At 36.6% G+C, this 72,089-nt stretch overlaps 3 protein-coding genes across 4 annotated transcripts; all 3 read right to left on the bottom strand.

Moving 5' to 3' along the window:
- Positions 1–18,263: 18,263 nt before the first annotated feature.
- On the bottom strand, positions 18,264–19,589 carry LOC145112211 (RNA polymerase II transcriptional coactivator KIWI-like). Its single transcript, XM_079048407.1, has 3 exons — positions 19,216–19,589; positions 18,702–18,724; positions 18,264–18,500 (listed from the first exon to the last, which is right to left on the bottom strand). The coding sequence occupies exons 1-3, from the start codon at positions 19,460–19,462 to the stop codon at positions 18,450–18,452; spliced, it is 321 nt and encodes a 106-aa protein (XP_078904533.1). The 5' UTR covers positions 19,463–19,589; the 3' UTR covers positions 18,264–18,449.
- Positions 19,590–28,851: 9,262 nt separating this feature from the next.
- Positions 28,852–39,641, bottom strand: LOC145117554 (ubinuclein-1-like). 2 transcript variants are annotated; one of them, XM_079053846.1, is made up of 11 exons: positions 39,087–39,641; positions 33,500–33,576; positions 33,101–33,398; positions 32,579–32,678; positions 32,081–32,187; positions 31,867–31,953; positions 31,182–31,301; positions 30,654–30,737; positions 30,326–30,373; positions 29,575–29,673; positions 28,852–29,270 (listed from the first exon to the last, which is right to left on the bottom strand). In XM_079053846.1, the coding sequence occupies exons 1-11, from the start codon at positions 39,294–39,296 to the stop codon at positions 29,064–29,066; spliced, it is 1,437 nt and encodes a 478-aa protein (XP_078909972.1). In that variant the 5' UTR covers positions 39,297–39,641; the 3' UTR covers positions 28,852–29,063. The 2 variants fall into 2 exon arrangements, with proteins under 2 accessions (XP_078909972.1, XP_078909973.1); XM_079053847.1 differs by having other exon boundaries at positions 33,101–33,392.
- Positions 39,642–57,463: 17,822 nt separating this feature from the next.
- Positions 57,464–59,959, bottom strand: LOC145112388 (uncharacterized). The gene has a single exon (XM_079048554.1). It carries the CDS (start codon positions 59,957–59,959, stop codon positions 57,464–57,466), a length of 2,496 nt encoding a protein of 831 aa, XP_078904680.1.
- Between the last annotated feature and the right edge of the window lie 12,130 nt (positions 59,960–72,089).

Below are 72,089 nucleotides of genomic sequence, written 5' to 3'. Positions count from 1 at the left end.
ACCCTAATATAAGGGTTTGCACCCTATTTAAATATCTCATTCAGCCACCCTTCGTCCCTATTGCTTCCAGAAACCCCCCCCCCCATAGCAAACCCTAACTGTGTGTATGAAGATCTAAAGGCATTTGTGGTGATTCTTGGTGGTCTTGATCACAAGGAAGAAGGAAGGGCCTAGAGGAATCAAGAGAAGACCAAGGGGGTTCAAGTTTGTGCATCATTTGCAGTTCCCAGAAGGTATAAAGTCGATACCTTGCTTGTTCATTTGTTAGATCCCTCTTTGGGGAGATTTAGGGCTTTTATAAGCCATTTTTGGTAACCAACCATGATTGCAAGCATGGTTGGGGGTTGAGGCTTCGGATCTAGGTCCATGAGGGAGTTACAAGGCAGATAAGGGCTGCTTTTGCACCCATGGAAGCCCCCATGCAACTCAAGAGTCTCTTTTAGAGCCTTTTAGGCTCAAAATCCGATGCATGCACGTAAAGTTCGTAACTTTATGTGCTAGATAGAGTTTAGGGACCTAGATCTATCATTTGGACAAGAGTTGTACGCCAGAAATCGAAGAAATAAGACTTGGACTGTATCGACTCGGCGAGTCGTTCTTGGGACTCGGCGAGTCCGAGGGTAGACTCCCATTTTCTGTTATGGGTCAAGGAGACCCAGTGGAGTGCTGGAAAGGTTTTAGAGGGTCCGGAGGAGTAACCCAACGTTTTGGGATAAGCCATAGTCCTGGAGTTCATAGAGCTCGGCGAGTACATGAACAGACTCGGCGAGTCCAAGGCAATCTCCCAACTCTGAAGATGAACTCGACGAGTTGTTCATATAACTCGGCGAGTCGAGGACCGGACTGGTTCATAGGATGAGGATGAGCTCGACGAGTTGTTCATACAACTCGACGAGTCGGATGAAGGTTCATTCGATGTTCGTATAGAAGGAGAACTCGTCGAGTCATTCCTAAACTTGACGAGTAGAGTCGTAGATGAGGACAGTTAAAAGGATAGGGACTCGACGAGTTGGCGGCCCAACTCGGCGAGTCAGGTCAACTGGAAGTTGACTTTGACTTTGACTTGGACTTGGTCAGGGGTAAAATAGTCATTTTACCCGAAGAGTAGATATCAGGTTCTGACTGAGTGTTTTGTGGGGATTATAGCCGGAGGATTTCCGGAGTAGCCGCAGACAGAGATTTCCCGCGCAGGTTATCAGCAGCTACTCGTACGAGGTGAGTTACCTTCCAGTAGCGGTGGGTCTACGGCCACAATGCCGGCCCACCAGTAGGAGTGTATGTTAGATGATTGTCTTTGTGATATCATCTAGGTTTGCTACTACCTGATATGTTATATGCTGGCATGATATGTTCTATGTGATAGTAGTAGAGTTCGGTTGTTAGGACCGAAGGGTAGGACAGACACCCCAGATATATCTGACAGTATGTGATGATATGTTTATATGATGGCATGATATGTTATATGTGATAGTGGTAGTAGGAGGGGAATAGTCCCCAAGTTCGGTTGTTAAGACCGACGGATAGGTCAGCACCTCAGAATGGCTTGACATGGGTAGGTCAGCACCCCAGAATGGCTTGACACGGGTAGGTCGGCACCCCAGAATGGCCGTACCAGGTAGGTCGGGCACCCCAGAATGGCCGTACCGGGTAGGTCGGGCACCCCAGAATTGCTCGGCAATATGTATGCTATATGATTGTATGGTATGTGGTACGATGGGGGAACTCACTAAGCTTCGTGCTTACAGTTTATAGTTTTGGTTTCAGGTACCTCTTCATCGAAGGGGAAGGAGCTGGCGCGGTAGCAACACATCATACACACACGCATTGATTTTCCGCACTTGAGATATTCTGGGATTGTACTCTGACATGTTGCTACTTTATGATTTGGGATTTCAGACATGATATGTTGATTCATGAAATGATATATTTTTACGTAGTTTTCTTATGAATGTTTTTATACTCAGTTAATTAAAATGAAATTTTTGGACTCGAAATTTGGGATGTTACAATCACCTCAACCCATCCCCCATAACATATCAACATATATCATAACTACTGAGCATGCATATAATCATATAACAACACAGGTAGTACTACAGATCTACCTAACTGGCATAACCACTAGCATGCAACACTAACTCATACCCAACATCTAACACTGCTAGGATAACATATCCAATGGGCCGGCCTTGGTGCCTTAGACCCCTTAGTATAGTGAGGATAACTCACCTGACACTACTGAAGTCCCGCAGGTAGAGCTCCGGCTGCTGGTTGACAGATTCCCGAACTGTCAACATCAAACAATACCTAATTAATAATTGGGTTCCAAGCCCAAGGTCCAACGCACACTACAAAAGCCCAAAAGTCAAATCATGGGCCAAAGCCCAACATATGGCCCAATTTTCCAAATTGGGCCCAGACCTCTACATGGTCTTTCCTTAAGGCCCATCAAATTATTCCAATCCAATTCCCATGGCCCATTATCACAAAATCATAAAGGCCCAATTATGGCCCATCTATGGCCCAATTTTCCAAATTTGGCCCAAGTCCTCACATGGGCCTTATCCTAAAGCCCATCTAATTACTTTGGTCTATTAACTTGTTCTTGGATGGCCCATCAATAGTCCAATCGCCAAAGCCCAATAGGAAGGCCCAATTCAAGGCCCGAGTGAGGTTAGGGCTTTCACATGAAATGATGATCAGGGTTAAGTGTTTCTTACTTAACCCCTTAAGGACTTAATCCATTGAGGACTTAATCCATTAAGTCCATTATTGCTAAGTTAGTTGTCAATGATTATTATTTAACATTTTAAGCTTATTAAATAATTCCCATGTGTGTGCCGATTAATTCTCAAGAATTAGGGTTTTATGCTAGTAGGGTTTTCCAAACCCTAATTAGGGTTTCCTACCCAATACTAGCCCATTAGTCAATTGGTTGAGCTTCTAGGTCACTTTGGGCCTTATTGGGCCCATTAGGGTTTTATTGGGTCCATTAGGGTCTCTTTGGGCCCATTAGGATTTCATTGGTCCCACATTGTCCAAACATCCCCCAAACAAGGTCCAAACATCCCCCAAACAAGGTCCAAACGCAATCAAAGCACACCGCCACCTGACACGGTGGCCGGTGGCGACAACCACCACTCTACGGTGGTGGTTTGGGTTTTTCTCTTCATTAGTTCACTTTTTGTTACAATTAAAATGCTAAAAAAAACAAATAACCCACACACACTAACACACCTAAATCCATAGCAAACACACACACACAACCACCCTTGTGGTGGCCGGTGGTGGTTCATGGTGGCAGCCACCACCTCACGGTGGTGGTGGTGGTGGCTTTTCTAGCTAATTCCAGTTACACAATATAGCAACAATGCACATACATACAAAGTAACACGCACACCCACACAACCACCACCCTACGGTGGCTTGTGGTGGCAGAAATGATTTCAAGGCATCAACCACCATGGTCGGCGGCCATGGTGGGTTTTTCCTCAATCTCCGACGAAGCAAACACACCCACTCACGTTTTCTGGTTCGTAGATGAGTCCGGCCACCCACCTGGTGGCGTTCAACGGACGGCAGCAACCTCCACGCAAGCATCCGGCAGCAGGCGGCAGCGAATACAACAGTGGGATGGTGGTGTCTTTAACCGATGGCGGCGGTGGTCATGTCGGAGGCGTTGTAAGCAAAGGACGGAGAAAGGTAGTGACTTGCGAGCTATAGCAGCAGCAACGGGGATGGACGTCATTGACGATGAGGAACATGGCTGTCACACCCCCGGACCAGACGGCGGAAATGTCCAGACCCACTCCGGAATTTTGAGTCGCTTCGCACCTTGGTCCGGACTGCTAACCTTGCACACGCTTCGGATCCGAGAATATGCTCCGGACCTCGTCTGTTGACTCCGGAAACTTGAAGGATGACTCCGGAATTGTGGAGATGACTTCGGACCCTCGTAGGCTCCGGACTCCACCCCAGATTTTTATCATTTCCGGACTTTTTTTTATCATTTTAAGGCATTTTGACGCCGAAAATCACACCAAACTCGTATTTTTCATGTCCTAAACCCCTTAAACCCCTATTTTATGACAAAATTAATTATTTTAAACATATTTATATAAAATAATATCCAAGATTTTTAAAGGGTTTCTAAGAAGATAGGGAGTTTGACTTTGTGATGTGATGCAAATCCTCCATTTTCCCATGCAAATCCCAGTTAAACACACATTATCCTTAGAAAATAAGCTTTACCCACCAGCCCTCCAAGCAAATGTCAAGTCACTCCTTATCCCTCCATCTAGAATACGTGAACTCCTTCTTCCCCTTATTCCACTTCTCACTTTCACCTCCAGCAAGCTCCTAAGAAATCCTCTCAACACCTTCAAGCCTCAAGTTCATCTCCTCAAAGGAAATTCCCAGATTTCTTTGGTGAGTATTTTATCCTCTTTGAATAATAATTCTTTACATTATTCTAAGATTTCATTATATTTACACATAAAAATTATTCTTAGAATACTCTAGAGATTTAAGAACCTTCCAAGTTTTGGAGCTTGGAAACTTCCTCATCACTCTCCAAATCACCCAGCAAACAAACCAAGGTGAGCTTCATACCCTAATTTTTTTTCAATATTTTAATGTTTTTGGGGGAGAGTACAAGTCAAATCTTGCCTAAATACTTGAATAATTACATGTATATGTATGTTTGTATGTGTGTGTGAAATATTATTAAATTATTATTTTAGTAATATCCTCATGAACGTAAGATTTCACAACTTCATAAGTAACAGAGGATACTTTGTGAACAAAAGAGCCTCCCAACTATTGGTTGTGCCCAACTTAACCCCTTTATCTATGCTTTCATGTCTAGAGATAAAACTTATAAAAAGGGACTTTGATAAGTTGACACTAATTCTAGTGATTTTTCGAAAATGGAAACTCTGTGACTATTGTGCAAACTATCAGGGAGTATTTTATAAATATTCAATATAAAAGTTTGCGTCAAGAAAATACACAAATAGAGCCTTTATGACAGAAATATTTGCATGTCATAAACTGCTGTCATAAAACCTCCAACAACATAAGCAATGTTCTATATGTCATAAAACAGAAAATGCGTGTCTTAACCGGCAGTTATAAATTTATACAAATTATAACTTGACACTTTTTCTCTTGAACTAAATGACTTGTTTTTCAATAAACGAAAAGGAACGAACACGAGCACCTAGTTAACGAGCACAATCAACGATATGGAACGAGAACGATATTTCTATTCAATAAGTACGAATTTCATTATTTATCTAACAAATAATGGATCTCTAACGATTGCTCAAAAGGTTGCTAATATTCTAGTCAGACAAATCTCAAAAGTACCTAAATATAAAAATATTAGTGTACGTCTAAGTCCTGTAAGGAGCTATAGCCAGAGTCTCCTGGAGGGAGAGCGGGAATTTGTGTATAGATCTATACGGGGTTGACACCCCACACCTTCGTTGTTCGCTACAGCTAGACAGACCAGTCTAGGGTGACAAATGTCTTTTCCAAACCGAGGGCGCCTGAGAAACGCCAAAACAAGCACTCCGTCAGATTAGTATGGTTATAACGGCTCACTAGAATATGTTATGTCATCTAGAAATTTATGTAAGGAAAAACTTCATAAATAAATTTTTGGCATGTTTTGTTGACCGTCCTATACATGATAAGTGATGGTCCGCATTTGTTGCGTTGACTGTCCTTTTTCATCTCGTAGAATGTCCACAATTGCCATGTTGATTCTTTCTCCTAACAAGTATAGAGTCGTAATACTGCTATTTTACAAATTAAAAAGCGTAGGAGTCTATGGAAAACGTTTGTAAACGATTTTGAAAACGATAAATTAACCCACACATATATATAGTTGGAACTAGAACTTACGAATATTTTATAGCAGAAAATATAGGATTTTCTGCAGAAACGATTTTCTACGATTTTGATAACGATAAACTGGAACGCACACTCAATTTTACTCGATAAGAGGAACAAGATGTTCAACCATATTCTCTTTTTGAAAATAAGGGATTTTTCTGGAAACGGTTGACTACTACTATTCAAAAGAACTATTCTCGTACACAGCTCGCTTTTACAAATCACACTACTTTTCAAATCACTCCTTATAAGGATGAATAAAAGTAATGACATGCACACATATATCCATGATTTTCAAGGCAAGACTTCAAACGATTTCGTAGAAAATATCGGATTTTCTGAAAGTACAATAAGAACGATTCTAAACAAGGGTAAACGATTTTATACAAAAATGCTTATGAACTCACCAACTTTTTAGTTGACGCTTTTCAAAACGACTTGTATTCTCAGGGATCTAGTAAGCAGGTAACAAGGGACGCGGATGCATGGCTGTTTAGCTGTAGCTTGGAATTTTCTACTTATGTCTCTTTTGTGTAACTCGAAGAACAAATACAATATGTAAACAATGTAAGTTTGTTATCTTAATGTATGATGTTTGGATTGCTCTGTTTCATTTATATTCAATTGTTATGATACTGCACAATGAAGTCACCCGCCTCCGGACGTTTCCGCCGTCTGGTCCGGGGGTGTGACAATGGCGGCTACCGAACTCCTTCAGCCGACCTCCCACGACCACAGTCGGCTCGAATCAGTAGCATTCGTCGGCCCTGAGAGCAGCGGTGGTAAAATCCGGCGGTCCTTGCGTGACCAGGCGACGGCTGAACCATGGAGCTTGAGGGTGGCGGCTGGACGATGGAGGAAGTGAAGATGGCGGCTGGTGTATCACGCTAGGGTTAGGGTTAGAGGGGCAATAGAACAGTCTTATAGCCGCTCCCTTCAAAACTATGGTCCATAATGACAAAACTGATCCCTCCTCCTCTTCCTTTCATATTCGATCCTGAATTTACAATTTCTACCCTGCCTTCTAAAATCCTTACAAAATAAGTCTGATATTTACTCTTTAACCCCTGTTTCCATAATTTCTTTTATATTAAGCCCAAAAGATACCAAACAGCCCCTTGACTTATAAAAATATTTACAAATTAAGTCCCACAACTACACTTTAACCTCTGGAGTTCAAATCTTGTCATTTGACTTCCCGAAACCAACACCCCACTAATTATTATTTAATTTTTGAGCTCTAACAATATAAAATAATAATAATTACTTCCCGGGGTTCCTGATTTATTATATAATTAATCTCTTTAAAATGGGATGTTACACAAATATTCATAAATTTTCACAATTCCATAAGCAAACCTATTATCAGGAACTTTATCAAACTCAACTATAGTATTTTCGCAATCATAGGACACACAATCAATCTTTTCTCTTTCAAAATCTAAGAATGGTAATAACTTCATATGTTGCTCTTTGCTTATATCAGAAGAATGATGTAAAGCAGTTAACTTTGCATATAGTCTCTTAGCTGAATTACAGTAAATGTTTCGCCGAGCTAACAACATTCGAACCTCATTATTCAAATTGTCCCTATCACACATGAGATTAGTAATTTGCAATTCTAGATATTCTACTCTCATTTTATTGGAATCTAACTGCTTCCGTGTCTCTAGTAATTGTGTACTAGATTTCTTAGCCTCATTGCTAGCAGAGATAACCAAATTATCAAAATAAGCAACAGTATCATCAAAAGCAGTTAATTCAGAATTGTAACCAGTCAAAGGAATATTAAAAGATTGAAGTATAGAACGTACCTTAGTGGTCATTGGTGATTTGTCTCCACTCTTCGTCATAAAACAGCGACCATTAATGTTCTCTCCATCTTCTTCCTCGAACTTTGCATACATTGCCCCATGCGTAGGATTACGCATTTCGTCATCATCAGAGCCTGATGACCACACTTGATACTTTCCTTCATCATCATTTTCTCCTCTCACCACCAAAGACAACCCTTTTGCTTTTTCTCTTACTTTTTTTCCAGTCGTTCGACATAATACGCTTCGTCTTTGATCTTATTTTTCTTCTCCTCTTTCTTTCGAAACATACAATCACTTGCCATGTGGTTTGCGCCATGACAATAGTGACAGTCAACACCAGAATCGCCTTTGAGCTTCTTTTCAACTTTCGAATCTTCAGACTTTGATTCCATCTTTTCAAACTTCTTCTCCTCATTCACTTTTCCAGAAAAACTCACTTTTGCTTCACCAGTCCTTGCTTTCGAACCAAAAGGCTTTTTATAAAATTTATTGACTTTGTTATTGGAGTAAAAAGCAATTGCTTTGTCATTCGAGTTAACTGTCAAGCCTTCATCACCAGAACTCTCCTTTTCATTTGCTTCTTTCTCAGACACTTTCGAAACTAAAGCTAGTGGTTCACCTAAGCTTATCTTCGATTCTTCTTCCATCTCAAGAACTTCTGACTCGTGAGTTTTTAGCAAGTTGTAAAGATCATTCAGAGTCGATATATCGAAGCTCTGTTGAGTCTTCACCATTAGACTCACATTTCGCCATTCTTTTCGTAATCCCATAACAAAAGTGAGATTAAACTCCATGGTTGACCTGGTTATTCCATTGCGATTGCATTTGTAGATAATAGATTCATCTTCCTTTTGCTTGAACTCTTTCAATTCCACCAAACAATGCTTCACATAATTGATTTTTGTCTTTTCACTCCCTTGGAACTTCTCCTTGAGAGTATTCCAGATTTCTTTTGCAGATTTGCAACTACGAACATAGTTATAGACAACCGGAGGAAGAGCACCACGAAGCTCTCTGATACACCTCTTCTCATTCTTCTTCAGCCTAGTTTATTTTTCATTAACATTTTGAGTTGTAGTAGACGAACCAATAGCTTGAACATTTACTGGAGGAAGAACTTTTACAGTAATACAATCCCAAAGCTCTTCATATAGTCCATTCAGATAATCTTTCATGTGGTCAGCCCATTGATCATAATACTCTGGAATAAGCATAGGAATCTTTGTTGAAGATTCTAGCAAATGAGAAAAAGACATCATCGTGTTCATATTGAAGTTCGCCATTGATGTACGGACGAATTCTCAGAAAAACTTCAGAAATTTGAGAATTAATGGATTAATTGCACAGAAAGAGCAAGCAGAACACTCGATTAAACAAACTAGTTGCAGAATCGAATCACAACTAAAGATCAATGACGATTTTCAGTATCAAAGGTGCGGAAACTTTTGAATCCAAGACGAGACTCAAAATACGATTGATACAGAATGAAAATCAGATAATTGCAGTATGATTCATGCTCTGATACCAATTGTAGTGGTTTGATTTATCGAGTAATGAAAACGAGATCAGAATTGATATGAAATATGAACACCGAGAGTAAATATAATATTGTTTCAGCTCATATTATGCTTTCATGATACAAAGAGTTTCAGACAGAAATGTAGCAAAAGTTCTCGCTAGTCTAAGTATCCTTCCCTATTTATAGGAAAAAGAAAGCACACAAAAAAATACAAAGGGCTACCTCATTACAGTTTCGAAACTACTATGCCTTGTAATAACATTACATAACTATCGAATACAAAATAACCTTCGACACCTTACAACATACTTCGACTCTTACAACATCTATCTTCATTGGTTTCATGCAGGTGGTTTTACAAATTATAGAACTCGTAAATTTAAAATCATACTTTCCAATTACACATTGAAAATTTATCATTGTTTTGTAATATGCGACCTTGAAGTTTGAGTTATATTTCCATCTACCATCAGAAGTTGTGTCGACCGTATCAAAAAATTTATTTCATGGTTTCCCAATTTTGTTGTATACTACATATCTTTAGTTTTATGCTATTGCAAGTAGGTTCATGCGAAAACATAAATATTTTACGAAAATGCGAAAACATATATTATCTTATAAAAATCAAACACATGTACTGTAGAAATTAAATTTATTAGCAATAAATTAAAGATAATAAGTTTGCATTAGAGGGTTTTATGTTAATATAGATTTAAAGGCTGAAAAAGTGAGGGAAATAAGGTTATAAGGGAGATTATATAGGGCTCAACCCTAAAAATTAGGGTTTTCAATGTCTGATGAGTACGCCCCACATACATAGACGTACGCCCCGCGTACTAGGGCGCAACCTAGGATGCTAAGCGTACACACGTACACATGGCGTACTCTCATTCCTTCCAAATTACGATTTTGCCATTAGGGTTTCTCATGGCTACTTCCTTCTATTATAGGGACCAAAATGACATAAATTAAAACCATAAGGTTGAATTTGAAAGTACCTGAATATCGGGGTGTTACAATATGTGCATATATATATATATATATATATATATATATATATATATATATATATATATATATATATATATATATATATATATATATATATATATATATATATATATAGAGAGAGAGAGAGAGAGAGAGAGAGAGACAGAGAGAGAGAGATCAGATCAAATCTTAATATTTTTTAGCCATTTTTATGCTCATTATAGGAAAAAAGATATTTAATCTATTATATGTTATGATGTAGAAGCAAAAGACACGGAGGGGAGCAAAAAGAAAGCTGGAAGCTGGAAGCTAGGAACTTGTATCAAGGCTTAAAATAAAGAAAAGTCTCATTACCACGACATGGTGTTTTGAATTCTCCCGATGAACCTCGAAGACTTGCTGATTACGTGATAAGCACAAAGACCACGTCGTGGTGGACTTTCCACAATGTGGTGAACCGACTTCGAGAAAAATATATATAGGAGGCACATTCCTCTGGAAAACTAACTTTTGTTAGAGCTTTAGTCGAATTTTGAAGGCCAAGAACATTATTTGGAAGCTTGGAGTTGTAGAAGATCGATTAGAAGCTTGATTTTGAGAGAATTGAGGCAAAACTTCTTATATTTACTTATTCTTCTTGTGTTTGATCTTGGATTACAAGTTGAATTTTGTTTTTACATGTTTGTTTACTGAATTTATGGGCTAAATACCCGAACTTTCGTTTAGACTAGATTGTTTGCTTATTTATGAGTTGATTTATGAATTGGATTATACTAAGTTGGTTATTTGTTATATTAGCTTATTAAAGAACCTCTCTATGTTTATGATAACTACTTTTCTATTTATTGCTGAGTTTAATTAAGTTTTCATGACCTTTCATTCTTGATTAACTTGAATATTATGATTTTGTGAATTGCAAAATTGTAGGACTAGTGTTTTGACCAAAACTTAGGGTTAAATAGAAAAGTTGGTGAGTAATTGTAGGAGCTAATATATGATGACCAATCATATATTGATTTGATTTAATTTAATTAACCAAATAGATCAATCTATTATAAGTCTAACATAACTCGAACCGAACACTAGTAAATTTGTTTGTTTATCCGTTTGATCACCGCATGAATGAACTTATTTGCTAAAGGATTAGGTTAGTGAACATTAATCTGATCATCTTAGGAATCGGTAACCAACGAAGCATTAATCCATTGCACTTCCATTAAATAAACCATAATAACAAGTATATTGAATCTAAATGAAAGTCTCTCATTTATCTTGATTAAAATCTTCTTTTATGTTTTTTGCTTTTAGTTTTGCTTTTTGTTTCATTAATTGATAATTAGTTTGTGTCTATGTTTTAGTTTGATTAATTAAGTTTCTAGTCTTGCAAAACTAGAGAAAAACCCTTTCTTTTATTGAATAGTAATTTAGGTAGCTTGGTAGATAACATTAGCTAGTAATTCTGTTCCCTGTGTTCGATACCCGACTATTTATGCTATTCTATTTTCGACTAGGTACACTGCCTTATGAGTAGTAATTAGTTAAACTAGTTGGTTAAAACTAGTGCATAGTTATTAACCATCATAAATACAAAAAAATGTCTTTTATGCATATTCATCATGGTGTGTTCAAGATCAATCTTGTTTTTTTTTTCAAATCCACCTTTCTTGTTGGGTTCATATCTTCCGTAGAAATTCCAATATTGATCTTGTTCTTCACTTGGTAATGTTGTAATCATGCTTGAATATCAATATAATCTATCAATTAAAAATAACTAATTGACAGACAATAATCATGCAAGAATAATATGAGTATACTCAGCGAAATATTCATACTAAGGTAAAACATAAATTTAATACAGAATAATATTTAGGATGAAACTGTATAAAACATAACTAACTGTGAAGCAATATTCTCGATAGAATATCAATACAGAATAACATCTTGGATAAAACTGTATAAACAAATGGATAATCGCTATTTATTTTTAAACTTTTTGTTCATAGACAAAAAAAATAGTTCTTACAAATTATTGTTTTTAAGTTTAACTAGGGATATAAAACAAAAATTGTATTCTTTTATGACTTTTCAACTAAAAGTAGAAGCTAAAAAGATTTGGGTATTGTGGACACTAATGTTGAAAAGATTTGAAATCAAATGCATATAGATCAATATACATAGAGTGTATTATACAAAAAGTGACTGAACTAAAATATAGGTGTACTAACCTATGCATACAAAACTTACGAATTCATATGCCATATCCTTTAGACAAACAAAAAAAATACAAAAGAAATATGTAAGACATATATAGCCACATGAAAGGACGTATGATTACCCTATGTGTTAGACAATTCGTATACAAACCATTAATTAGGTTTATTGATTTATGAGATAAAACTTTGCTTTTGAGCAAAATAAAGTAAAAACCTAAATTCTTTGTAAATAATAGAAGGCCACACGATAATATAAAAAAACAGGTAAAAGATTAAAGTTTCCAAATTGTTCTAACCATCCAACGTATACAGATTAGAAAAAGGCAATTTGAGAATTCAAACAAACAGTATATGATCCCTCTATTATACTCAGGATTTCCCTTATTAGTTGGTTTAACAGACCTAATGCCCTTGATAAAATTATTAGTTGGTTAAACAGACCTAATGTTCTTGATAAAAAAAAAGTGGGACAAAGTGTGAGTGTAGAGGAGATGACTACTATGAACATGAGATTCCAAGTATCCATGGGATGACAACATACCTGAGCATCAATTGTCGTCGTCTTAGTCGCTACCACCATGATCGATTGTTATAGCAGCAGGTGCTGCTTCCTAATTGAGAGTAGATGTCGATCAGAGAAAGTGAAAATGGATGAGGGAAACGAGAGGTGGGTTGCTACGTGACCTAAGAAGATAACCTCTTTAACCCTAATTGTGGATATGTTCATTTCCAAATATATAGGGATATCATATTAATTGCATATATAAAAACCCGAAAATATCCGTAATTACTTTGTTAAATATACAAAATATACTCTTATAAATGATTGGTTAAGAATTGTCTTCACGTACTCATTTTATCTCTTGTCTGTTGGTTATTTTAGTGTCACCATGTCATTTTATGTAATTAAAACTAACATGTGAGCTAAGAGACTTCATAATTTGTACTCTAATATATGTACCAGTTTGTGCGGAATGCACACATGTATAAGATCGAATTAGAAGTCGGTTCAACGACAAGTAGGGGGTCCAGGGGCAACGCCCCTGGGTCCGGGGTTTCCAAAGGGGCATCGCCATGACGGATAACCCTAAGAGGCAAACCCTAATCTCGTTTATTATATAAACGACTATTCTCATTGAGAAGAGATATACGAAACTTATTAGCTCTCTTCTTCTTCAAGCGAACATAGAATCATTCTACCAATTTGGCTTGTGAATTCTGTGCCTAGAATCGAAGTGTCCTCTTGAATTCTCATAGACTGAATTTCTTGCAACCCAGACATAGGATAGAAATATCAGTTCGGAAAGTGTTCACACGATCCAAGGGTTATCCAGATCTCCAACATAAACCATAATTCCTCCAACATTGTCTTTGTTATATATATATATATATATATATATATATATATATATATATATATATATATACCCGGTCAATTCTGCCTCTGTGATATATGTTCCTACGACTACAATTGGGTTGCTGCCTATAATCGGTTATACCACTTAATTGCAAAAAATGTGGTCTTCCTGAGAAAAAAAATAATAAAATAAAATAATATTTTGGTTTAAATAGAAAAAAAAAACTATGAATAGAGGGTCTATTTTGGAAATAACCCTTAAGTGATTTAGTTAAAATGATTCAACAAAAGTTGATGTTGATACTTCGGTGATTCAATCAAAATGATTTAATATAAATATTTTAAATAATTCAAATAAAAACAATACATGAACTCATAACGCACTTGCATAATAACCAACTTCAGTTTTGATTTGTATAGGGGCGGTCCCGGCTAATTAACTAATTGTATTATCGGCTAGAAGAAAAGGAAAAAAAACACACACGAGCGTGACACGAGCTGTTCCTGACTTCCTTTGAGTTCGACATTCGTTGTTCGTTCGTGACTTCGACACTTCGTGTTTCTATTACGTTCTTCCCCCTTGAACGAGGCAACGAGCGATCGACTCATCGACACCATGGCAGTTGGCACAAAGCTAAAGGAGTAAAGCTATGATTTCTACTTTCTAGGTTAACAAAATCGACTTCATCAAGCTTAGAATGAAGCAAGTAAGTTTTACTGGTTCATTTTGAGGTTGAAATATTCAACATGGTGGTAGATATGCAACTTACAGAATATCGAGATCGATTTAGTGAAACAAGCACCTCATTACTAGAATATATGGGTGCTTTGAGCCCTTGTGATTCATTTGCACAATTCGACAAATCAAAGTTGTTGAAGTTGGGTAAGTTATACAAGTATGACTTTGATGATTTGGATATAATAGACCTTGAAGGACAACTTGATATATGTTATCACTCTTGCATCAAATATGAGCGCATCACTAGTTTGAAAGGAATTTCTGACATTTCTCGTTTGATGGTTAGTACGGGGAAGCATCAGTCTTATCCTTTGGTTTATAAGTTTTTAAAGTTGGCTTTGATATTACCCGTAGCGACCGCAGGTGTAGAACGATGTTTCAAAAGATGACTTGCACAACAAAACTGGCGATGACTTTTTGAACGACGCATTGCTTTGTAATGTTGAGACCTAAACACTTGCAAAAGTTGAGAATGAAAAAGTAATGAAGCGGTTTCAAAAGATGCATGCACGAAGAGGACAAATTTAAATTTTAATAGATCGTTGTTATATTATGTTTAACCAGAAATTTTTTTTTGTATCAGACGTAATGAATCATTTTTATGTTTTATATTATGTTTGACCGGAAAAAAATTGTGCAACCCCTACTATTAATTCTTGTGTTCGCCCTGATTTTGTAGGTGTCTATTTCAAAAGTAGTTATTATTTTTTGTTTTTTTAGTTTACGATATTCAATCTTAACAATCTAAGTTATTCAATTTGAATCAATGATTTGCTGAAAAAAGAAAACAGTTATGGAGAAAATTTAGTTCATGATGGAATCCGATTTTGATTCACATGGAATCAATAGATTGTTAAAGAAAATTTAGTTTCAGAGTTATGTATGGTTTCATTATGTTGGTGATCTTTTTTATTTTTCTTAGGATCAAGATCAAATCACTAAACGTTGAATTTGGCGACTATGTATCCTAAATTTCATTTGGAATTTGGATATTGTTAAAATTAAAAAGATTGGAATCATAATTTTAGGGGTAGATAGCAATTATATAATTACCCATAACATTTAATTTTAAAAAGTTTAACTATTTAAGTTAATTATAATTTATATCTTTTAATTTTAACCATTGATTCCATGAATCAAAGGTTTAGATTATTTCTCACATTTTTAAAAAATAATTAATTTTTAATTAGATCTAAACTATATATAGAGAGAGAGAGAGAGAAAAGGGCGTTAATTAGGAGTTTAAGATTTTGGAAACGAGCACTGTCCTTCTTGCCTTTCTTTGCATTTTATAAAGCCTAAAAAATATCTAATATTTCACAAACTAGCGATGTGGGATGGAATGATGATGGCCTTCCTTTTCTATTACTTCCCTTCATCCTAGTCTTACATGCCATGTTAGTCCTACTCCTACTTGTATATATGAAGATTGAAAAATAATATAACCTATAATTCAAATCCAATAAAAAAAAATGGTCTAAGCGTAAAAATTTGTTGTTCAAAAACTGGTCAATCACTATGAATACTTTTGCCCTCATATAGAAATAGAAAAAGAAAAAGGGTTAAAGAACTAGAAAGGTAACGAACTTTAGTCTTTGTTCACATTAAGGTAATCATATTTTTTTCGTACACATTTGACCATTGAACTTGTTTGACATGTTCAAAATAAGGTAATATGACCGGTAATTAGTGGTAACATTACCCTATTATGAACAGGTCAAACAAGCTTACCGGTCAAATGTATACGAAAAAAACATGGTTACCTAAATATGGACAAAAACCAAAGTTCCTTACCTATTTTGGTAATATTGGGTTCTTTATGTTAAGTGCAAATAGTCATAAGATCCATTGATGTGACATTAAATTGGGTTGTCCGGTCTTTATGTATGAGGAGATGGCCAAGTCTTGGGCCAACCCAGTTTAAGCCCAGCTAGTTAGGGTTAGGTTGTATGTGGTTAAGGGGCTAGATTGTATGTGCTTTAAAGACCTAGCAACACAGCCTAGCCTATGACTAGCCGAGACTGAACTGGGTTAGACCAAACCTAACCTAATTGTTCATTGACTGTCGGAGCCTGATCCCAGGGCATAGCCCCTAAGACGGTTCCTGTCCAATATTACCGAAACAGGTAAGAAACTTTGGTTTTTGTCCATATTTAGGTAACCATGTTTTTTTCGTACATATTTGTCCAATAAAGTTGTTTGACATGTTCATAATAGGGTAATATTACCGTAATTACCAATCATATTATCCTATTTTAAACTGGTGAAACAAATTCAATGGTCAAATGTGAACAAAAAAAAACATGGTTATCTAAATGTGGACAAAGACCAAAGTTCGTTACCTTTCTAGGTCATGAACCCAAAGAAAAACTAATGGCTGGTTGGTGACTAACAATTTAAAAGTAGATGTCACAGAAAGTTTTTACTTTTTAGAACTTTCGGAACAGTAAAGAAGATGTTAAGACCGTCTACAAACATATATAGCATTATAAATAGTTATAGAAAATTATAGAAAAAACATATATAAATATATACCAAATTGATTAGAACTTTGTTATTATAGAGTTAAAAACATCAAGTAAGAGCTGATTTGCTCGAACCATTTAATCCTCTTTAAAACTCTGAGCTCAACACAAAAACCCTAGTTATCCAAATTCACTTTTGTTTGCTAGACGCAAAATTAAAAAGCTCTTGAAGGTCTTTTTTTTTTCCTGATTTCCGTCGAATGCTTACTGTTAAATCTTTGTTTTGTTTGTTGAATTATTTTATATTATTCATATGATGTTGGGAAACCTTTTTCGACTGAGCTCAGAAACGAGGATGCTGCTCTTCGCCAAGAACTGCAGGTATGTTTTTTTCCCCTGTTTCCTAATCTTGTCCATGAAAGATGTTATGAGTTACAGATGTAACATCATACTATGTGGAATAGTAATATGAATATATGATATAATAGAATTTGTGTTAGATTTGTAACATGATGTATATCTGGAGAGAAGTGCTATGGAAACCAACTTTCTGAGAAAAATCTGATAACTGTTTAATTTGTAGTAAGATCTGATAAACTGATTTTGGTGTTAAATTCTTAGAAGAAAGTAGCTCATTTGGCAATTGGCATTGGGAGATGCTTTTTATAAATTATGCATGGATCAACTTATCAGTCTTTTGTGCTGTATGAAAGATCAAATTGAAAAGATTCGTACTTCATAACAGAAATCTTTTGTGCAAGTAGTTATGTAATTGTTCATTTTTGTATTATCCTTTCAACATTCTGACTGGCAACATAAGGAAAAGATGGTATTTGTACTTTTTTAATGCAAAAAGCATGATATATTTTGTGTATTTACAAGAGAACAATGTTCATACATTGACTTCCTTGATGTTTCTAGGCACAGTTAGATTGTATATGTAGACATAAGCCTTCTGATTTTGGGTGAATTGTTTTGCCATCACTAATTTTCAACAAGTATTAATACATTGTGTACACTTGTACACAATGCATTAATACTTGTATTATATATAGTTTTATATGTTTTTAATATTTTGTGGATTAGTTTTATGACTTTATTCAGTTTGTATTAAATTTAAAATAAAAAAACTAAATGGGTCAGAGGCATGAGTTTTTATATCTTGTGGGTTGGAAAAAGTGAAAGTCTAATGAGAATTTATATTTAGTTTATATTATTATTACCTGATTATTAAGTAAAATTTTAACTTTTGCAAAATAACAGGCATGCAACTTGACCTTTTTAAAGAGTCGGGAGGAAAACCATGCAAAACATCCCACGATAGAATCCACATCCACCAGCTACAACTACATACAGCATATAAGCATACTTGCACTAATGATTCTGGTCAACAGTAAAAAAAAAACCACATTTTAGTCTTCTACTTGTTACAGATAGTGCACCATTTACTATGCCAGTGCCTTGTCAATTTCATCCACATGAGCACGAAGTTCTTTCCACTGCCAAATACAACAACAAAACCTCATTGTTAATAAGACCAAAAATATTAAGTGTTGTCTAGATAAGTAAATGATAGTAAATTTAAAAAAAGTTAGGACTTGATTAGGAAATCATAGTTTCCCTGACTTTATCTATTAAGTCAAAAAGAAACAACACTTAAGTAAGGTCTGTAACACAAGAGAAGAGCTGCAACTAAATACCTGATCAATGCTCAACGAGATACCTGAAATGACAATAGAATAAACAATATCAGTAGTTGATAGTTTTTCTTCTGCAGATTTAACTTCGTACATGGATGAACACTAAACAAAATCAATCATAAACCATGTCTAAGTTCTTTATAAGCTATTTGATAAAATGTGAAGATTGATGTTTCCCAATGAAGACAGATAAAAACAATAATAAAAGAAACAAAGGCTCCAATTTGTGAAGGCAAACTGAAACTAAGAAAACCCCTAGTGCAAATAAACCATGGGGCTAAGTTCGTTATAAGTTATTCTAATACGAATTCTAGTTTAAAACCATCGTTTACTGAAAACCCTAATGTGCAAATTAAGGTAAGTAAACCCTAGGTCAATACAGTTTAAACATATGAAACCCTAGATAAACTATAAATTCAAACACGGAAAATGCTAAACTAAAAAAAACCCTATATGATTATATCATGAAATATGAGGATTTCAGTAAAGAAATGAAAGGTAGTGAAGTGTAAACCTTTTTTTCCAGGCATTTGCTTGCCATCTTTGACGTAGAACTCACGGATATCAACAAAAACCCTCCCTTGCCAGTTTCGGACACTAACCCTCCGGTTTTTGGAAACGTCGCAGATGAAGATGGTGTCATCGTCGCCGGAATCATCACCGGATGTGTCTTTCTTGCGCATTTTCTTTGGAGGGGCGTCGTCGTCGCAGATGAAGTCGTCAAGGTCCTTGTCCCTGCCTTTCCCGCGCTTGTACGACATTTCTTTTCTCTTTTCCTTGTCTCTGTTTGGTAACCTGCAGTCCTGAACCGCGCGCTCTCTCTCTCTCTCTCTTTCTAACTCTCTTAAGATTGTGAATGTCTCGATTGGTATTTCAAAACAAAGGCTAACGATTAGTATAAGTATCCCATCCTAGACCTAGGCCCTCTAATGGACTATCGGCCCAATTTTGTCTTCTTTTAGTTTTTTATGCATCAAAGATCAAACAACAAAATTGGGTACATCCTCATTTTGGGGGTTTTGGTCAGGAGAGAATGGTGTGAGTTGAGTATCTTTTAGTTCTTCAAGACCTATCATTACACCAAAAGCCCGATCCAAAGTTTTTTCTTGGATTTTATAGATAATTAGCAACACTAAAAAATATTTTCAAACACTAATGCAATTAATCACATCTGACTAGACCAACGATGTCACAAGTTTCCAACATTCTATGTATAAAACTATGCTCACGGGTGTGGGAGGGCGGGGATTGCAGGAGTGAGCTTACTGATTTTTTTTAAAATAAAAAATAAGAAGCGTGAAATACGGTCATATCCACAAACTATGCTCGTTTTTTGCGACCTGTCCATGCCCAAGTGTCCACTAGTTAATGGTAGTATTAAATAAACTTTTATAACTAAAACTATTTTTGTAAATAATTTCGTTTTATCTTTGTTAAAAAATGAAATAAAATTTAGTTTTCTCTACAAAATAAAGTCAATATTATATAATTATATTTTAATTTAAATTTAGTTTGGTTTGATTGCTAATGAGTGATAAATTTTGATTTGGTTGGGTTGTGTATTCAAGATAAGATAGATAATAATTTTTTTAATAATTAAAAGTCTTGCACAAATTGTTTATCAATTAAATATTAATATAAAAAAGAGAAAATGAGCTAAACTGCTATAATCCCCTCACCTCCACAAACCATGTATGTCTGTTTCTTGATCTATACACGCCCGCGTGCCCAATATATAATATATAACAGTGGTATGAAGAAGTATTTTTTTTTTCTAAAATAGATGATAGAAGCATATGTTTCTTTCAGGTTCCCGAAAGTTAATTTATGTGAAGCTAGTTGGTTTCATGGGAGCCAACATTTTTGTCTTGTATGAGGTTTATGTAAAGCTGTTTGGAATTATCTGATACATAAGTTGGAAACAATGATCTTTGTATCTCTCTAGAAATAAATGGTCTTCGAGTGAACTTATCAAAATCGATATAATTCTTAAGAAGTTTGCAAATTTGTTAGAAATTGGAGCATATGATCATTTGTATGTTTATCTTGACTAGTTTGTGATTCTTTATTCATTATTTCATTATGTATGGAGATTATGAATTCTATTATCGTATAATCAAATGTTAGGACTTAGGAGAGCCAATTATCCCTCTTTATTTCAAATTGAAGTCATTGTTCATTGTTTCAATATTTTATCAACATAAAACATAAAACAAAACAAAATGGTAAAACAATCATTTTTAGCATAGTGTCACCTTAGATTTATACATGTCACCTAGGAATTTGTGATGTTATTTCATTTTGAAAAAAAAAAACATATGCCAAGCACCAATCAGAACCCACATTCTCCACTTTTTTTTCTCATATCTCTTCTTGCTAGCTGGCTGTCAACCCTTCTTTGGTGAGAGCCAAGGGGTGGTGTTAACGAATTCTTGGCAATGGGTGGTGAGGGCTTAGCACTTTCCACTTCCCATAGCCTAATGCTCACCAAGAACCACATCTCGTGCAAATTTAGTATCTTTTGTAACGCCCGTAGATCCGGGCTAGTCAATTTAGAGACGATAAGCATCAAAAATGACTTTTTGATGGAAATTTGTTTAGAATGAATAATCTTAACCAAGTTGAAGTATATATCACAAGGTTTCCAAAAATATAAAGAATGCCGAAATCCGAGTTATAACAAAGAAGTTATGACCTGTCGAAGTTTCGCGACAGAACCGGCACGACACAGCGCGACGTAAATAGTGAATTTACGTTAGAGCGATATTTGGACTTAGCGATCTAAACGAAAGTCGTCGAATACGTTAAACCGAGAGCGTGCATAAAAAGAACGTCTAAATCTGACTTCGTATGAGGAAGTTATGATTTTTCGAAATTTCGGCTTAGCAGTGTACAACTCGAAGTTTGAATATGAGATCGAGCGATATTTAGCCGAAACAATCTAAACGAGAATCGAAGATCTCGTCGTTAGTAGTCCAACGGTAAAAAGACAGACGAAAACGGACGTCGGATGAAGAAGTTATGATTTTATAACAGAGTTTTCCTGTCCCGGCCTACTAAAAATAATATAAAAAAAATAAAGTCAAAATTAGCCAACAGAGTCTAAATGAAAGTTGTAGAGCATAGTCTCACCTACGCGTGGATATAAAGAACGTCGAAAACGGAGCTCGTATGAGAAAGTTATGAATTTTTGAAGTTCGAGGCACACATACCAAAGCTTATCCGAAGCGTACGCCCAACGTACCGAGTACGCCCAGCGTACTCTGAAATTACGCCCAGCGTAAATCGAGTTTCAGCACCCTATAAATAGAATGCGAGGGCAACCGATTCCTTTGCTCATTTTCTCTTCTCTCTCTCCCATTTTGCATAGATTTTTGTGCAAGAGATACCCCGAAGCCCCGATATCATTCTCGAGCCCCGAAGCAAGTCCCGAAGCCCCGAAGATCCCGAGAAGCAAAGTTTCCGAGCCAAGACATTGCCTGCGTAAAGCCCGGTTTTGGAGAAAACGTCCCGGTTTTATCGGAAAATATTATTTTAAGAGACAAGGTGTTGTCCGATCATCGTGTTATCAAGTGAGTGTATAGTTACTTTCTTCTACCGCATAGATATGAAGTATTTGCTACGAAATACGTGCTATGTGTTTATACGTTGTTTGTTTACTTGAGATGGTTGTTGAATGAATGTTTTATACATGTTTTTAAATGATTTAAACTATATATATGTAATTTTTTATCTACAAATATGTTGGGTAGAACATGGGTAGACGAAATAGTTGGTGTGTGATGAAGGATGAGTTTGAGGATGAGACGAAAGATGATATAGATCGTGAGATGAGGGTGACAGGTGAAAAAATGAGTGAAACCTTTACCCAAACGATGGCCCCCGTCATTCAGCAGAGTAGGGATGACAACCACAGACTATTCTAGACAGTCCTGTGGAACACTAGCAAGCTCGCAACTTGTAGGTGTTGTGAACGATGTGTTCACCGGTGTACTCTAAAAACCCTGGCAGCTATGGACTTAGTGCCTTATATAAATACAATGATAGCTATGGATTTAGTACCGTATAAATGAACCTTGGTAGCTATGGATTTAGTACCGTATAGATGAACCTTGGTAGCTATGGATTTAGTACTGTATGGATGAACCTTGGTAGCTATGGATTTAGTACTGCGTAGATGAACCTCGGGCAGCAATGGACTTTGTGCCAATTCCTTAGGTCAATCCTTAGGAACGAACGAATGAACGATAGTGGATTCTTAAGGTAAGAACTTAAGAAATAAAGAAGATAATGGGGATGAGTAATTGGATTGTTTGTTTGATGATTAAATATAAAAATTATATTATTGTGGGTTGAAAACCCTATATGCTCACCAGGCTCCCAAGCCTGACCCATTCAGTTTTCTTTGCATTACAGGTAATGGCACAAGAGTATAAGTTGGTGGACTTGACGAGAGATTTTGGATTATAGATCAGTAGTTATAAATAACTGTTGTAAGGTCTATTTTATACTGTTTATGCTTTTGGTCTGTATCGGAACATGACATCCCGAGATTTTATTATTTAATGAAAAGTAAATTCTCTTTGAGAAATGTTTTGATAAAGTTTTATCATATCTTGTTTGGGAACAAATTCTGCAACCGTTTTCTTTAAAAGATTACTCTGATTTATAAAACAAAGCATAAACAAATCGGTCTTTTCTGGCCGAGAAATTGGGGATGTCACAGTTGGTATCAGAGCATTAGTTTAAGCGAACTAGGAATTTGTAGGAAATTTCTAGACTTAAACTTAGAATGCTAAGTGATGATCGTGAGATGAGTGTCTACCATATTTTAGACACGAGCACTAGTATATTTTAGGAAAGATGCCTAAAATGATTTTATGTGCTAAATGTTATATGATTGCCATATGTGATATTATTTGTTCGGATCTATGGTCTGTTGCCGACCGGATCTGGAAATTTTATGTGCTCAGGTTTCTAAACGTTTAATTACGATATTAGAACTGACATATAACTTTTCGGAGTAATAAGGAGGATTACGTGTCTAAATCTTCTCTATCTATATTTTCGTCTTGATGCAAGGAATGCATGCTTATGTGAAAATAACGTCATGGTGAAAACTCATAGAGATTTGAGTAAATGGAGGAAATGAAAAAGGCTTATGATAGTGAATGACACCTATCGGAAGATATCGTAAGAATGATGTCTTGTTGTTAGTATATGTCAAGCAGTACGTTTAGAAGAGTACGGTACGTCTGAAGTACACCTTTGATTGGCGGGATGATGGAATATTGGTGTTATTCATGAAGTTGTCCCATCGGATGAACTTTCCACCACCAACCAAGTTGAAGCAGTATTGATGACTGGAGATACACATGGAAGAAATCCTAGTAGAGTCTAAGGAAACTTATATGATTATGTGGACACATTCGTATGTGTTAAATTGTTTTGTGATTTTAGGACTTGGAGACTGCGAGACAATACTTGGGACGAGTATGAGTAGGTGTGAAAGGTAGTAGATGCATATACTACCGGAAGCACAGGACTCGCACTTGGATCAGGGAAAGTCACAAGGTTACCAAGAAACTATTAATTGATTACGTTTTATTCAGGAATGTCATTACCTTTGTTTTGGTAATGACTAGTATGATGATTGTTATTCCGACCCTAGTGGTCATATAAAATTGAGTCCGACTACGATGAGTTTGTTACGTGGTTCCGAGACCCGAGTTCGATGTAGCATTTGACTGAAGTCAGAAGATTGAAATCAATGCGATCATTAGTAACGCGCTCGTTATTAATGAAGTTTGTAGTTGGAAATGCTACATGCAAAAATGTGATTATATCACATTAGAATATGAAGGAAGGTATATTCCATTCTGGAATTTGACTCTAAGAGACCTGAGTCTAAGCGTTGCATCATATGATGAGAGGTCATTAGAACATGACCCATCGGTCTGTTACAATAGATAAAGAAAAGTATTTATCCTAAGAAGAAGAAGGAGTCCACAATAAGGACTTATTGTGTAACTTGAAGGTTACGGTTGAAAGTCCAACATGATACGATAAGCAGATGCAAGATTGGGCATCGTCTGCGGTCAAGAAAGCCATAGAGTCAAATACTCTTTCGAGGTAACATAGAAGTTACGGTTAGTACCTAGGATGAAGAGATAGCGTATGGAATCATTATACAAGTCCTATTTTCGTTGATGATTCCGGGACGTAATCATCCTAAGGGGGAGATAATTGTAACGCCCGTAGATCCGGACTAGTCAATTTAGAGACGATAAGCATCAAAAATGACTTTTTGATGGAAGTTTGTTTAGAATGAATAATCTTAACCAAGTTGAAGTATATGTCACAAGGTTTCCTAAAATATAAAGAATGCCGAAATCCGAGTTATAACAAAGAAGTTATGACCTGTCGAAGTTTCGCGACAGAACCGGCACGACACAACGCGACGTAAATAATGAATTTACGTTAGAGCGATATTTGGACTTAGCGATCTAAACAAAAGTCGTAGAATACGTTAAACCGAGAGCGTGCATAAAAAGAACGTCTAAATCTGACTTCGTATGAGGAAGTTATGATTTTTCGAAATTTCGGCTTAGCAGTGTACAACCCGAAGTTTGAATATGAGATCGAGCGATATTTAGCCGAAACAATCTAAACGAGAATCGAAGATCTCGTCGTTAGTAGTCCAACGGTAAAAAGACAGACGAAAACGGACATCGGATGAAGAAGTTATGATTTTATAACAGAGTTTTCCTGTCCCGACCTACTAAAAATAATATAAAAAAGATAAAGTCAAAATTAGCCAACGGAGTCTAAATGAAAGTTGTAGAGCATAGTCTCACCTACGCGTGGATATAAAGAACGTCGAAAACGAAGCTCGTATGAGAAAGTTATGAATTTTTGAAGTTCGAGGCATGCATACCAAAGCTTATCCGAAGCGTACGCCCAGCGTAGAGCTTAGTACGCCCAGCGTACTCTGAAATTACGCCCAGCGTAAATCAAGTTTCAGCACCCTATAAATAGAATGCGAGGGCAGCCGATTCCTTTGCTCATTTTCTCTTCTCTCTCCCATTTTGCATCGATTTTCGTGCAAGCGATACCCCGAAGCCCCGATATCATTCCCGAGCCCCGAAGCAAGTCCCGAAGCCCCGAAGATCCCGAGAAGCAAAGTTTCCGAGTCAAGACATTACCTGCGTAAAGCCCGGTTCTGGAGAAAACGTCCCGGTTTTATCGGAAAATATTATTTTAAGAGACGAGGTGCTGTCCGATCATCGTGTTATCAAGTGAGTGTATAGTTACTTTCTTCTACCGCATAGATATGAAGTATTTGCTACGAAATACATGTTATGTGTTTATACGTTGTTTGTTTACTTGAGATGGTTGTTGAATTAATGTTTTATACAGGTTTTTAAATGATTTAAACTATATATATGTAATTTTTATCTAAAAATATGTTGGGTAGAACATAGGTAGACGAAATAGTTGGTGTGTGATGAAGGATGAGTTTGAGGATGAGACGAAAGATGATATAGATCGTGAGATGAGGGTGACAGGTGAAAAAATGAGTGAAACCTTTACCCAAACGATGGCCCCCGTTATTCAGCAGAGTAGGGATGACAACCACGGACTATTCTAGACAGTCCTGTGGAACACTAGCAAGCTCGCAACTTGTAGGTGTTGTGAACGATGTGTTCACCGGTGTACTCTAAAAACCCTGGCAGCTATGGACTTAGTGCCTTATATAAATACAATGATAGCTATGGATTTAGTACCGTATAAATGAACCTTGGTAGCTATGGATTTAGTACCGTATAGATGAACCTTGGTAGCTATGGATTTAGTACTGTATGGATGAACCTTGGTAGCTATGGATTTAGTACTGCGTAGATGAACCTCGGGCAGCAATGGACTTTGTGCCAATTCCTTAGGTCAATCCTTAGGAACGAACGAATGAACGATAGTGGATTCTTAAGGTAAGAACTTAAGAAATAAAGAAGATAATGGGGATGGGTAATTGGATTGTTTGTTTGATGATTAAATATAAAAATTATATTATTGTGGGTTGAAAACCCTATATGCTCACCAGGCTCCCAAGCCTGACCCATTCAGTTTTCTTTGCATTACAGGTAATGGCACAAGAGTATAAGTTGGTGGACTTGACGAGAGATTTTGGATTATAGATCAGTAGTTATAAATAACTGTTGTAAGGTCTATTTTATACTGTTTATGCTTTTGGTCTGCATCGGAACATGACATCCCGAGATTTTATTATTTAATGAAAAGTAAATTTTCTTTGAGAAATGTTTTGATAAAGTTTTATCATATCTTGTTTGGGAACAAATTCTGCAACCGTTTTCTTTAAAAGATTACTCTGATTTATAAAACAAAACATAAACAAATCGGTCTTTTCTTGCCGAGAAATTGGGGATGTCACATCTTCTTTCTTTTCCTTTTATTTTGTGTGTTTCGTGTCATTGAAACTTAGATGTAAAGCAACGGTGGGATGGCTTTCGTCCATGACTCAAACTATAATATCATTTCAAACTTCTATATATACATGTGTGACGACTTATTTCTTTTTTTTCTTATTGTCTTAAGTTCTTAATTTGAACTAACCATAAATGACTCTTTTTTTTTTTACTTAACCCGGACAAAATGAACTAATCGGTTAAGCCTAAAAAATAGGCTTAATGTGTTAAGATGCCAACCCTCTACCAATATTATCTTCTTCATTTTACCTCCTAGCTCCTCGCATATTAAAATTGATAAATATTGTTAAACTTAAATAAATATGTGATTATTTTTTAAGTATAATGGTAAAATGATTGTTTAGTCTCATTTAGAAGTCCATAAATAAAACAAACGTCATTTAATCTAAACATATCGTTACTCATTTAGTCAATTTACCATATCATCCCTATTATAATAAAAGAATAGGTTGATTCTCCTTTTGCCATGTGTCACCTTATTAGGCCTCATAATTAATGTCATGCCACAAGTCAATCTATTAATTATCCATTTCAAATTTCAAAATTTAAATTTCCCACTCTAATTACATTAAATTAAATAACATTAGAATAACAATTAAAATAAAATTAATACAGATTATAATTTTATATAACTAAAATAATATCTCTTAATTAATAATTTATTTAAAATAATTAATTAATAATTTTTTAGTTTTTACTATGAAAGTTTAATTAATTTTATAACCGTGGTGCCCACGGGTTATAAACTAGTATGGCCTAATAAGAAAAACAATGAGTTTGCTTTCCACCGTTAATGTTAACCCCTTCATATAATTTAAGGTGTTTAAGTGACAAAAATAAAACTTTGTTATTAGTTAATCAAATCGTCTCAAATATGTTGTCATGTCATTTCCACATCATTGTTAAGTTATTAATCAAATAAATAAGCATGTGACAATTTGAAAAAAGGTTCAAGGTACCTAACTAAAACAAATTCAAAAGCTTGGTTACTATGTTGTAAGTTATGACTAACCAAGGTGATTGAGTTGTGGGTCTACTCCTCTACAACACAATAATCGTTGAGAGAAATTTAAAAGAACTACCAAAGTTCCAACATAATCTTTAGCATGCATCTCGAGATTTCTTGCTTAAGATCGATGACATGGAACTTTGTTTTTCACATCATTGATGTCGTGTGACACACAATGGAGTGGAATGGACAAGCTTTGTAGGGCTATTCTCATTGATAAAACTTTACAAGATTGTAGAAGCCTTTTTGGCTTATTTTCGATAATAAGGATGACGAAGGCATTCATTTGAACAGAAGAGATCGAGAGGTGGGACAAAAGATTGCATTTTTTTTGTCTCATTCATGTCTCAGTCCACTGCACGCCAAATACATGCAGGTCATATAAAACTAAAGGATTACATGTGATTGGATTTAAATGTTTTGTGTTGAATGCATTTTATTAATCTTTTCTAGTGCCAACTTAATACATTTGCAAAGATTTGACACATGTAAACTACTTTTTTTTTTTTTTTTTTAAAATTTATGTAATATTGCCACAAAGTTAAGTACTTTTTCATTGATTTATATAAATGACACGAAAACTTAAATTTAAGCAGTTAAGCCTCTTAAAAAGAATTGAGGTACCAACTACCAAACATAGAACAAAACTGAAACTTAGTTATTATTTAATGAAATTGTTTTAAACATATTACCATTTATGTGAAGAAAAAAGCTGGTATAATTGGCCTGTTTTCACATAAATGTAACAAAAATTAAGGTGGAGAGGTTAAAACATCTTAGAACAGGGGCATTATGGTCACATAAATGTTACCATTTATATACAGTTTCACGGGTAGTGTCCTATACAACTCAGCAATCGCCTGCTGATGGTGGGCTGAACCTTTTTGCAGGTGCACCAAGTTTCCGATCAAGTTCAGGCGTGCCAGGGACAACAGTGTCCGGAAAATTTACAACAGGGGCATTATGGTCATTTACCGTTTTTCCCTGTTCAGCAACTAAGTTAGCTTCTTCATGGAGATTGCTATCCACCCCTGCAGTAGGCTTCTTTTCATGCCCCTGAACATGATCAAAAGACTTTTTTATCCAATCAGCAGTTATCCGTACAATCTTAACAAACCTACCTTAAATTTTATTCCCAGATATACCCTTTTGGTTTTTAACTCGGTTCATTACAAAGCAAAGTTTTTTTGTTCAATCAATAGAGAATTATATGTACATTAATTTAATCATGTAGACTGGATAATGAGACTTCCTGATAAATGCCATGAAAATTGCAACGTTTAAACGGACATCTACTATGTGTTAAAAAGTCTAAAATACCCTTGGATAAAATAATTATAAATTAACAAGAGCTACGAACCTTATCTTGCAATAGTGTTCTTCGACGTTCTTTGGCTCTACAAATTGCATTTCGTATTCCATGGTTGTCCATGCTCCCTTTTGGCCACAAAGCCGCAAGCTTGACAACATAAAAGAAAAATATTTTTCCTAAATTAGATAAATTCATTTTCTGGGAGATATTTATTGTTTCATTTTATTTAGGAATTATCTCCTAAATTAAGATAAATCCCTTTTAGGTTTAGTTTCCATCGAACTCAAAACCGGTAAAGAGTGTCATTTATGCCAAATTCAGTCAAAAAGCCACTAAAAACGGATAAGATGACGATTATGCCCTTCAATTCACTTGTTATATTAAAAAATGACATGATGAAACACTAACATAAGAGGAGTAAGTAAATCATAGCATGAAAACAGATAAGATGACCATCATGCCCTTGAAGAATTGGATGATGTTATATAGGCACAAGGTAATGTGGTAGAGAAGAGAAAAAAAAGAAGACTAGCAAGGGTAATGTAGACTATTGTAGTACATTGTAAATATAAATGTTTTTTAACAAGCTTTTAGTTTAGTTTTTATGTTTGGTAAACTAGACTCTTGAAGCTTTAGATTAGTATCAAGTAAAAAAAAATCATGAGGATTTTACTCTGGAAGTGTTTGACTATCAGTCAAATGTCATAAATACCCTTCAACAAAGCAACTTTTAATAAAGAAATCGGCATACAAAAGAAAGGCAAGAAATAAGAGGGTGGTATTCCAAGAAAACAACTACCTGAATGTAGAATTTTCGTATTTCTGAGTTTTTAATTTCATCCATTGCCTGTTTAATATAACAAGGAAATGAAGTATATGTCCATTATTAAGTCCAATATAACAGAACAAAAATACTTCCAACACCTTATAGGCCCCGTTTGTTACTCATGACATGACAGGTGGCATGCATACTTTGGACTCAGACAGGGACTAATGCCAATAGGACAAAAATTGCATTTTTTTTGCCGGGTGTGCAAAAGACGTGAATGCCCTTACCCGAGTCATGGACAATAGTCTACAAATCTTTGTCATGTCCCATGTAACAAACACATCCATAAAAACAATACCTGGACATAAATGTCATAGAAATCACATATTTTATCTTCCATCTCATGGTCCATATCCATGCTGTATTTTGCATTATGAGCAACCTGCAAATTTTTATATTTCAATGGTTGTTTATAGAACAAATCATATTGGGAAATTTGAGTTTCTATGCCTCAAAAGTCAAAACACCCCTCATATAAAACTATGCTCAATAATATCATCCTCTGAAAAATATGTATGCATATCTTTTTGCTTTTGTTCCGAAAATGCCCCTCTTTTACATCGAGTTGGTGAGCCTATATGAGCTTAAACAAACCAATCAAAGCAAATTCTATTTTTAAGAAACTAGTCTAAGCCCTAAGGCATGCTTCTTTTTTTCATATTATGTTTTGTTTAAAAAAAATAATGTTTGTAAAAAGTTAGGACTTAATGGGGAATGCTTCGTTTTTTTGAGTTTCTCTATTAAGTCATTCTTTTTGCATTAAATCAAAAAGAAACACACATACATAACTTATTTAGATTATGTCGTTATTTTTGTTCAAGGGTACCTTTGTTTCCATTGATGGGGCCCGCAATTTAATCATTTCAACAACCTCCTTTTTAATCTGGATAAACCGGGAATCATCCAATCCACATGTTGATGATGAAACCATATCCCTCAAGCATCTCTATACACACAAAGAAAAGGGGTATGACTTATGAGTAATTAAACCAATATACTTTTTAGCCACTTGACAATTTTTCTGTAGTTTGTGATTAAACCAATATACTTTTTGACCTTTTGGGTAACCATTTTTCCTGGCTACTCAGGTTTTGAAAAAGTTCAAATACAGAAAAACACAGCCTACTTTTACCATTTTTATCGATTTAGTCACTTGAGTTTGGACTCTTATGATTCTATGATAATTTTAATAATAGTTCAACAGCTAAATTGATAAAAAAAAAAAATAATAATAATAATACTCAGTGGTGGATAAATCGATAAGATAATGAAAGTAGGTTGTGAATTTTGTTTAATAAAGCAACTTAGTATATATTCTAAAGTTAGATACTATTTTAATCAACTTTTAAGATGTTTGATCCATTTTCCCCCCTTTGGATCCTTTAGCAATAAAATATAATCCGAAAAGGAACCATTTTCACCAAAATGTTTTAAAATTGTACACTCTAAATAACAGTTCTTTTGTAGCTCAAGTGAAGAGAAATGACAATTGTTAAAAATCATGGAGATACCTTTAGTGTTCTAGGCTTCAACCAGTGTCCAAGAATGCTCATCAGACGCATCATTAGTTCATCTGATATTCTCCCTTGGCTTGAATGCTGAAATTCCCAAAGAAAAGTGTTATAAAGAAGAAAAAGAATCAAATTATTTTTCTTTTCTTATTAAAAAAATAGCCCATGTGAAAAAAAGATTATGACACAATGATGTTATAATGGTATTACATACTGCTAATCTAGCAACAGTCTCAAGCTTTTTCTTAAGTTCTGGAGGCAAATGGCTTTTAGATGCTACTGAATGAACTGAATCTTGAATATCACCATGCAGTTGTTTTGCTGCAAAAGAAACACATTTTGGGGACATATCAATTAAGATATATATGACTTAATGCAGAAAGAATAACTTAATAAACAGGGCCTAAGTTTTTACAAATTTTATCATATATGTTTTTCTTCCATTTCCCCGAGTGTGCCTTCATTTTCTTAAATATATTTATTCAGACAACACTAAATGGAAAATAAAATAGAAACGGGACATAAATGTGTTCAATATTCGTCAATAAAGACAAATTAGGGTGCAACCATGTCGACCCAAATCAATATCATTGGTTTTTTTGTAATGGATGACAATGGGCAAGTGATTATATTTTGAAAAGTTCAAAAGAAAAAAGAAAATATTGCCATTTTCATGAATTGAGCATCAATTATTTGAGAAAATGGAACTTACACTCTGCAACCATTGTCTCCATCTCCAAGATGGTACTTTCGAGCATTGATCCATTCATCAAACCACAAGATTCATCCTTAATGTCTCTTGCTGAAGTACTCTATTAATTGCAAAAAACTATATTAATGATGGTTAAAAAAAAAAATAATGGCACACTTGGGAAAGTGAAGGAAAAAATAAATGAGGAAAAGTTAATGGGGAAAGTATCCTTCGCCTGACTCTCTCATTAAGTCATTCTTGTTGTCTTAAATAAAAAAAAACACTGATATATAATTATATAGCTTATTGGATTAAGTCATATCACCATTAAGTCCATTTAGTTTAGCAGAAGTGGATAACTATTCATCAAAAAATGCCTAAAATCGCCTTACAATCATGACAGAATACTGGTTTGAGATGGATAAATATGTATACTTTTAGTTTGTCAAAAAGGAAAGTTTGTAAAGAAAGTCAAACAACACATAAGCATAGAAAATCATTAAGATTTTCTATGCCTGTGTGTATGCATTGTATACTACTCACTGTTGTCTGCATTGTATAAGGAACATTTAGGTCAGGAAGCTCATTCCTTCCATTGTTGACCGAATGTTCTTCACTAAGGTCAACACATACAGCAGCCCAATCAGATGTCATTCCACAAGGAGATCCTGATTTGTTCTTGTTATCATAATGATAATTCACATCAGTTGACGATTTTACCCTCGCATGTCCCATTTTTGTGTTTTTGGTGAGTTGAACAGCATTGACCCTTTCCAGGACTTGTGAGATATCAGTCCTCTGCTTTTTTGGTTGGCAATGCTCTATTGTGGAAGATCTATAGCTAGCAATCACAAAACTACATTAATTGCTTTATTCAAAAATATTGGGTTGCTTTTTAATAAATAATTTTCGCAAAAAATAAAGGAGTTAGCAATATCTCACTTTTGCTCTTCCTTCTCTTTCTTAAGAATGATGTTGGAGTACTCTCTTCTTGACTCATCTTCTTCATGAAACCACTTCTGCAAAAGAGAGAGTTCATGGTCAAATGAGCAATTAATACCAAATTCATCCTGAAATCAGACTAAGTATTTAAAAGAAAGCATAGCAATTAAGAGATGTAGATGCCATAATTGGTGAGGAGTGAAGACATTCAATCACTTATGAGAAATAAAAAGTGAATAAATAATTAACTTATTCACCAAAATATGTGATTTAGAAGTATCAATGCATAGTCTTAATGGCAAAAAGCCATACCAATGTCTGTGAATATATAGAAAATGAAGGTGTGTGTAATAAAAACTATCATATAATCTTAAATACGCATTGTAACTATATGTCACATCAGGAAACAAATCAAGTATAAATAGTATGTCATCAAACACATGAAAAGGATTAAAAATTTACAAGCAGCTAACTGAACTGAGAAGAAGACGAATAAATTCTTTGTTTCTGTTTCTACAAATCATGTCTCAATCATGGAATAGCATCTTTGCATTAAAAATAACTATAGTTAGATATGCCATTGAAGTGTGCGAAAAAGTGAATGCTACAAGTTTGAAGGAATCGGATACCATCAAAGGAATTGGAATTGAAGGATTTGGAATCTAAAGGGATTGAATTTTGGCATTTGGTTGGCAGGAAATGGAATGAAATTCATAAGAAGAGGCAAAGCACATGGAGAAGCGAGAGGCGTTTACTTGTGAAATTCTATGGTTAAAAGGGTGTATGAGTTTTATTAACAAAGGAGGAAATGTGGAGAATTTCAACTATGTGGGTTTAGGATGGAATGTTGAAATCCTCAAAGGATTTGGTGAATTCCAAAGGAATTCAACTCCATACTCATTTCCAACCAAACGCGGGATTAGCATGGAACTTAATTCCAATTCCACTCAAGTACCATAGACCCCGTCGAACCAAATGCCCCCAAGTAAATCTATGTTCAAGATTTGTAACATATGGCATTTTCCTTTAAATTTATATTGACTTTCAAAAACATCAACTACAAAAAACTGATTGAGGAAATAGATGGGGGTAGGTGAGTAGAAAGAGGGAAATGGAGTATATGCATATGTTATCAATGCAAAATAATGATTCTTCCGTTTTCATTATTGCTTACCATAAACTAGTTTGGCATAAATTGCTTGTTGTTGTGAAGTGGGGTGATAGAAACTCTAAATTAGAGCAATTGAGATATCAATAATCAACAAATTGAAAGCAACATTCGTTATAGAAGGAACGAAACAATGTGGTTATGCTTAATGGAGAATAGATCATTCTCATTGTCTCATTCATGATATAGAAGTTGCCAACAATGTGGGTTCTAAATTAACGAAGATAGGTTATGTAAGGAAGCATATCTGGAGATCAATAGTCTCATCATATATATAGGCCAACAAAGTTAAAGGAGTTGTTCCTATTACTTTTTCAAGAGTGGAATATGGGTATGTCTTTGGATCCTCAAATATCCAAGGAAGTTTGGCTCACAAAACCAATGAGTTGTTACGAAGTTAACAACAAGGACATGTCTTTGGATCCATATCATGTTGAATCTCATCCCTTGCAATTAGATATATCCACCAAAAGCATGATGTATGCTTAGGTATTTTAACTCTTTGATTTGTCTCAAGGAGAGAGCAAAATAACGCATGGTTTACAAAAAGTATGCATAAATGAGTTGAAGGTCCTTTATGAGATTTTTTCTATATATAGATTATCAAAAGGTCTTGATTCTCTTAAGAAACCAAAGATCCCCTTAGAGTTATGCCCATGTAGAGTTGTTGCTCTAAATTGTTTTTTTGGGTATTAGGCTTCGATAGGGAATTCAACTCTGAGAATTCCAATGGAATTCAACTCCACTCGACTCCCATAGAACCCGTTGAACCAAACACCCCCAAGTAAATCTATGTTCAAGAACGCGATCCACTCTTTTATGTTTGGAATGCCAAGATTTGTGATATATAGCGATTTCCTATAAATTTACATCGACTTTCAAAAACATCAACTACAAAAAACCGATTGAGGAAATATATGGGGGGTAGGTGAGTAGCAAGAGAGAAATGGAGTATATGCATATGTTATCAATGCAAAATAATGATTCTTCCGTTTTCATTATTACTTACCATAACTAGTTTGGCATAAACTGATTGTTGTTGAGAAGAATTAGGAATATCCCAATTGGTAGAGGCATAGCCTCTTAGTTTGCGAGAATGAGGAGGCCAGGGTTTGATCCTTGGTGCTAACAAGAATTGGAGTATTAACACTAACACCTAACCAATCTCCAATCAAGCTGCCATTCAAAAAAAAAAGAAACTCTAAATTAGAGCAATTGAGATATCAAGAATCAACGCGTTGAAAGCAACTTTCGTTATAGAAGGAACGGAACATGTGGTTATGCTTAATGGTGAATAGATCATTCTCATTGTCTCATTCATGATATAGAAGTTTCCAACAATGTGGGTTCTAAATTAACAAAGATAGGTTATGTAAGGAAGCCTATCCAACGATCAATAGTCTCATCATATAAGCCAAACAAAGTTGAAGGAAATGTTCCTATTACTTTTTCAAGAGAGGAATATGGGTATGTCTTTGGATCCTCACATATTCAAGGAAATTTGGTTCATAAAACAAATGAGTAATTACAAAGTTAACAGTAAGGACATGTTGGATTCACATCATGTTTAATCTCATCCCTTCAGATTAGATATATCCACCAAAAGCACGATGTATGCTTAGGTATTTTAACTCTTTGATTTGCCTCTAGGAGAAAGCAAAATAAAGCATGGTTTAGAGAAAGTATGCATAGATGAGGTGATGAGTTGAAGGTCCTTTGAGTTTTTTCTATATATAGGTTGTCACAAGGTCTTGTTTCTCTAAAGAAACCAAAAGACCCCGTTAAAGTTATGCCCATGTAGAGTTGTTGCTCTAAATTGTTTTTTAGGTATTGGGCTTCGATTGGGTTGTAGCTTTAACATGCTTTGCATGTATTGGGCTTTGGGTCTAACCTTTTACAAGCCTACTTGGGCCCTATTTGACGGAAGTCGTCCCTACGTGCTTACCTTAGTGGTAAGGAGATGAGATTCCACAAAGGAGGTGTAAGGTTCCTTGCTCTCAAGACATTAAGATTTACCTTCCTCGTGTTGGTTGATTAGTTGGAGGTTGCTCGAGTTTGCGTTTACCATATTTGACTACAGTCCTTTGGCAAAATTTTCAAAATCATTTGCCTCGAATATTAAATCCATATCTTGGTAGATAACATACCGTTTCATATGTATGGACGTTACAAGCATTAACATAGTTAATAGAGGGATAAATAAGTCATGTTTAGAGTAATGATTATGCTAATAATATGTAGGCATGTAAGGAATACATATTTACTTGGTTGAGGAACTCCTTGGAGAATTTACTAAGTTTAAACTAGGTTTAGTTGCTAGGAATACATAGAAATAAGTAACATCAAAGATTTCTAAAAATGAGAGGGTGTTTCAACTTTCCTAAATTGGAGACATTTGGGATCAACGGGAAAATTAGATAGTTAGGAACACGGGAAGGTGACAAGTATCCCTAAAGTTACTTATATGTTATAATACATACATACATATATATATATATATATATATATATATATATATATATATATATATTATGAAGATGTTTGTATATATACATATATACACACATACATATGCATACGTACATATGTATACACACATAGAGAGATATATCGATACTCTCTAGTGAATGGTAAGGTCTATATATTTCACACTTTCTATAATATAAGGTTCTAAGCGTGAAGATGCCACGATGCAACATGTTTCTTATAATAATGTAGCAAGAATGCAAATATTGAATTGCATTTCAAGCCCCATGATAAAAGAAAGGATTAGAGTGATAATTATTCCAAGAAAGTATGGTAGCATCATTTAGAAAGACAGTCAAGGTGGACATGATAAGATCTCAAATTGTAATGGGGTGATATGAGTTTATCGAGTGGCGGGCATTAGGTGAAATGAAATTAAGCCATAGTAGCAAAAAGCATGTCACATCAACACATGCATAAGTTCACTCACATTTAGCCCATGTTCTATAAGTTGTTTTCCTAAAAAAGTAACAGACATTACATCAAAACACCAACCACTCGGGGGGGGGGGGGGGGGGGGGTTACACCTACCCTTACTTCTACTCTCAAGTACCACCCCACGTCTGAAAGCATGAAACAAAGATCATAACATTTGTCATATATAAAATGCAACGATGTATAGCGCCAATCGGGAAGTTGAATTTGGAAGTTGTCATGTATGCACTAAGCTTAGTAGGATCAAGCAAGTCAATATAGAGAATTTGTTAGATTCTTAAATCACACATAACTAAAGTTGAAATTTTAAGCTAGCAATGGCGTTCTAGATGTTAGGAATTCTTTGTAGGTTTCCATCATTAGTAGATATCACAAGACATATACATATCATTAGTCGATTACGCATATTATATACAACATAATAACGAAAAGGTGCATACTCTACCAAATAGTTCAAACCATTTTCGGACCCCATTGTCTTTTGATAATACTACTTAAACACTATATAGATTATATGTAACCAAGCCAAGGAACCAGTTACAACCCTACAACACTCATTAAACACTCCTAGGAGAAGGTTTAAAGTGGGTAGCTTCAGGTGTAAGGTCCCCCTGGCTTCTAGTTTTTCTTTTATTGGGAACATCTCTTGCTACAATGCGATACTCCATCTGTAAGACCACCAAGCACAAGATAGACATTGAATTTATCAACAAATTCCTAAAGGTTTAATGAGATAAATCCACCATTAATGTAGAATCAGCAAGATATATATACAGCATAGATTCACCCCTTGTGAACCATCAAATAAATAGAAAACTTCATCACAAGGAAGATCTGCAGTTTTAGCTTTTGGCATCACAAAATATTAATGTATTCCTATTTCCTATTCTAAAAGAGCATTCTTTTCGCATATAAAGCAAAAGACTTGTAAGTGCACGTAATCTTTTGATACAATGGGGGTGTTTGGATGTGTGTTTAAACTGATTATTGCGACTTTAAGTAGCAATAATCACTTTTGAGAGTTTTTTTACAAAATTTTTGATCAAAATAATCTGATAAAAATGTTATTGCAGCCTAGATCCCTTAAGGGATCCATTAATTTCAATTTGGAATGGTGTCTTCATGAGTACCTGAATCTCATATGATCTGTGAGTTCTTAAGTAGGGAAATTTTTAGTAAAAATTGGAGATTTAAACAATTTTCCACCCCTAAATAAAAGTTGTAATCAATTTGTAAAATTTGCCTCCTTTTCGAGAAATTTTGGGCTCCCCTGCTGAATTCTATTACATTGAGGCTTCCTTTGTACAGCATGACGAATTATGTCCAAATCAAACAGAATTTACAAAATTTGCACAAATCTAACAATCATTTAACCCTAATAATGGAGAAATAATAAAAAAATCAACAACAGAATCATCAGAATATTATATACATAAAACCAACAAGGAGAATTCTTACCCGAGGCTCAGGTGATGGAGGAGGAGACTGAACAACTGGAATGCCGGATTCTTTAAGCAGCTTAACCCATGAAACAATCGTTGTTTCACCAGGCTTCAAGTCTATCTGAAATCGCTTCCTGTCGTTCTGTACATCAGAAGAAGATTCGTCCACCAGCAACCGACCACCAGCAGCGGCCGCGGCACCGCCACTCTTGCTGTCACTCTCCATTTCAGAAACTTTTGAGAGTAAGAAACAAATGCCCTCTTTTTCTTTTTTACTTTTTTTGTGGGCTACACTAGTAAACAAGAGACGACCACATTTTTTGGCCGCTTCCCAACAACTTAAAGTAGAAAGTTTTAGGGCAGAGTTCACACATCAACACACACAGATTCCTGAAACTGAGATGGGTTTTCAAGGGGATTTGCTGATATTGAATTGAGAGAGCGGTCTCCAATGCGTCAAGCTGAAACTGAATTGAGAATTGGAAGGAGGGGGGTTTACTCATTACTGTGAGTAAAAGCAAGGTAAGGTACAGTTGGCCGGATTTGCAGAATTTAGGACAAGATTGCGCTCTTTACTAGAGTGTTGTTATTTTCAACCCTTTTCAAACAAAATATTAACTTATAAAAATGTTTATAATATTTGATTTAATATAAGAGAGTGGAAAAGTAAGTAATTATTTATTAGACAAAATTGTAAAATTGATCTATATGGTCGTTGAAAATTAACATTTTGTTCCAACAAGTTTTGGACTAGCACCACCGGCCCAAAACTTTGATTTTGTTACGAGTTTGGTCCAACGGTTTAATAGTTGTGTATATTCCCCCGTTAAATGTGGCATTCCTTGCCTACATGAAAGTATTTTTGTCATTCCTTTTATTTCCTTCCTCTTGTTTAATTAATACTCTTTAAATATGGTAAAGACCATGTGCTATCTTCATTCCATGGGGGTGTTGAGAGGGGGCAAAGTAGACAGCTGCACAGGGTCCAATTTTTATTATTATATATTTTTATTTAAAAATAACAACTTATAATAACGACAAATACCATTTTTTTTTCTTATCCGTATTGGGTCTTTGAAGATATTTAATTCCTCATGATCGGCTTCATTCATGTTGTCATCTTATTTAGTTGCCCTAAATCACCCTCATTGCCCTAATTACATTTTTTTAAGAAATCAACAATGGTATGTGTTTCTCTCTCTAGTTAAATAGCTAACGTGTGTACTTCTTGGACTAATAAGAACCAGGTCATCATCGTCATTTATGGGGATGCCCTACGGAAGTAATTAATTATTTTTTGGATTTTCAAAAAATAATTTTAATCGGTCCAAGTTTTTTTCCCAAGGGATCGGACTGTCGATTTATTGTGTGGGTTGATGGTTCCATGTGTGCACGTTCAAAAGATATAATGCCTAGGTTGTTGTGGTCAATCAACAAATTGAAGGCATAATTTATAAAACTCTAAGTGTTACCTGTTATGCAACTGAATTTTCTTTGTGATTGTGTTGGTACTCAAGAAGTAGTATACATGTGATTTGGTTATCTTTTGTAATCTTTTGGTTAACCTATAAGACAATGACATCTTTTGGGTATATTTTGGTTAGTTCGTAAAATGTAAGGCATGTATTGTATCATAATGTCAATGGTAATTATATGTTAGTATATTTTGACCAATCTTTTGTTTATGATTTAGACAATGTCAAAGACAATGAGTTGTTTTGTGTAAAATGTAACAAAGGTGAAGTGCTACAAGTTAACTCAATGTGTAAAAAAATCCAGCAAAAAATAAACATAACAATGACACCAATTTTTAAACATCAACATTACAGTAGTTAAACATAAACATAACATCAACTGTTCCCATAGACACCATACCATACCATAAAGTGCCAAAAAATTAAACATACAATAAACATTTACATAACATTATCCAATAACACCACTTGACACATAATGTAACACTTGAATCCTGATATGTTTCTTATTTTGCCCTTGTTATTAAAAAAATTGCATTTTGGTCCATGAGCAGTACGCGGGGCGTACCGCTTGGTACGTTTATCGTACTAATGCGAGGTTGGGATGGGACTCCGGACATGTACGTTGAGTGTACATATATGTACGCGGGGCATACGTGAGTTATGTTGAAACCCTAATTTAGGGTGTTGTACCCTTTATAAAGGTCTTAAGTCTTTATGGTTGGCCTCCTTACCAGCCTCCATTGCCATAAAACCCTAAAATTGACCCTTAAGCCTCTTTGTGGTGTTCTTGAGCCATTAAGAAGACTTTGGTGGCAATTTTTGCCTTTGTGAAGGAAGTAGAGGAGCTTGAAGTTTCCTTGCTCGGTGAGAAGGTTTTGGATCCAGAATCATCATTTTGTGTACAAGCTTTTTGAGGTATCAAGTTTGCATCTTGGCTTGTATATGTTTAGATCTATTCATAGTTTGTTTGTTATGCTTTTGGTCCCTTTTGGGTTGATGGAAGAGTTAAGCATAAAGGTGCAAGCTTTATGAGATTTTTGGTTACATGCATGCATTAAGTTAATTATTAAGTCCCTTTTAAGCTTAAGAGCTTCATTTAGCCATGCATGAACGTAAAGTTAGCAACTTTACGTGATATTCCAACTCAAAAAAGTCATATCTACGTCTTGGGGCTATGTCTTAAAGGATTAAGGGCTGAAAATCAAGTTTTGGTTGAATGGGTGAATGCACTGGGCGTACAAGCAGGTACGCTTAGCGTACAATCCCTCAAGCGAGTACACTGCGTATACGTGTTGGGTACGCCCTGCGTACTTAGTCAGGTGGACTTCACATGTTTGGGCTTCGGATTTGGGCTTTTCTTTGGGCTTAGTGACTTAGGGCCTTATTGGGCCACCTGAATGTAAGAGTTTGAATTAGGATAAATTAGTGGACCTTAGGGTAAGGCCCATATAGGGATTTAGGCCCAATTTGGAAATTTGGGCCATATGTGGGCCTTGGATGGTTAAGTGGTTTTTTGGGCTTTTTAGATTGTCAGTTTGGGCCTTAGTCTTGGACCAAACTAGGTAAGGGGTAAAATGGTCTTTTTACCGTAAGTATGGATTGAAGGATATAGATTTGACTCCAATTGTTAATTGGGTGTTATTTGATATTGATAGCTTGGGGATTTATCGGACCAGCAACCAAGGATTATCAGTATGATTCAGCAGTGCGAGGTGAGTTTCCTCACCATGCTTAGCGGGTCGAAGGCACCAATGCTGACCCATGATCTGTTATGTTAGAATACTCATTGTCTGTGTGACACTAGTATGTGTATGTGCTTGTATGCATACTGGACGGGGCCCGATGATTATTCTGTATGTTATTACTTGTTATGTAGTATGAATTGTATGTGGACGGGGCCCGTTATGCGAGTTAGGGCAGGGCCCGTTATATTCATTGGGCGGGGCCCGTTATGTGAGTTAGGGCGGGGCCCGTTATACTCTTTAGGAGGGGCCCGTTATATGTTTGGTATGCGGTATCTTTGGGAACTCACTAAGCTTTGTGCTTACGGTTTTCAGTTTATGTTTCAAGTACTTCTAGTTCCAAGGCGAAGGACTCGGGATGATTGCAGAGCACACACCACCTCGTTCTACTTTTGTGTTTTACTCTGATTGTTATGATGTTTCACACATTATTTTGTTTGGCTTTGTACTAATGATGTTTTGGAAATATTGGTTTTACTAAATTAAAAATGAAATTTTCGGGTCTTATTTTTGGGATGTTACAAGTTGGTATCAAAGCCTTAGTTTGAGGGATTCAGACATACTCTCGGGTGTGTTTGAACTCAAACTGAGGATTTGGTAAGTTTTTCAAAAAGAAATATAGTTTTAAGAAAAGAGTTTTCCTAAGATAAGAAAGGGTGTGATGCATGCAATCAGCCGAACTCAAGTAAGTTTTCCCAAAATACCCATACATGTTATCTGGTATGCTTTGATCTGTGAATCTGTGAAACACATGCTAGTTAGGGCTAATAATCTGCTCAGTTTTTGCATGATAGAATGCTAAGAGAAATTCCTTTTGTATGCCTATTGTATGAGCTTGTAGACTTGCATGCTAGTACTAATCAGTCAGTGATAGGATGACTTGATTAGGTGATGCTTGGTTCTGATTACTTGATGTCCGAATGTTGCTTGCTTTGTGCTTTTAGGAGTTCTAACTAGCTTCAACTAACTAGTAAGCGAATATGCTAGATTACATATTATGGGAACTAAATAATTTGATAAGGTTAGGTTTTAACTCTATTGCGTAACTCTTGTCTAAGTCCATCCGTTGTAGTGTAAGACTCTCATTTGAAGAATTATCTGGTTTTGGTAATATGTAATTGTATTCGTGAGCTAGTTATAGGAAGTTAGCGGGAGTTCCTTTTGCAGCTGATGGCGGAAGGTGGTGTGCAGTTTGCCCTAGGAAAACCTAGGATGAGATCTAGTGTTGGGAGCCTTATTTGTGGGGGGAAATTGTATGAATATAAAGTGACTTGGTGGAGTCAAGGCAATCCTTGAGGAAAGTACGAATAGATGTGGAAGGTAGTATGGGCCCATACTACTGGAAGCAGAGGATCCGTACTCGATTCAAAGAGGGATGCGATGAAACCAGGGAGCTTGTGGAGTTGTGATTCCCCTATATATATATATATATATATATATATATATATATATATATATATATATATATATATATATATATATATATATTGATGCGCATTCTGATGGTTTGTCTGGTCTATTTTCAGTATGGTGACATTGCGAGGCAGACCTGTTGGTAGTTCTGGTGCTGGAGAGGGCTCGGGCTCAGGATCTGGAGTTGGGCAGCTAGATGACCAGACGAGGGAGTTCATCTCGTCTGAGATTATGTGCAGTATCCTTGAGCAGACTCCTGTGATCTTTGGCATGGTCAAGGAGGGTATTTTGGAGATTCTGGATGAGCGGTTGAGCGCCTTTTGTGCAGAGATGGTGGCCTTGGTTAGGGCACATTCTTTGACCTTCAGGTAGTTCCGGGCATGTCGAGCTCCGGATTATCACGGGGTGAAGGACCCGATAGTGAGGAGGAGGTGGTTAGCATATGTTGCTAACGCCTTCCGCACCAGCCATTTTCCTGAGGGGGACAAGGTCAGACTAGCTTCCTGCCTTTTGAAGGACAGTGCATGGGACTGGTGGGAGGAGGTAGGACGTGTAGTGGGTGATGAAGTTGTTGATGTGATGACCTGGGATAAGTTCTCGACCAGGTTCCGAGCTAAGTTTGCACCGATGATTGAGGTGCAGCAGTTGGCGCGAGAGTTTCAAGATATCCACCAAACTACAGAGACGGTGGCTGAGATCACCGCTATGTTCTGAGAGAGGGCACTTATGTGCGGACAATGAGATGAAGAAGGCCTGGTATCATGAGATGTTGAGGAGTGACATTCGGCAGTTTGTGAGTCGATCTAGCTGCAAGACGCTGGAGGATTTTATAGCTCGAGCTAGGGAGAGGGAGATTGATTTGGAGATGGAGAAGAAGAGGAAGACAGATTTTGTGTCGAGTGTTGAAGGTTCGGGTAATAGGCCCAAGGTTATTGATTCGAGAGGGAAGGGCCATCAGGTTCGAGGCCGATGTGGCAAGTGCGACAGGTCGCACGAGGGGACGTGCAAGGTGGGTGGTTCTGGCTGCTTCAAGTGCGGTCGGACTGGTCATATTAGTAGGGATTGTACTGCTACCACCACCATCACCCCGGTTTCTGGTCTAATTTTCTTCCATTGTAATCAGAAGGGCCACAAGAAGGCCCATTGTTTTAGTTTGGCGGCAGCAGGACCGGTGTCAGCACCCGCTCCTGTGACTCTTCGGATTACTGATGGCCGCCAGGGCCGGGCAGGCACACATGTGTTGAAGAGCAGGGCTTTCCAGTTGACGGTCGAGGACGTGCATGCAACTCCTGACGTGGTGATGGGTATGTATCTTCTCTTTATCTCTTTATTTATATTGAATTGCTTGCTTATGTTTATGTGTTTTATTTTAGGATCGTTCCATGTGAACGATATTTCTGCTTAGGTATTATTTGATTCGGGGGCTACCCGATCGTTTGTGTCACTTGCGCAGAGCAAGAGATTCGCTGGAGCTCCGGGGGAGCTGGATTGTCCTCTAGATGTTGAGATTGATGATGATAGGTCCGTCCGGGTTGCAAGGGTTCATAGGGGTTGTACTCTCTAGTTAATCAGCGACAAGTATCTGGTTGACTTGATTCCCATTCCTCTGCGTGGGAACAAGGTTATCGTGGGCATGGATTGGCTGAGCCCTAATGGGGCAGTGATCGACTTTGAGCAGCAGTTGGTTCGGGTTCGGACCCCTAGTGGGGGAGAGATAATAGTTCATGGGGAGAGATCTCACCGTCAGCCGAGTTTGTGTTCAGCAGTGAGGACCAAACGCTACCTTCAGCAGGGTTGTTCTGGTTATGTCGCCTATGTTATGGATACCCGAGATAAGGGTAAGGCGACCATGGATGATGTGTCGATTGTGTGGGATTACCCGGATGTATTTCCGGAGGACTTGCATGGGGTGCCTCCGGAGAGGCATGTTGAGTTTAAGATTCATCTGGTTCCAGATGCTGCTCCGATAGCCAAATCATTGTATCGATTGGCTCCTCCCGAGATGCAGGAGCTGTCTACACAGCTGTAGGAGCTATTAGACAATGGATTTATTTGACCGAGCAGTTCGCCTTGGGGAGCACCGATTATGTCGGTAAAGAAGAAGGATGGGTCTCATCGTATGTGTATCAACTACCGGGAGCTGAATAAGGTAACGGTAAAGAACCGTTATCCACTCCCGAGGATTGATGATCTTTTTGACCAGTTTAGGGTGCATCTTGGTTCTCCAAGATTGATTTGCGATCGGGTTATCATCATATGCGTGTTAGGGATGAGGATGTGCAGAAGACCGATTTGCAGACTCGTTATGGTCATTACGATTTTGTGGTGATACCTTTAGGACTCACCAATGCTCCAACTGCGTTCATGGACCTCATGAACTGCATGTGTTGACTGATGATGGATCGGTTTTTGATAGTATTCATTGATGATATCTTGGTTTATTCCAAGACTCAGGAGCAGCACGAGGAGCAATTGAAGGAAGTGCTAGATACGTTGAGGAGGGAGAGACTTTTCGCAAAGTTCTCCAAGTGTGAGTTCTGGTTGCACGAGGTGCAGTTTCCGGGGTACCTTGTCAACCAAAATGGTATTATAGTCAATCCGGCCAAGGTTGAGGTCGTGATGTTGTGGGAGGTTCCAAGGTTTCCATATGAGATTCAAAGTTTTCTTGGTTTGGCAGGTTATTATCGGAGATTCATCTAGGATTTCTCCAAGATAGCTATTTCTTTGACCCGACTGACAAAGAAGACATATTTCATTTTTCTGTGGGCATGAGCAGCAGACAACTTTGGAGGCTTTGAGGCAACAGTTGTGTGAGGCGCCGATTCTGACCCTGCCAGAGGGTGTTGATGAATTCGTGGTTTATTGTGATGCATCGATCACAGTTTGGGGGTAGTGTTGATGCAGAGGGGTCGCGTGATCACTTACGCTTCGAGGTAGCTGAAGCCTCATGAGGCGAATTATCCGACACATGATTTGGAGTTGGGAGGTCGTGCTTTTCGCCCTCAAGATTTGTCGGCATTACTTCTATGTGGTCCGTTGTACTATTTACTGTTGGATTAGGTGTCTAAGCCTATAACTATAATTGGTATAAACTTGAATTGATAGTAGCATAGTCCTTTTGGGTTGCCTTCAAGCCTGGCAATTGAATATGATGACTTTCAGAGAGAGAATAATGATTTATTAATTTATTACTTGGTTAATAAATTAATTAGAAATCAAAATAAATGATTTATTAATGTATTATGGAAATAATATATTAATTAGAAATCATATTGTTTGATTAATATTTAATCAGAACTTAATTTGGAATTAATTTTAGGGTTAAAAGAATTAATTAAAAGTGCAAAGACTAAAGGTGACAATGTTCAATAGTTGTGCATTGGACAATTCTAGAACCTCCTTAAAGAGGGGGAACGAAATCTAGAGTGTCTCTAGGGTTTCCTTGGGCTCTAAGGGTTCCTTGGATGCCTTAGGGAGGAAGTTAAGGGATTAGGGTTATCTTGGAGATACCTGCCTTATCCAATACCTTCCTGACACCTATATAAATCCTCCTTAGGGTTAAATTTCGACCAAGCCTTCCTTCCAAGTGCCTTGGATGAAATTTTGGCCCCTTCCCTATCTCTCTATAGTTTTCCTTTGTTGTAGGGTTTGTTTGTGAACCATTAGAGGTGCGACACTTGTGGCGCTTGCTACCAAAGGTTATTCAATGAGGAATTCAAGATTGTTTACTACAACAATCTTAAATGTTAGTTTTCTTGTTCTTATGATTTAATTAGTTCATATGAAAAGTTTTATAACCTAGGGTTCATAGTATGTTGCTTTACTTGAAAGGCATAGATTCAACTAGGTTGCATGTGTCCTAATTTATTTGAATTGTTTGAATAATTTTCGGCTTAGTGCATTGTGTTGTAACCTCCATAACCCATCATAGGTATCAGAGCCATGGATTGTCTTTCTTGTATTTGCACATTGGTGAATCAAAAGAAACCTGTTTTTGATTTAATCGCAGCTCACGACGTGAACTCGGTCGAATGTGATTCTGTCTTGCTGATTATTAGGTGTCACGATGTGAGCTATGGGGCTCACGACGTGAGCCCGGCCAGATCCGAAAAATCTGTGCGTAATCTGCCATATTTAATTTCTTGGATGATTATCAACTATATTTCATTGCCAAATCCGATTTTGCCATATATATCATGATGATTTGAATGCCTAGAAATTAGGAAACAAATATTTAACTTGATTGATTATTTGGTGACTAATATAATTGATTTTTTAAGTGTTTAAATAATTAATTTTATTATTCATTGAACTTAATAATTAATGTCAAATATTATTGGGTTGTTTTAGATTTAAATTAAAAGGTTAATTTTTTTGAAATTTAAAATGTAAACCTTAAAATATATCCTTATGGATGTTATTAATAATTTAGTTATGTGATTAATTAAAAGGAAAAATTAATAAATCCATTATATGGTTTAAATTTAATTTAATTAAAGGTTTAATTTATTAAAGGATTAAACCCTTGCTGTTTTAAAATGTTTAAAATACACCTTATATTATGTATATAATTAAAAGTTAAATATATATTATATGTATAAGAAAAGTCAGTCAAACCGCTAGTACGCCTCATTCACGAAACCATACTATAATGAGAGTTTAATGAAACGACCTATAAAATGACCGGCATTGGGTATCCATTCTTACCCACCGCTCTCTTGTATGGTGGAGGGTCGTTAGCCGAACGGGTTTGATAGGACAAATTAATCCTCATTAAAAGTATAATGATGAAAAGTAACTAAACCGTTTTCTAAAATCCCACTCCTAGTTACTTTAGGAAAAATTTGAATTTGATGCTAATCTATGAAATTGCACATTGCACCTTATTGGTCGTTAGTGGAGCGTGTGTGGTTAATCGACACACTAATACGTGACTAATATTGTTGGCAATGGGTGTCTCATAAATTATCGTTGATTAATGGAGCGTGTGTGGTTAACCGACACATTAATTAGATGATAAATGACATGGAGAGTACCAAGCTAATTTGCATGGTTATTCACATCTCGTTTGTGATCCTCGGCATCCCAGTCATAAAGTGAGAGCATAATCGATATTAAACATGTCATTGAATGGTTGAATGAATCTCAAAGATCTAGGAGTTTCAATAAGATTATAATTGGTAATTGCTTTACCTACCTAAAATAGATTTGAGTTTGATTACGACATCCCTCTTCAAAATTCGAATCGAAAATATGGATTGTAACGAACCAAATTTCCAAATAAAATTTTCATTTTTAATTAATCAAAACATTCCCATAAAATATGAAATCTCAATGACAATTGTTTTCAAAATCCATAACATCAACATTTTATTTCAAATATCAGAGTGTCCCCAAGTGAAATGCTAGAGAGTGCATGTCGCACCATCAAACATTGCCCTTGCCCTTAGGCTCTGAAGTATCTGAAACAAATCAACAAACTATAATCTAATGCTTAGTGAGTTCCCCAGAGCATACCCCGACACAATCCACATAATCACATAATCCATATTAGCTATATAAGCCACATAAACCACATAAGCCATGCATACAAACATATAAGGATGTTGTGGGCTCCTCCCAGGGTCTTATACCTACTTGCCATGGGATCCCCCACATGGTGTTTACCTAGGAATGCCATGGGCTCCCCCATATGGTCTTATATCCAACTGCCACGGGCTCTCCCCGGGGTCTTCTATGCAAATAACATAATGGTCAACTAGCATATCATATATCACAGAAATATCTATCATACTACATAACTCGTACATAAACATATAGGGATGCCGTGGACTCCCTCCAGGGTCTTACTCCTATGTGCCATTGGCTCCCCCACATGGTCTTAACTACTTTCCATGGGCTCCCCCACATGGTCTTATATCCAACTACCATGGGCTCCCCCGGGGTCTTCACATATCCAATCAATAAGTACTAGCACATTCTCATATACATGCATACCAGACATATCAATAGTGAATCCACAATAAACACTACAACTAACTAAATGGTCTGGCATTGGTGCCTTCGACCCAGTGGTATGGTGAGGAGACTCACCTCTGTCTGCTGAATCCGAAAGCTGCTCTCTTAATTGTCCGTAACCACCTGTGCTGAACAATAATATCATTAACCCAAGGTTAGGGTTGAATATAATCCAATTAAAGAACCCAAGGCCCAAGTCCTTTCATAATGGCCCAAAAGTCCCCCATTGCTAATGGGCCCAAAGTCCATGTCTAAAAATCATTAATGGGCCTCATGGCCTAATAAAGCCCAACCATAGCAATCATGGCCTAAAACAGATAAATTGGTTGACTAACTCAAAACATGACCAGGCCCAATGACTGATTAAGGCCCAAAGGGCTTACGAGCCCAAAACAAGTCCAAGCCCATATGAGTACGTACACCCTGCGTACCACTCCTGTACGCTTAGCGTACTGAGTCCCTGAGCTGTACACGCTGCGTATGCTAAACTACGCCCAACGTACAAGCAAATTAAGCACCTTATTCCATTAAGTGCTTAATATTTGATGTTCCAACGTCCAATCTTTAGATCTGAGTCCATTAAGACATCCTAAGGCATAAAGTTAGCAACTTTATGCCTTTGCATATTCTATATGCTCCCAATAACCATTAAGACCTTTCCAAGAGTCTTAATCCATGCATGAGGTCAAAACACCCATCAAGACTCCATTTTTATGCTATGAATGGACCAAAGGACTTCAAATCTATCCTCCATAAGCTCTGGAGTTGCTCAAACTCTCAAGAGGTGGTCCAAGAACACAAAAAGGGACTAAAGAGAAAACCCTAGCTCTAGGATTGAAAATGATGACGAAGGTGAAAGATTTTTACCTCCTAAAGCTTCCTAAGCTTCTCAAAATGTAAGATCCAGAAGCTCTTCCTCGTTTAAGCTTGATTCTTCCTCTTCCTTGTAGCTAACACACCAAAATGATGGTGTTTAAACACTCACGAGCTCAAGAACACACACTCTAATGATTTTAGGGTTTCCAGGGACGTTTGAGGGTGAATGAGGGTGGTTAGAGTGAAGCTCAAACGAGATAAGGATGCTTATATAGGTCTTAAGTCCGAAAATTAGGGTTTGAATGTTCGTCACGTACGCGTAACAACCCGTTATTTCAAGTCAATGTAACAGTGGTCGTGACAAGGATTCTGAAGATATAAAGAATACCGAAATTTGAGTTATAACGAAGAAGTTATGACCTATCGAATTTTCACGATAGAACCGGTACAACGCTGTGTGACGTAAAAAGTGAGTTTACAATCAAATGCTTTTTAGCTTTAGCAACCTAAACGGAAGTTGTATTATACGTTAAACCGAGAATGTGCAAAAAAAAGATCGTCCAAATCTGACTTCGTATGAAGAAGTTATGATTTTTCTAAGATTCGGCAACGCAATATACAGCCCGAAATTCGAATTAAAGATCGAGCAATTTTTATCCGACACAACCTAAACGAGAATTGAAGATCTCGTTATTTGTAGTTCATTGGTAAAAAGACAGACGGAAACGGATGTCGAACGTAGAAGATATGAATTTTTAAAAGACTTTTCCTGTCCCGACCTGTTAAAAATATAACATTAAAGATAAAGTCAAAATTAGCCAACGGAATCTAAACAAAAGTTGTAGAGTATAATCTCACCTACGCGTGGATATAAAGAACGTAAAAAACGGAGCTCGTATGCGAAAGTTATGAATTTTTGAAATTCATGGCTCAAATTCCGAGGCTGGTCTGAAGGCGTACGCCCAACGTTCGCATGCCCAGTCCGGAGCTGGCCACGTCGCCCTTCCTTCGCATGGTAGACACGTATTAGACACGTTCGATGCGAGCCACTGCCTTCCAAGAATCTGACGCGTGGTACTTATGCCCCGCGTAATGCGAGGCCTCCGGGCTATATAAAGGCTACGAGGGCAGCCCGATTCTTTTGCCATTTTACACCTCTTTTTCACTCTCTACTCCCTATATAGCCACTCTAAACCACCTCGAAGCCTCGGGAACACCCCTAACACCCAAAGGAAGCCCGGAGCCCCGAAGTTCTCGAGAAAATAATATTTTCCAGTCGAAACTTTGCCCGCGTAAAGCCCGGTTTTTCAACAGAAACTAGCGGTTTCTTCAAGAAAAATCATTTATAGAAACGAAACGCTGCCCAAATCACCACTTATCAGGTGAGTTCATACCCCCATATTTTTCCAAGCTTTTTCAATATTTTTAAGGGAGGGAATACAAGTAAAACACAAGAAATTTTGTGTTTTAAAATATAATTTACTTGGTATGTTTTTCTTATCTTTATTATGTATGAAAACATGAAACTTGTTAAAATCATGGAAATAAACTTATAAAACTATAATAGGTATAGTTTATGGATCATATGAACTACTTTACAAAGTCTAGGTTAAAACATGGAAATAAACTTATAAACTATAATAGGTATAGTTTATGGAATAAATTGATCTTTTTACAAAATTACTTGTGAATTATAAAAAGGTTTTCGCACTATTACTTGTAAATTCGTTGAAGCTAATTGTGAGACACGTCTTCGTGTACTTACCTAAGTACCAAATGAAGTCTAGTCTTAAGAACCAGAGTCTCCTGAAGGGAGAGCGTGAGTTTGTGTATAGATCTATACGGGATTGACAATCCAGCACCCTGACTGTTAGCTACAATTTGACCGGCAGGTTTGCGGGTGACAAACGTCATTTTTGATATTGACAAACAATTCATGTCATATCAGGTTATCCGTCATATTAGTATGGTTATAAGAACTCACAAGGAGAAAACAATGATATATTTACGTAGTAATATACTTTTTCTTAAACAGTTTCAAGGGATATTAACTATGTGATTACTCAGTATATACAATAGGGTTATATAAAATTGAAGTCCGATAGACAGTGGAATGTGTGATTTCCGCCTTACTTACTGTTCATTGTTTGGTTGTGGGCTTAGGACAGATTCACCCATTCAACTGTCTATTCGATATCGGTTATATACAACTCGTAGGTACTAAGTGATCATAGGAGGGTAGTATCGTCACGTCGAGTTTTCACGGCAAACACATCTTCAGCTAGTTGTTCTTATACATAAAACTAGGTATCATTAAACTAAGTATGATAATTATACTTGTACTTTTCAGTCTTGGAATGATTAAGACTACAAATCAGTTTTATAGAAAATATAGGATTTTCTATGATAAACATCGTTATTTTTAAAGGTAAACAGTTTTCGATTTAACTTTCTAAAAACAATAACAATTATTACTGAAAACAATGTTTTACAATAAAGTAAGTGGAACTAGGAACATAATTACAAAAGGTTCAACACTTATTTACAAACCAATATAACATAAAGGACCTTTAATGGTTAGTGCTATAATTCGTTAGTTTATACATCAAAGTTATATATATAAATAATATCCGATAGGCAGTGGAATGTGTGATTTCTGCCTTACTTCCTGTTCCTTGTTTAGTTGTGGGCTTAGGGCAGATTCACACATTCAACTGTCCGTTTGATATTAGGTTATATATAGTTAGTATAAACTAAGTAATTATAGAAGGAACTATTATGGTTACCATTTTACCAAGAAAATATAGTATTTTCTGAAGGAAACACATTCATTATATCTAAAAGAATCATTAATGTTAAAATTGTGATTACTTGGTGAATAAATTAGAGTTATATGTAATGAAGATCCGGCAGACAGTGGAATGTGTGACTTCTGCCTTATTTTCTGTTCCTTGTTTGGTTGTGGGTTAGGGCAGATCCACACATTCAACTGTTTATTCGATCTGAATTATATATAATTTGTATTCACTAAGTAATCGCAGAAGTAACGAGTACGGTCAAATTACTCCTTAAGAAAATATAGGATTTTCTGGAGGAACAGACAAACTTTTCTAAAGAACAAAGAGTATACTTTTTATAACAAAAATACTTATGAACTCACCAACTTTAATGTTGACACTTTTTCAAACCACTTGTATTCTCAGGGGCTATAGTAGACAGGTGCTCTCTCAGGTGTTGTGAAGACGGAGCTTTACGTCTTAACTTTTGTTGTACTTTTAAAAACAAGTAATGTTTTGAACACAATGTAAATATTATGTTATTAATACAATGGTTGTTGTTACTTGGATTGCTATTATACAATTGTTGTGATACTTAAACATGACGTCCTTCGCCCCCGAACGTTTCCGCCGTTCCGGTTTGTGGGTGTGACAGACTGGTATCAGAGCATTGTTTATAGTGAACTAAGTATATAAACCTATAAAAGATATACAACTATAAATACAATGGGACTAAAACACTCTGACTAAGAATTATACTTTAAAATATAACAATATTTTATAAAAGTATATATATACTAGAACAAGTATCACAAGAAGAACAAAATAAAAGTATTTGGATGTTGGACACTACAGTCAAACCTACACAGTTATGTAATCATATCTGGGATAAATATAGCCTGATCAACTATATTTATCTGAGATACGACCAACATGTGTTTAGGAGTGATAATGGTGTTGCAGCAAGTCTAAAACTTACCAACCCTATATACAAAGAAATGCTAGAACAGAACATAAAGTTTAAAATACTATAGGAGTATTTTAAGTACTATAACTAACTTATGTGAAAACTAAAAGACCTTTACTGGTAAGGCTATAATTACCGAGTGTATACATTAAGGTTATATATAATTGAGATTTTATAGACTTATAATTGGTGATTTTCACTCAACTTACTGTTCCTTGTTTGGTTGTGGTTTTAGAATAGGATCACTTATTCGAAGGTCTATTTGATCTGGATTATATATAATCTGTATACACTACGTGATTATAGAAAGACCCGGTAAGGATCATCCTCGTAAAAATTTATTTTTATATAGATGTTTTATTAATCTCATGGATTCTTTAGACACTCCCATTCTCGCACAACTGACACACCTAGACATCGCAAACAACCAATAGAGGGGTCGAGGCAGAACCAAAAGAGGGTTCACGAGGAGAATTCCGAGAAAGAATCAGACAAAGAGAAAGGCACTAGAGAGATCGTTAACAAACTTACCTTATCATGAAAAAACTACAGAGCACCATATGCGTCACACTAATAAATAAGAAACTAATATAACTTAGTGAGTTAGTGACTACACTACTCACACTATGTGTTAAGTTTATCATGTCTTTCATCACAACTAATAACTGCAAATCAAGTCACAAAGTTTCAGTGAGGGTAGTCACTATTGAAAATTCATAAGTTTATTTTTCACATAAACTTCTATTATGAATTGATTACAAAACACATTCAGAGCATGATACATTCAAACTACAAATACCTTAGTTCTTATGACATTCATAACCACTACCGATATCTTACCAACCTTTCATCTTTAAACTTTATTACAGAAAGATGCCGCCTCGTAGATACATCAGGCGTAATAACAACACGACAACAAATCCACCACCGCCACCTCCACAATATGACCCCGCTATGTTCCAGGCTGTGATGACTGCCGTCGTAACAGCCGTCATGTCTCATATCCATGCAAGTGGTACCAATGGGATGGGAAATGGTGCTAACCCATCTGACCACGGAAATAACCACGGACACCCTAGGGAGTGTACATATAAAGACTTCATGAATTGCAAACCCAAATCCTTTAGTGGAAATGGAAGAGTCATTTCTCTAATGCAATGGTTCGAGAAAACAGAATCGATTTTCGAAATTTGCACATGCCCAGAAGGGAGCAAAGTTAATTTTGCTGCCTGCACTTTCTCTGATAGAGCCCTGACATGGTGGAATGGCCATGTCAAGTCACTGGCCCTTGCATTGGCTAACTCAATGGGCTGGGAAAGCCTAAAAACAATGATGCTAGAGGAGTACTGCCCGAGGGGCGAAGTGTAAAAACTAGAGTAAGAACTTTGGGAGCTTACCATGACAGGTTCAGACATAGTAGCCTACACTAATAGATTTAGTGATCTAGCGGTGCTATGCCCCGGGATGGTTATCCCAGAGAGCAATAAGATAGACAGATACATCTGGGGACTATCTCCTAAAATTCAAGGAAACATGATAGTTGCAAAATCTATCACGTTTGACAGTGCCAAGCTTTTGGCACAGACACTTGTGGACCATGGAGTTCGCCAATGAATAATGATGCCTGTTCCCGAGCTAAAAAAAGAGAACGACTATAAGAGAAACTCGGGGAGCAAGAAGAAAAGACAACCAACACAGGAGGTCTCGAAGAGACAACATATAGTTGTTGTTCATGCTGCCACGACGCCTGCCACTCCAACACCCGCTAGTCGATATGCTGGAAACCTTCCGAAATGTAACAAATGTAACTTTCATCATACCGGAGTTTGCCGGAAGATGCATTGCCAGAACTGCAACAGGACTGGGCACACTACTCGTTTTCTGTAGGCACCGACGCAACCAATCTCCCAGGTTCCTGACATGGAGTAAACCAGGCCTGTTATATGTGTGTCGAAACTGGACACTTCAAGAAGGATTGTCCAATAACAAGGAACTAGGACGAAGATGGAAGAATAATGATGATTACCGCAGGAGAGACTATCCTGGACCCCTGTGAACAGCGGTACGTTTTCACAATAAAAATATTTAAAACTTAAAACTTTTTATAAATAATTATAAATTATACTTTCGTTCGAACAAAACATATCATTCATATAAAAACTAAGAACCTTTGCAGGTAAGCTATGATGGCTTAGTGTATACATTAGGGTCATTTATAATTAAGATTTGTAGGCTAGAGTGAGTGATTCCGCCTCATTTCCTGTTCCTTGTTTGGTTGTGGATTTAGGTCAGAGTTACTCAGTCGACTGTCTTTCCAATCTTAATTATACATGACTTGTATACACCAAGCGATTATAGAAAGACCTGTTAGGGATTATTTTATGAAAATTCATCATTTTAGATTATCAGAACACTCGTACTGCTAATACTCGCTAAATGCGGTACAAAATGTTTGCAGTAGTAATAACAAGGATAAAACTAAAAGCACTGAAAACATATATATAGAATAGTTCATCATTCTAATAAATCACTTCTTCCAAATCGACTTAATATCTATTACGATAAGAAGTTCCAATGTCGTCTTTAGAAATGGATTGGCTTGGTCCTCACCATGCCAACTTCCTGTGCCGCGTAAAGACCTTTCGTCTTAAACAACCATTTAATGAAATCCTTTCAACTTATAATGACAAACTTAACACAAACCTTCGTATCGTCTCTCGCTTCAAAACTCAGAAGTACCCATGCGAGGGGTACCACGCCTTTCTAGCTTACTCCGTAGACAAGAAACTTAAAGTGAAACACACCGAGGATATTCTGAAAGTCCCTAACCCTCCCAAGGTATCTCCAGTAGATCTCCCAGGAATACCACTCGTACATCAAGTCAAGTTTGAGATCAGAAACTAAGGATCAGGGCCGATCCTAGACAATTTGGGGCCCGGGGCCAAAAACAAAATTGGGGCCCTCATATTGTTTTTTTTTTAAAAGAGGGCGACACCTCCGGAAATTTTATTAATTAAAAAAAATAATACAATTGAAGGCTGGGGACTCCCCACCTATGGAAAGAAAAGACTTCGGGACAGGCCCCGTAAGCCAAACAACCTAACAACTATTAATACAAAACAATAAAATAAAAAAGCCAAAACATGCTCTAAACCTTAATACATAAACATATCAAAGAAAAACTATAGAAATTTACATTTACGAGCTTTTTTAGATGCAAAGTCATCAATTATAAAATCAAGTTCAATATTATCCAACAAATCTTTTTCAATACATAACATAGCCAAACCATTTAATCTTTCATGTGCCATTGATGATCTCAAATAATTTTTTAATAATTTTAGTTTTGAAAAATTTCTTTCTGCTGATGCTACAGTAACATGTATTGTTAATAAGATTCTATATGCAATACAAACATTTGGATAACAATCTTTACCTTTGACAAACTCTAAAATTTCAACCGATGACATAACAACATTTGGCAAAGTTTTTTGTAATACTTTAAGTTCCATCAAAAATTCATTTAAATCCACATCACATAAGTTATTATGAGTAAACTTATTTACAAAAATAGCACAACTTTTTTTAAGTTCAATATCATCCAATGACTTTAACCTTTTTGAATCATATAAAAATCCAAAAATGTTTTCAAAGTTTGTTAATTGCTCAAATCTACTCTCTAATGACGCAATTGCCACATCAACAATATATATAAAATACTTGATTCTAAATGATTCTTCGGGTGATAGTAATTCATCTTCAAAATTAATTTCATCAAATTGTTTTTTTCTAGTAATTTGGCGTTTTTTTGGGAATATAGGTTCAACTTCCATATCCAATGCAATGGCCTTAGCGTTATCGATACTAATGGCATAACCTTCATTTCTATAATTTTTAAAAAATGTCATCATATTTTTTAATAGATCAATTGTGGCATCAATACACATAGTTTTGGTTTGCATTTTTTTACTAACTTTATTTATAGCAAATAAAATATCATACCAAATTACCATACCAAGTAAAAAATCATAACTTTCAATAGCATGAACTAAACTTTCAGCTTCACTTTTAGACTTTGCATCATCACATGATGAACTTAATTCTATCAAGGCATCCCTTATTTGAGGAGCTTGAAACCTAATGGCTTTGACACTTTTTATTCTACTCTCCCAACGTGTATTAGATAAGGATTTTACCGTTAAGTTAGGGACTTTATCAAGTAATATTGACCATCTTTTGGTTGAATTTGAAAATAATACAAAAATGCGTTGCAAAACTCCAAAAAAAGAAATGGCTTTAGCACAAAAATGAGCCATATCACTAACCGTGAGGTTAAGACTATGACAAGCACTTGGCATAATCAATGCTTTTGGATTAATTTCAAGTAATCTTTTTTGAACACCTTGGTGTTTTCCTTTCATGTTAGAACCATTATCATAACCTTTTCCTCTTACATCATCAATATTAAGACCATAAGATTTAATTGCATTTAATAACTCATTAAAAAGTCCTAAACCCGATGTATTTTCTACCTTTAAAAATTCTAAAAAAAATTCTTCAACTTTTGTTTTATTATTAGACATGTTCACACATCGAATAACAAGAGTCATTTGTTCTTGATGGCTAACATCGGGGGTGCAATCAAGGATAACAGAAAAATATTTTGATTCTTTCATAATATTAATTATAGAATTTCTGACATTATTAGCTAAAATAGAAATGATTTCATTTTGAATTTTGTGTCCTAAATAATGAAGATGAGTTTGATGATTTTCTATGTGTCTAACATGTTCTTGCATTATAACATCAAATTTTGCCATCATTTGAATTGCTCCCAAAAAATTACCACTAGATTCTTGAAAAAGTTTTTCGTTACAACCTCGAAAAGCCAAATTATATTTTGCCAAATATTTAATGACACCAATTATTCTTTTTAAAACTTGCCTCCAACGTTCTTTTTTAGTTAAAACTTTATTTTGTAAATTTTTATCAATTGTTTTATTATTATCCAATCTTGCTATTAGTTCATCCCAAGAATCCATACAAAAAAGATGTTGGGAACTATTTTCATGTTCTTTAAGTCTATCAAATAGATGTTTCCAATCATTAAATCCATCATTCGCTAAAGAAACTTTATTAACATAATTATTAGGTTTAAACAATTTACAACAAGAACAAAACACTTTATCAACTTTTTTTGAGTAAATTAACCATTTTCGATCACTCGTCTCGCCATTACTTAACTTTCTAGTATAAGAAGCATAAGAAAAATGTCTAGATAGATAATCTTTAGGATACACAAAATCTGATTCTCTTATTGGCCCTTTTTCAATCAAAATATCTCTTAAGTTATTATCAAGATTATCCAAATTACTAGGATCATATATATCTAAAGGTGGAATAAATTGTTCATTGTTATCATTCATGACATTTTCATTCTCATTCTCATTTGAATTGTTAACATTTTCATGATTGACATTAACATCTTCATTATTAATATTTTCATCATCAAAATCAACATTTTCATTTGAAACATTTTCTTTAGAAACATTTTCATTCAAGACATTATCTTGCTCATTAAAAACAGTTTCATGTGTGATATTATCTTGTTCATTTATTTGTACATCAGCAGAACTATTTTTTTTAAAACTTGTGCATAGACCCTTTTTGAGTTTCATTATCTTGTTCAATTTTTTGTTTTTTCTTTCGTTTTTCACTTCCAGATATATACTTTCTAGGATGCATATTCAATAGAGTGATAAGAGGCAATCAGACAAACAACAAGCAAACAGAAAACATATAATAAAAGAAGAGTTTTTGTTCTTTGTACCTACTGTTGACTGCCAATGATGCCTTGCTGGGAGCCTTTAAATAACCTCTAAGCAATTGCCAAATGCAATTGAAAAAGCCACACAACAGTCACAGCTACAACAGAAAATTCTGAAGTAAAAAAAAAAGAAATCAGATTAAAAATATTAACATTAAACAACTGAAATTAAACAAATGAATAATAAATTATCTCTAAAACAAACAGAGAAGGCTACTTACAGTTACAGAATCAGAGTTAGTGAGTTATAGGGATTCACAAGTTACAGAATCAGAGTTAGTGAGTTATAGGGATTCACAATCACACAATCAGAAGGTACGATTCCTGGATTCTCAGATTCTACATAGCATAAAATTATGAATGTCAGATTCTTAAAAAAAATAGAAAATCACAGAAAAATAAGAAATTTGAATGCTAGAAATTAGAACTTATAGATAAAAATAAAGAAGAAGATTCACAATCACTCAATCAGTGAGACAACGAGACAACGATTTCTGTTGGATTAATGCTACTTCGTGTGATCGTGTCTTCGTCTATGAGACTGTGACGACTCACTGGTCTGTCACAGGGTCTAGTTCTATTGCAGAAAAAAAAAAATTAAACTTGAAAATCGAAAATAGAAGGGCAATAATCGGTAGAAATCGTGAGTACTGGGAAGGAGAAGTAATCAGATGTACTAAATCTCCAAATCGGAAATTAGAAAAGGGAGAATTTGGGAAGAAATAAGAGATCGATTCAATTGAAATTGAAGAAGAAATAGAAGAATCTGATTATTGAGACCGTTGTTGCTTACCTTAGAATCCGGAGAAAACGTTTCGATTTTCCATAGCCGATCGTTGAAGATTTTATTGCGCCTTGGAAGTCGGCATCACTCGCTCTCGCACGCCAGTCGTTCCTGATTCCTCCTGCTTTTTTTTGGCTGACGCATGACGCTGATAAGAGATAACGAGTATTGTTTTATTGGGCTTCAATAATCAGAGTCCAATAACCTTAAACCTAATGGGCTAATGCTATACAATTACTATAAGAGATATAAAATGGGGGCCCTATGGCATTTGGGGGCCTGGGGCGGTCGCCGAACTTGCCCAGGCCCATGGGCCGGCCCTGCTAAGGACCCATGCGGTTAACCTATCACTGCTAAGTGTATACGCGAGGGTGGTATATAATTAAGATTTTACAGATTTAGGATGTATGATTGCGCCCTATCTCCTGTTCCTCGTCTGGTTGTGGACTTGGGGAAGAGTCACCCATGCGACCGTCTTTTCAATCTTAATTATATACGACTTGTATACACGAGACAATGATGGATAGACCAGGTATGAGTTCTACCATGAACTTCAGGACAAAAGCTGCTCAGAGCTACGAGTGGACATCCTACCAGTTGGATAAACGTAGTCAAGTAAGCCAAACTCGCACACTCTCAACCGATCAGAACATAAGATCAGATAGAACCGAAGTACCCACCTCTCTCCCTAGTTCATGAGTAACCACTTGGGAGTTAAATTTCGGGACGAAATTCCCTCTAACGGGGGGATAATGTAACAACACATTATTTCAAGTAAATGTAATAGTGGTTGTGACAAGGATTCCGAAGATATAAAGAATACCGAAATCTGAGTTATAACGAAGAAGTTATGACCTATCGAAGTTTCGCGACACAACCGGTACAACGCTGTGTGACATAAAAAGTGAGTTTACAATCGAATGATTTTTAGCTTTAGCAACCTAAATGGAAGGTGTAGTATACGTTAAACCGAGAATGTGCATAAAAAGATCGTCCAAATCTGACTTCGTATGAAGAAGTTATGATTTTTCTAAGATTCGACATAACAGTATACAACCCAAAATTCGAATTAAAGATCGAGCGATTTTTGGCCGACACAACCTAAACGAGAATTGAAGATCTCATCATTTGTAGTTCAACAGTAAAAAGACAGACGAAAACGGATGTCAAACGAAGAAGATATGAATTTTTAACGGACTTTTCCTGTCCCGGCCTGTTAAAAATATAACATTAAAAATAAATTCAAAATTAGCTAACGGAATCTAAACGAAAGTTGTAGAGTATAATCTCACCTACGCGTGGATATAAAGAATGTCAAAAACGGAGCTCGTATGCGAAAGTTATGAGTTTTTGAAATCCATGGCCCAAATTCCGAGGCTGGTCCAAAGGCGTACGCCCAACGTTCGCATGCCCGGTCCGGAGCTGGCCACGTCACCCTTCCTTCGCATGGTAGACACGTATCAGACACGTCCGATGCGAGCCAAAGCCTTCCGAGAATCTGACGTGTGGTACTTACCCCCCGCGTAATGCGAGGCTACGTCCCGCGTAATGCGAGGCCTCCGGGCTATATAAAGGTTGCGAGGGCAGCTCGATTCTTTTGCCATTTTACACCTCTTTTTCACTCTCTACTCCCTATATAGCCACTCTAAACCACCTCGAAGCCTCGGGAACACCCCTAACACCCGAAGGAAGCCCGGAGCCCCGAAGTTCTCGAGAAAATAATATTTTCCAGTCGAAACTTTGCCCGCGTAAAGCCCAGTTTTTCAACAGAAACTAGCGGTTTCTTCAAGAAAAATCATTTATAGAAACGAAACGCTGCCCAAATCACCACTTATCAGGTGAGTTCATACCCCCATATTTTTCCAAGCTTTTTCAATATTTTTAAGGGAGGGAATACAAGTAAAACACAAGAAATTTTGTGTTTTAAAATATAATTTACTTGGTATGTTTTTCTTATCTTTATTATGTATGAAAACATGAAACTTGTTAAAATCATGGAAATAAACTTATAAAACTGTAATAGGTATAGTTTATGGATCATATGAACTACTTTACAAAGTCTAGGTTAAAACATGGAAATAAACTTATAAACTATAATAGGTATAGTTTATGGAATAAATTGATCTTTTTACAAAATTACTTGTGAATTATAAAAAGGTTTTCGCATTATTACTTGTAAATTCGTTGAAGCTAATTGTGAGACACGTCTTCGTGTACTTACCTAAGTACCAAAGGAAGTCTAGTCTTAAGAACCAGAGTCTCCTGAAGGGAGAGCGTGAGTTTGTGTATAGATCTATACGGGATTGACAATCCAACACCCTGACTGTTAGCTACAATTTGACCGGCAGGTTTGCGGGTGACAAACGTCATTTTTGATATTGACAAACGATTCATGTCATATCAGGTTATCCATCATATTAGTATGGTTATAAGAACTCACAAGGAGAAAACAACGATATATTTACGTAGTAATATACTTTTTCTTAAACAGTTTCAAGGGATATTAACTATGTGATTACTCAGTATATACAATAGGGTTATATAAAATTGAAGTCTGATAGACAGTGGATTGTGTGATTTCCGCCTTACTTCCCGTTCCTTGTTTGGTTGTGGGCTTAGGGCAGATTCACCCATTCAACTGTCTATTCGATATCGGTTATATACAACTTGTAGGTACTAAGTGATCATAGGAGGGTAGTATCGTCACGTCGAGTTTTCAGGGCAAACACATCTTCACCTAGTTGTTCTTATACATAAAACTAGGTATCATTAAACTAAGTATGGTAATTATACTTGTACTTTTCAGTATTGGAATGATTAAGACTACAAATCAGTTTTATAGAAAATATAGGATTTTCTATGATAAACATCGTTATTTTTAAAGGTAAACAGTTTTCGATTTAACTTTCTGAAAACAATAACAATTATTACTGAAAACAATGTTTTACAATAAAGTAAGTGGAACTAGGAACATAATTACAAAAGGTTCAACACTTATTTACAAACCAGTATAACATAAAGGACCTTTAATGGTTAGTGCTATAATTCCTTAGTTTATACATCAGAGTTATATATATAAATAATATCCGATAGGCAGTGGAATGTGTGATTTCCGCCTTACTTTCTGTTCCTTGTTTGGTTGTAGGCTTAGGGCAGATTCACACATTCAACTGTCCATTCGATATTAGGTTTAATAGAGTTAGTATAAACTAAGTAATTATAGAAGGAACTATTATGGTTACCATTTTACCAATAAATTATAGGACTTTGTGAAGGAAACACGTTAATTATATCTAAAAGAATCATTAATGTTAAATTTTTGATTACTTGGTCAATAAACTAGAGTTATATGTAATGAAGATCCGGTAGACAGTGGAATGTGTGACTTCCGCCTTATTTCCTGTTCCCTGTTTGGTTGTGGGCTTAGGGAAGATCCACACATTCAACTATTTATTCGATCTGAATTATATATAATTTGTACTCACTAGGTAATCGCAGAAGTAACGAGTACGGTCAAATTACTCCTTAAGAAAATATAGGATTTTCTGAAGGAACAGGCAAACTTTTCTAAAGAACAAAGAGTATACTTTTTATAACAAAAATACTTATGAACTCACCAACTTTAATGTTGACACTTTTTCAAACCACTTGTATTCTCAGGATCGATAGTAGACAGGTACTCTCTCAGGTGTTGTGAAGACGGAGCTTTACGTCTTAACTTTTGTTGTACTTTTAAAAACAAGTAATGTTTTGAACACAATGTAAATATTATGTTATTAATACAATGGTTTTTGTTACTTTTATTGCTGTTATATAATTGTTGTGATACTTAAACATGACATCCTCCGCCCCCGAACGTTTCCGCCGTTCCGGTTTGGGGGTGTGACAGTACGCCTCGCGTACCCTTTGGTACGCCTATCGTACGTTCTGGCCCTCTACGATCATTCATGCATGGTACGCTAAGCGTACTCCTGAAGCACGCCCAACGTACTTAAGGGACAATTATGCAATACTTAAAATTTCAAAGGTTCAAAGGGTAATACCTGATTTGGAGTGTTACATGGATCCCAGCCTTAATATAAATTTTTGGGTTAATAATTAAGGATTAAAATCAACTAACTTGAATTCTCTTTTCTCCTAATATAGATGTCATATTCAAACAACAATGGTTCTCTTCGCCCTTCTGGAAATGGTTTTCCTTCTAAATATGATCTTCCACATGTTGATCAAGGTGAAAGAATGTTCCGTTCTTCAAGCAATGGTGGAACTGGAAATCATGCTTCTCCAAATCTTCCTCCACCCCCTCCAGTGACTCTCCCCAAGTCAAGTCTTATTCAATGAAATCGCACATTGACAGATTGGGGATGTTGGGTGTCATTTTCCCAAGGGAGTGGACCATTGACTTGGTTCTTCTTTCGCTTCCTGAATCATATAGTCAGTTCATAAAAAACTACTATATGAGGGACCACGACGTGACCCTATTTGATCTAACATATATGTTGATTGCTGCTGAAGCAGAAATGATTAAGAGCACAAGTCAAGCAAAAATGTTTGAAGGATCTATCTCCAAATTTTCCATGGACATTGACAATGGCAACATTGGTAGTCCAGAAAAGGTTTCTCTTCCTAATGGAAAGGGATCGGCCAAGGTCAAATTATTTGACAATATGGTAAAGAGAAAGGCTAGTTCTGAGATAGTCTCATGTGCTATTCCTCAAAGGTCCATATGTTTCTATTGCCAAATGAAGGGACATTGGATGTGAAGCTGCCCAGAATACCTGAAAGAACTCAGATATAGTAAAGTCAAGCCGTATGACTCTACTTCAGGTACATCCACTATCTAACTCTATTATTAAGTTCCCATTCATAGATTCTTAATACATGATGTGATAATGTCACACCCCAAAACCGAAACGGCGGAACGTTCGGGGGTGGAGGACTTCATGTACAGTATCATAACAATGTATAATAGTAAAGAAGCAACAACATCATCCATTGCATTAATAGTAATAATTTTAATACAAGTGTGTTCAGTAGTTTATATGACACCAAAAATGAATAAACAAAATATAAGATGGGTCTTGAATGTGCTCCGTCTTCTCAAAAACCTGATCACCGGTACCTGTCTACTGGCGACCTGAGAATACAAGTTATTTTGAAAGCGTAGATCAGCATTTAAGCTGGTGAGTTCATAAGTATTTTAGTTTCGTTGTTTGTATAAGTTGAAGAAAGTATTTGTAAACGTTTGATGTAAGAGTTTGTAAGTGTTTGTTGAAAATGTTTGTAAACTTCCTAGAAAATCCTATATTTTCTACTAAAGTAGTCTTCTACCAAGACCCAACTGTTTTCTATGTTTGTTCTTTTGTAAAAGTATAAGTTTTCCCAAAGTGTGACTATCATTATTAAAAATATAGTTTTTCATTACCGATTATGTGAAAAGATCACAAAGTGAATGAAATGGGAAAGTAAAGATGTACTAGTAGTTTTATCTAAGTACCTACTAATGTACTAACTACCCTTAAACTTGTTAGTTTAATTAAGGTAAAATGTGATCTTATTATATCCATACTTGATTTGACTTAGTATACACGACGTTCGAGACATCGAAAATGATATGACATTCGTCACCCGTAGACCTGCAGGTCCCACTGTAGCTAGCAGCAAGGTGTGGGATGGTCAATCCTGTATAGATCTATACATAAATTCACGCTCTCCCTTCAGGAGACTCTGGGTACAAAACGTGACACAACAGTATATGCCGCTCCACGAAGTAGTATCTCACATTAATGTTATAGTATTCTAGTATTATAGTATGTTTCTAATATAGTATTCTCTCTTTCTAGTATGTAGTATGTTCTCTAGTATGTAGTATGTTCTCTAGTATGTGTTGATTCTCGTTATAGTATTCTCTATCTGATTCTCGTTATAGTAAGTATTGTTTCTCGTTATAGTATGTAATGACTCATGTATGAACTGACTCTTAGTATGTTTCGTTGTTCTAGTAATAGTATTAGTGACTTCCTAAACTATACCTATTATAGTTACTAGCAATGTTATTGGTATGAATGAACATGTTTGAACACCTTTGCTACCCAAAGGATCTGAACCGAATAAAGAACTTTTATATCTATATACATATACATAATATATAACTAAGATTCAAACGACCTTCGGACAAACAACCGATACCCTAAGTCCACAACCAAACAAGGAACATGAAGTAAGGCGAGTTGTCAGTCCTAAGTCCTTTCAACCCTACTTATATAACTATATCTATATAGATATGCTTTTGACATAATATAAGTTTAAATGAGTTTGATAACGAGTTTTGCATATAAAAGAGTTTGTAAAATGATTTGAAGTAGTTTGTTTGAAAACACGGTTTTGAAGTATAAGAAATCAATTGTTTGATAGTTATTAATCACATGCGATTTGATATAATAACTATAATGTTTCTACTTGTATTCTCCCTCATAAAAGAATTTAAAACCATTTAAAAGGTAAGTTAAAGGGGTATGAACTCACCTGCAGTGAGTGGTATGAACGAAAGATCGATTTGTAGGATTGCTAAGTGCCAAGTGTAGACTTGAGCACAACGGATCCAAATAAGCATATATTGGCACATATATGTATATAATTAGTCTATATACAACTAATCATGTAAGGAAAACACCCTAGGACTTAGAAAACACTTAGATTGAAGTGTTAGAAGCATCAAAAGTCGTCTAAAATGAGTGTACGGCCGTACTGGGGCGTGTGCGACCACCTGGTGTGCTACTCATTGGGTGTGCGGCCAGGTGTGTGAGGCCATGGAGTGTGCAGCCGCACACTCCTAGTAAAAATGGTCAAAAACGTATTTCCAAGGTCATATCTTGTATCCCTTAAGTGTCTTTGATCATGTGGTAGCATACCATTGGAGTTTGAGGCCTTAAAGCACAAAGATAAGGGGTGTACGACCACATGAGTGTGTGCGGCCGCACTCTCCTTGCAGATCGAGTTCTGGACATTTTCTAAGGCTCAAACATAGCTAATAACATGCAGGAGTAGGGTACTTACGATGTAGAAGCGTATATGGGTGTTTAGAGCCCAAGAACTTAGTAGGTGTTCTTGGTGAAACTGAAGACCACTTGAAGATCTACTAAAATGGAGTGATTTCATGGATGAAATCAGTGATCTATGCTAGATGGAGTAAGGAATCAACAAATCAAAGGGTAGAAACACTTACCACTTGAAGATCTAGCTGAAAAATTGGGAGCTACTTGAGAGAAAACGATTTCTGATCTAGGAGGGTGAAAAGGATTGAATGAAGGCCAAGACTCTATCATATATGCATGAGTGTGCTGCCAGACGAGTGTGTGCTACTGGAGGAGGGGTGTGTGGCCGCACACCCAAGTGTGCGGCCGTACACTCCTTATGTTGGATTGTTTGGCCAATTTTTGGGTCGGGTGAACTTGCGGGACTCAAATCAAAACTTCTAACTTGCAGATACTAGGTTTAGAACACTCAATTGACTCAAAACAATGCTAGAAAGTGGCAGAAACGAGTGTGACTTTGATTGATTTGAATAATAGTACAAGACAGAAATTCTGGGTTGTCACATCATCCCCCCGTTAGAGGGAAGTTCGTCCCGAAATTAGAGTTTAAACAAGTAAACTATTACAAATAACTAAGCGAAAATATGAGGATATTTCAGTTTAAACTGATCCTCGTGCTCCTAAGTGAATTTAGGTCCTCGCTTTGCGTTCCAGCGAACCTTCACTATCGGGATACGACTTTGTTTTGTTCGCTTGACCTCTCGGTCCATGATCTCTACGGGTTCTTCCACGAAGTTGAGGCTCTCGTTGATCTCGATCTTGTCGAGTGGGATTACAAGAGTCTCGTTGGACAGACACTTTTTAAAAGTTCGAGACGTGGAAATTAGAATGTACGTTACTGAGTTCGCGTGGTAGTTTGAGTTTGTAAGCTACAGGGCCGATTCTGGCGAGAATCTCGAAAGGCCCTACGTATCTTGGATTTAGCTTTCCACGCTTTCTGAAGCGTATCAAGCCCTTCCAGGGTGAGACCTTCAACAGAACACGGTCGCCCACCTGGAATTCCAACGGTTTCCTTCGCTTGTCTGCATAGCTTTTCTGTCGGTCTCTAGAGGCTTTCAGTCATTCACGAATCTGAAGATCTTCTCTATCGTTTCCCGAATGATTTCCGGACCTGTGAGAGTGCTGTCAGGAACTCGTCCTTTAGCTAACTGTGTGTCGCCCACCTCAGCCCAGCACAGAGGGGATCTGCACTTACGGCCATAGAGAGCTTCAAATGGAGCAGCCTTTATGCTCGTGTGATAGCTATTGTTGTAGGAAAATTCGACAAGGGGTAAATGAGTATCCCATGCTTTCCCAAAGTCTATCACGCAGGCTCGCAACATATCTTCCAACGTTTGAATAGTCCTCTCACTTTGTCCATCAATTTGCGGATGGTAGGCTGTACTCATATCCAGCCTAGTTCCTAGGGAACTTTGTAGCGACTGCCAGAACCTCGAAGTGAATCTACTATCTCTATCCGAGATAATGGATATGGGAACACCATGCAGTCGTACGATCTCCCTAATGTAAGTTCTTGTTAGCTTCTCCATCTTGTCAGTTTCTTTGATCGACAGGAAGTATGCGGACTTTGTTAACCTGTCTACGATCACCCATATGGTATCGAGACCACCCGTAGTCTTGGGCAACTTGGTTATGAAGTCCATCGTGATTTGCTCCCACTTCCATTCAGGTATCTCCGATTGCTGAAGTAAACCTGACGGTTTCTGGTATTCGACCTTAACCTTGGCGCATGTAAGGCATTTACTCACGGAGGTAGCAATCTATGCTTTCATGTTAGGCCACCAGTATAACTTTTTAAGATCCAGATACATCTTATCCGAACCTGGGTGGATGGAATATCGAGTGTTGTGTGCTTCGGTCATGACCAAGTCTCTGAAACCACCATGCTTCGATGTCCAGATCCGATCCATGAGATATAAAGCTCCGTCACCCTTGACTTCCAAGTTTTTATCCATCCTTCTCAGGGATTCACCCGCCACATTTTCAGGTTTCAAAGCTTCGAGCTGAGCCTCCTTAATTTGTGTGGACAAGTGTGAATGGATAGTCATAGTCAATGATTTGACTCTACGACCAGAATATTCTTTCCGACTTAGGGCGTCAGCTACTACGTTGGCCTTGTCGGGATGATAACGAATTTCGCATTCGTAATCACTGAGTAGCTCGACCCACCGTCGTTGTCTCATGTTGAGCTCCTTCTGGTCGAATATGTGTTGTAGGCTTTTGTGCTTTTCGTACCGTACAGGTAATCTCTCCAAATCTTTAGAGCAAACACCACTGCTCCTAACTCAAGATCATGTGTGGTGTAGTTGACCTCGTGTGTCTTCAGCTGTCTTGAGGCATAGGCGATGACCTTACCTCGTTGCATCAAAACACAGCCGAGCCCTTGGTTGGACGCATCACAATAAACCATGAAGTCTTCTGTTCCTTCGGGATGGGACAGTATCGGTGCAGTGCATAAGGCTCGCTTTAGCGTTTGGAACGTTTTCTCTTGTTTCTCTTCCCAGTCAAATGCCACGCCCTTCTGGGTCAGTATTGTAAGCGGCTTCGCAATCCGAGAGAATTTCTGAATGAACCTGCGGTAGTGGCCAGCGAGGCCTAGAAATTGACGAATTTCTGTAGGTGTCTTCGGTACTGACCAATTCTCATTGGCCTTAATTTTGGAAGGGTCCAAGTGTATTCCCTCTTCGCTAACCACGTGCCCTAAGAATTCGACTCTTCAGATCCAAAATTCGCATTTCGAAAACTTCGCATAGAGTCTCTCTGATCGCAACGTTTTTAAGACCTGTCGAAGATGTTGGCTATGTTCCTCCTCACTACGAGAGTAGATAAGTATGTCATCGTTGAAAACAATGATAAACTTATCCAAGTAAGGACGGCACACCCTATTCATTAAGTCCATGAATACTGCAGGCGCATTGGTCAATCCAAACGACATCACTACAAATTCGTAGTGTCCATAACGAGTTCGGAAGGCTATCTTCGGAACATCCTCCCCTAGTACTCGTAACCGGATCTCAGGTCTATCTTTGAAAAGTAATCCGCCCCTTGAAGTTGATCGAACAAATCGTCTATGCGAGGCAGAGGGTAACGATTTTTGACGGTTAGTTTGTTCAGTTCTCTGTAGTCGATGCACATAAGGAACGATCCGTCTTTCTTCTTGACGAACAAGACCGATGCTCCCCAGGGTGAGAAGCTTGGTCTAATGAAGCCCTTGCTGAGCAATTCGTAGAATTGACTGGATAGCTCCTGCATTTCAGCCGGTGCTAGACGATAGGGCGATTTGGCTACTGGGGTAGCCCCTGGAACTAAGTCGATTCTGAACTCGACTTGACGTTGCGGAGGTAATCCTGGGAGTTCTTCTGTAAAGATGTCGGGAAAATCGCGTACCACTGGGATGTTCTTTATGTCCTTCGTCTTTTGGCTCACATCGACAACATGAGAAAGAAATGCGCGACAATACTTTCGCAAGCATTTCTGGGCTTGAATGCTCGAGATGAGGCGAAGGTTGGTGCCGGGTTTGTCGTCGTAGATAACTATAGTTTCGCTTGATGGCAGATTAAGGCGAACGGCCTTTTCATAACACATGATGTCGGCACGATGAGAACTCAACCAATCCATGCCGATTATGACGTCGAAACTTTTAATTGAGACCGGCATGAGGTCGATTGGAAATGAATGGCTATCTAGAGTTAGTGTACAACCTATGTATATGCAGTTAGCGCTCTCTATTTTCCCGTTAGCCATTTCTACAGTGAACGGTTCTTTAAGTGCATGGATTTATGTTTAAGCAAGTGAGCAAATTTATGGTTCACGAAACTCCTCTCCGCTCCACTATCAAACAATATGCATGCATAAGAGTTATCGAGGAGAAACGTACCAGTGACCATTGTGGGGTCAGCAACTGCTTCCTCGTGGCCTATAGCCAAAACTCTTGCCACTCCCCCGTCGTTCCCTACCTTCGGGCAGTTCCCTTTGTAGTGGCCTACTTCGCCACAACCGTAGCAAGCCTGGCCCACACCAGCGTCGGGGACTTGAGTAATTGGCCTTGCCGAAGCCTTGCAGAAACAGGCAGTGTGCCCCTTCCTGTTGCAGTTAGAGCACTG

The sequence above is a fragment of the Lactuca virosa genome, chromosome 5 (genome assembly GCF_052849685.1).
Source record: "Lactuca virosa cultivar CGN04683 chromosome 5, Lactuca_virosa_CGN04683_v6, whole genome shotgun sequence".
Lineage (NCBI taxonomy): Eukaryota > Viridiplantae > Streptophyta > Magnoliopsida > Asterales > Asteraceae > Lactuca > Lactuca virosa.
This window is presented reverse-complemented; position numbering and strand designations above follow the sequence as displayed.

Coding starts and splice junctions, on each gene's coding strand:
- LOC145117554 (XM_079053846.1), bottom strand. CDS start 39,296: ATGGAGAGTGACAGCAAGAGTGGCGGTGCCGCGGCCGCTGCTGGTGGT. Junction 33,577..39,086: donor CTCCATCACCTGAGCCTCGG/GTAAGAATTCTC, acceptor TCTCTTTTGCAG/AAGTGGTTTCATGAAGAAGA. Junction 29,674..30,325: donor TACGAAAATTCTACATTCAG/GTAGTTGTTTTC, acceptor TATGTTGTCAAG/CTTGCGGCTTTGTGGCCAAA.
- LOC145112388 (XM_079048554.1), bottom strand. CDS start 59,959: ATGAAACTCAAAAAGGGTCTATGCACAAGTTTTAAAAAAAATAGTTCT.
- LOC145112211 (XM_079048407.1), bottom strand. CDS start 19,462: ATGTCGTACAAGCGCGGGAAAGGCAGGGACAAGGACCTTGACGACTTC. Junction 18,725..19,215: donor GCAAATGCCTGGAAAAAAAG/GTTTACACTTCA, acceptor TTGTCATTTCAG/GTATCTCGTTGAGCATTGAT. Junction 18,501..18,701: donor TCTCGTTGAGCATTGATCAG/GTATTTAGTTGC, acceptor TGTATTTGGCAG/TGGAAAGAACTTCGTGCTCA.